At 51.5% G+C, this 70,524-nt stretch overlaps 3 protein-coding genes across 3 annotated transcripts; 1 reads left to right on the top strand and 2 right to left on the bottom strand.

The window, feature by feature from the left end:
- Nucleotides 1-4,799: 4,799 nt before the first annotated feature.
- Exoc8 (exocyst complex component 8) lies at nt 4,800-7,094 on the bottom strand. The gene has a single exon (XM_051168548.1). The coding sequence runs from the start codon at nt 6,963-6,965 to the stop codon at nt 4,821-4,823; it is 2,145 nt and encodes a 714-aa protein (XP_051024505.1). The 5' UTR covers nt 6,966-7,094; the 3' UTR covers nt 4,800-4,820.
- Nucleotides 7,095-7,173: 79 nt separating this feature from the next.
- Nucleotides 7,174-12,676, top strand: Sprtn (SprT-like N-terminal domain). Its single transcript, XM_051168549.1, has 5 exons — nt 7,174-7,739; nt 8,390-8,489; nt 9,491-9,619; nt 10,825-11,092; nt 11,834-12,676. Exons 1-5 carry the CDS (start codon nt 7,519-7,521, stop codon nt 12,589-12,591), a joined length of 1,476 nt encoding a protein of 491 aa, XP_051024506.1. The 5' UTR covers nt 7,174-7,518; the 3' UTR covers nt 12,592-12,676.
- Nucleotides 12,677-18,476: 5,800 nt separating this feature from the next.
- Nucleotides 18,477-57,639, bottom strand: Egln1 (egl-9 family hypoxia inducible factor 1). The gene is given in 9 exon segments (XM_051168600.1): nt 18,477-18,637; nt 19,420-19,487; nt 21,363-21,499; nt 23,172-23,291; nt 56,801-57,141; nt 57,144-57,224; nt 57,227-57,377; nt 57,379-57,435; nt 57,437-57,639. Coding segments are annotated over 9 exon segments (1,203 nt in total). The 5' UTR covers nt 57,626-57,639; the 3' UTR covers nt 18,477-18,578.
- Between the last annotated feature and the right edge of the window lie 12,885 nt (nt 57,640-70,524).

The following is a 70,524-nucleotide window of genomic DNA, read 5'->3' on the forward strand; positions in this document are numbered from 1 at the left end:
TGACATTGTGGCTCCTGAGTGAAAACAGCGATAGGCGGGACCTGTCCTGCACCACCATCGCTTCTGCCACAGTCAGGTCGGCCAGAAGAGGACTGAGGGAGGAAACCAAAGGCCAGTGGAAGCCATTGCAGACGTCTCCAGCCCTCAGTAAGTGGGTCGAACAATGTGCACCCAGACACGGGTTATATACATGGATTCCCACAGATAAGGAAAGGTATGTGTATACCCATCCATCCATACGTATTGCATGTACACAGGTAAGTAAAAATCATTCCAGCTTCAGATTTTGGGTACTGGGAACTGAACCCTTTTCCTCAAGAGCAGCGAAGTGTTCTTACCATTCTGCCACCTCTCCTTGTCATTGTCCGTGTGTGTGTGCGCGTGCACGGGCGCGGCACCTCCACATAGTTCTAGTTGTCCTGGCAGTCATCCTGTTGTAGACAGCTGGCCTCAGACTCAGATCGGCCTACCTCTGGGACCCAGCTGGCGATACTTTATAAGTCATTGTAAAAAGTAACTTTTATTCCCCTGGCTCAGTTGTCTTGGAGGCTAAGCACCTCCTTCTTCTGGCCTACGTCTAGTCCTGGAAACTTCTAGCCTCCATACAATCTAACCTAGGCCTGGGATGTTTTCACCTCTGAAACTCAGTGCTTAATAAACTCACTCTTACTTGTTCTGAGCTCTGGGCTGCCTGGTTCAGCTCAGCTGCTCTGGCTCAAACTCTTCTCCCAGCTGAGAGAAGTTATTTAACGTGGCTTCTCAGCCTGAATTGCTCCTCCTGGCTTCAAGCTAACTCAGCAATCTGCTCTAATCTTCTGGCTTCTTGTCTTTTTCTGGCTTGTTCTGTCTTCACCTGAGTTCTCTCTGCTCTTAAGCGGCTTCCCTTTCTGCTCTCGTGAGAGTCGAGTGTGCCCTGTTCTGTCACATCTCTGATTTGTCACCCTTTCTGCCAGTTAGGCATCACTTTCAAACATGGCTGTGCTTCCTTCTACAAACTAACTTCACCTTCATTTGCGATTAAAGGCATGTATCACCATGCCTGGACCTAAACTTTTTTTTTTTAATGTGAGTACACTGTCTTCATGCACACCAGAAAAGGGCACCAGATCTCACTGTAGATGGTTGTGAGCCTCCATGTGGTTGCTGAGAACTGAACTCTGGAAGGGCAGACAGTGCTCTTAACTTCTGAGCCATCTCTCTAGCCCCCTCCTCCTGCCTTTTTCTTTTAACCTGATACTTGCTCTGTACTAGGCTGGCCTTGAACTCCGATCTGTTTGCCCCTGTCTCCTGTATTAAAGGTGTGTTTGTATTCCAGCTGGATCACATAGACCTAGAAGGTCTTTGGATGTGATCTCTTGCCAGAGCAGCCAGGTTCTGAATTATCATTTCTTTACAAGTCACAAAACCCTGAAGCTAACGAGGTTACCAGAAGACAGAAGATCATGATTTATTAACTATGAAGACTACTCCCTTCCAGGGAAGTACAGCTACAGTGAAAAGATGCTTTGAAATACTTGAATAAAGCAAGAAAAACTGCATGAATTCTGGGCAGGCCGTGCATGGAGCTTGTCAGGGTCACCTGGCAGATACGGCTCCTGCTTTCCCCTGCCTTTCCCTGAGCTCTGCAAACCTTGCAAGCAGGTCTCTTTTAGACATGTAGTCTCACATTTGCCCATGGCACACACTTCCCTTTCTTTTCACACCCTTATCAGTACTTCCATGAGAAACTGCCACACTTGAAAGTGCGTTGATAGTGGGTGTTTCTGCTGTGTTTTGTCAAGCATAACATTTGGTCATCTAACTGTATAGTGGCTTCTTTATTTTTCATCTACTGGTGTGATACTTGCAGGCAGCATAAAGTTGGCTTTTAGATTCTTACCTCTAGCTGGGTGTGAGGTGCACACCTATAATCCTAGCACTCAGGTGGATCTCTGAGTTCAAGGCCAACCTGGTCTACAAAGTGAGTCTAGGACAGCCAAGACTACACAAAGAAACCCTGTCTTGAAAAACAAAACCAAACCAAACCAATTCTTACCTTGTATACCTGGAATTTCCCACTCAAGGATATTTAAAAGCAAAAACAAAAACGTACTTTTGGGGGCCTGGATTGTTGCTTCAAGTACTTGCTTTTTTTTTTTTTTTTTTTTAAATGGTTTTTTGAGACAGGGTTTCTCCATGTAGCCTCGACTGTCCCAGACTCACTTTGTAGACCAGGCTGGCCTCGAACTCACAGCGATCCGCCTGCCTCTGCCTCCCGAGTGCTGGGATTAAAGCTTTGCGCTACCACGCCGGGCCAAGTACTTGCTTTTAATGGTGATTCCAGCACCATCAAAGCCTAAGGAAACTAATTTATTCACAATTCTGACAGTGTGCAAGATACTTAAAACCATCTAATAGGCCTCTGTCCTCCCCACATAAACAAAGAGCATGAGACTGGTGAGTAAAGATAGATGCTGGGCGGTGGTGGCGCCCGCCTGTGATCCCAGCACTCAGAAGGCAGAGGCAGCCTGGTGTACAGAGCAAGTTCCAGGACAGCCAAGGCTACACAGGGAAACCCTGTCTCTAAAAAAGAGCTGAGTATGAGCCTTTACTCGGAGGCAGATGCGTCTCTTGAGTTCAGTGCCTCCCTGTTGTACACAGAGAATTCTAAGCCAGCCAGGGCTACAGCATGAGACCCTGTTTCAAATAAGTGGAGAAATAAGCAATAAGAAAAGTGTTATAGGCGCTGGAGAGATGGCTCAGTGGTTAAGAGCACTGACTGCTCCTCTGAAGGTCCTGAGTTCAATTCCCAGCAACCACACGGTGGCTCACAACCATCTATAATGTGATCTGATGTCTTCTTCTGGCCTGCAGGGGTACAAGCAGGCAGAGCATTGTATGCATACTAAATAAAAAAATAAATAATTTTTTAAAAAAAGAAAGAAAGGTGTTATAGTGGCGATGAGTTCTATGCAGTTGAGAACACTATAGAGCTTTATTTTCTCAGACAGTGTAAAGGACTTGCCCCATAGTGTATCAAAGTCAAACACACATACAGCAGTGCTTTCATCTACAAGCCCCGGCTTCCAGTCCTTTTAAGATACCAAGGTGCAAGATCAAAGTGCTGGTGACCTATTGACAGGCAGCACCCTGGACAAAAATAACTTTGAGCACTTGAGTGACAGGTGTTCGGTGACCGACTTCCCAGCAGTAATTAATCCAGTCTGGGGTTCCTGGTCTATGCAGGACGTTTTGAAGCAAACAAGAGAGGGGACTGACAGGTTGACACTGGAGCAGGACCCCACTGTGCTGGGCACGCCTTCAAGCTTTCCGACTTGCTTGGAATCTGATGAAACAAGAAGTCAGAGCAGCTCTGACTCCATCTGAGGGCGACACTGAGCTACACCAGGTGTCTGGCACCTGAGGGGGATCCAGTCAGCCTCACGCACAGATTTCCCACACTATATTCTGTTGGTGTTATTTCTTAATTCTATTTTATTTTGGCTGTCCTGGAATTTACCTTGTTGACCAGGCTGGCCTTGAACTCAAAGATCCACCCACCTCTTCCGCTCAGTGCTGTGATTAAGTGTATCAGCATGCCTGGCTTGTGCTTGGTAAATTCAGCATTCGAGGCGTCATAAACTGTGCCTGCCCTATGCTTGAGGTGTGTCCATCTCCCCCTCAAGTATCTACTAAATTACACCACACACAAACCATCAGGGCAGTGGGTGTGGTCCAGTGGGGAGTGTTTGCCCAGGATGCACAAAGTGCTGGGCTTACTCCTCAGCACAGCATAAATGACATAGTGACACACACCTGAATCCCCAGCCTTTGGGAAATGGAGTCAGGAGGATTAGACATTCAAGGTCACCCTTGGCTATAGCCAGCTTAAGGCCAGTCTGGGCTGAAACCTACGTCAAAAAACCCAGCCAACCAGAAACAAATCTCTGGCATTCTTAAGCAGTGAGATTTGCATTCTCTTCTAACTCTTAATCTACAGAGACCCTGAACCCTCAGTAATTATTGAAATAAGAAGCTCTGCATTTGTCAGAAGTCTCATCGGCTCCTAGCCCAGGCTGGTCCTCTGCAGGGGCCTGGAGTCATCAGCCTAGTGCTAGGCTCCCTGGTGTGGGCTTTTCAGCGTGACTTTTCACTTCCTGAGCGTGGCACAATGTGTTGCAGCAGCAAGTTCATTCAGCTCTGGAATATGTTAAAAACGTATTGTCCTTGTGATTCCCAAAAAAAAAAAAAAAAAAAAAAATGCATCTAAATAAAAACTACAGCACCAATTAGCCATGGAGCATGCTGCCTTTTCAGTGACTTGATGCCCAAAGAATACAAGATCTGGTGCTCACTTATTCTAATTTACCCCCAAACCAATTTTCCCAACTCATTTCTTTCCAACTTGATTGGCTTAAGGAGCACATGAAGCAGGGGTTCCACCCAGCACCGACTGCCTGCTGAACGGGGTGCTGCACGACTTATGTAAGCCCTGTGGACTTACAAGCTCGTCCAGGTCCCACAGAAGAGCAATGCTGCAGGATGTCCTGCCTCGAGAAGGGTGTCTCAGATTACAGGGTAACCTGAGATGCCGAGTGAGACCAAACATTCCTTAAAGAGTTAATATAAAAGCACGGCTTATGCTCTAATAACTCGAGTATCTGTGGGAGGATGACATATACATAACACATTATTTTTCCCCTTCTGACTGTATTTTTAAGAGGGCACATTTATATGCTCTTTGTCTCTCTGAGGAATGTGCTGACGAGTGCAATATAAATACAAATAATGTATCTGCAGTGTGCACGTGCGCACACGCACACACACGACAGACCCCAGCCTCAGACCACAGAAGTGGTGCTCTCGGGGTTTACCCGCAGGAGTCTAGATGCATTCCGAAGGTCCTGCAGCTGCTTGGCGGGCTTCCCCACACCTTCCTCAAACCTCCTCTCCACCACGGGAAGGACGGTTTCATAGAGAAAGGATGCGTTCTGCCGGATGAACGCCTTCTTCTCGGGGTCCTGCTCACACCGCAGGCTATAGTCCACGTGCTGCACTGCAACCAGGATGACTTCCACCAGACTCTCCAGGAGCACCATGTGCAGCTCTGGGAAGTACAGCTTCAGTGCCTCCTCCAGGAAGCCCATGGTCTGCTTGGTGAAGGCCACCACCGTGTAGCTCAAGTTCACCCAGCAGTCATCCCCCGTGTACTGCTCAAAGTTGCTGACCCCACAGCCTCTCATCTCCTCTTTGAGCTTGCCCAGGGCCTCGGGGGTCATCAGGTTCATCCGACGCCACATCTCCTCCGAGTTCCGGTGCTTGGTGGCTTCAATGATAATTTCCTTGTAACTGTGCAAGGCCCCCTGGATGTCCTTCACCAGCAGGGCGTGGATGATGAAGGTGAGGTCCAGCCCAATTTCTCCCAGCTGCTGGCAGTGCTCCTTGGCCACCTTCACACACTCGGCCGCAGTGGACAGGCTCTCCTTGCTGTCAAAAACCTGCTTGCTGAAAGCGTCCACGAACATGCCCATCGCAGACCGGGCCCAGACCACGAAGGCAGAGTAGCAGCCACTGTCCGTGCCGGCAAAGTCTGTTTCAAACTCCCTCGCGGTCTCCAGGAGGCTGGTGAAGAAGACGTGGCACAGCTTGTGGATGTAGAGCAGTGTGGCGCCCTCTATCCGGAGCTGGCGGATGGCGGTGTGCACGGCCGCCGCCCTGTTCCTCAGAAACAGCTCGCAAGCCTTGGTGCACTGGCCCAGGCGGATCAGCTGAGACACGGCCCTTCGCGTAGCCTTCGGGCCGCCTCGCAGGGAGCGATCTGGGGACAGCTCAAACACAAGCACCTCGGTGAGCTGCCGCACCCGCTCATCCACCTTAGCCCTCAGCTCCTTCACGGGAGGTGGGCTGGGCTTATCTTCCAGGTAATGATTTAATTTGTCCAGCAAGTCCACGGCCCCCTCAAAGTCCCTCTGTGCGATACAGACATCCAGGTCTTCCGGCAACTCCTGGATCCACTCCATGGAGAGGTCTACCTTTTCCTCCTCCGACTCGGGGCTGGCCAGCTCTTCGTCGTCCTCGTCCTCAAACGGGTTGCTGCCCTTGGAAGTGGCCGGTGGTGGCGCGCGAGGGGCCGCTGCCTCCTCCTGCTCCCGCCTCCTCTTGTCGCTGAGCGCCCTCTTGGTCTCCTCCAGCACTTCCAGCCACTCTCGTTTAATCTTGGCGTTTTCCGCCTGAAAGATGCGGCTCTCGGGGAACATGAGCAGCTTGAACATGTCTTTCATGGGCGGGTTGTCCTTGACGTTGACCACCGCCAGGCGGTCCAGGGGATAGAGCGCGTTGTAGCGGTACATGCCTCGCCGTTGCGGCAGCCAGGTGGCCACCAGCAGACAGTCGTTCATGAGGAAGCCATGCACGCGCTGCAGCTGGGCCATGTTGTCCGCCTCGTATTCCACCAGGTCCCCGTTGTACACCAGGTACTGGCCTGGCGTCTCCAGCAGGTCCCTGCAACCCTCCACCTTCTCCAGGAGCGTGGTGAGCGTGCGCTGCTTGCCCTCCTCGCCCGTACCGGGGCCCTCGCGGGGGACGCCGCCCGGCCCGGAAAGGAAGCCTGCCTGGGCCGCCCCGCGTTCCCGAGGCCCCGCGCCCGCCGTGTCCTCACCCGCAGAGGCGGCGGCGGCGGGCAGCAGCGCCAGCGGGATGCTCTCCAGGCTGCTCTTCTGCTCCGTCAGCAGGTGGCTCAGCTGGTACATCTCACTCTCCAGGTACGAGATCTCGCGCGCCGTCTCGATGAACTGCCGGTAGTTCTGGTAGACGTTGCGCTTCAGGTTCTGCGCCGTCTCCTCCGCCAGCGCCTGCACCCGCTGCCGGTGCTCCTGCAGGTCGCGGTCGCCGTCCGACTGCTGCGACAGCTGCTTCACGTACAGCCGCGCCTCGAAGCCCCCCGACTCCAGCTGCCTCCGCAGGCGGCTCGCCCCGCTGTCCGACATGGCTGCCCGCCTCCCCGCGCCCGCCGCCTCACGCAGTGGCCGCTGTCACTCGCCGCCGTCGAGCCCCACCCGAGCCCGGCGGAGAAGGCGGCAGAGGAAGCGGGGCGGGAGCAACACCGCAACGCCTGCGCCGGAGCCGAGCGCCGCATTGCGCCTGTGCTGGAGTCGAGCCTCGACCACTGCGCCTGCGCCCGGGGCGGAGTGCCGACGGCGCGCCTGCGCGAAAACGGCCGCGGCTTAATGCGCGTGCGCGGGCGAGCCAGTGCGGAAGTCAGAGGAGGCTCGGGCTTGGACCAGGCTTGACGTGAAGCGCTGTACTGGAAGAGGCGTTCAGGAGGCTCCACTGGCTTCCCGGAGCCGTCCCTAGCCCGAGCCCGCGTTCCTAAGCCTGTGCCCGCGGGGCGGCTCCGAGCAGCCCTCGGGTTAGGCGTTCGGTCGGGGACGAGCCCGCGCGCACCTGACAGCCGGGCCCGGAGGTCTGGCGAGAGCCGAGCGCTGCACGAGCCCGGCCCGGCGTCTTAAGGGAGAGCAGCTTCGGCGGGAGGAGAGCGCGATGGACGAGGATCTGATGGTCGCGCTGCGGCTGCAGGAGGAGTGGGACGTGCAGGTGGCCCTGCGCGCGGCGGCCCGGGAGCCCGTGTCGTTGGTGGACGCGTCCTGGGAGCTGGTGGACCCCACCCCGGACCTGCAGGCGCTCTTCTTGCAGTTTAACGACCGCTTCTTCTGGGGTCAGCTGGAGGCGGTGGAGGTTAAGTGGAGTGTGCGCATGACACTGTGAGTGATCGGGGGGGGGGGGGGGCCCGAACGGCTCAGAACATAGGGAAGGGCGAGGCCGCTGAGTTGTCGTTGGGCACCCCACCCCACCCCACCCCCACCCCGGGCTTTGCGGTGCAGGGAGATGTCACCGGGAGACGCACCTACAACACCCCAGAGTGGGCCGGGTCCCAACGGGCTTTCAGCGATTTACCAGCAGGATCCCTTTTCCACCCTCCTAGTCGAGATAGTAGTCTGCTCTGCACGTAGAAAGCAGGCTAAGATGTAGCGCACATCTAAATTGACACCCGCCCTGTGACCCTTTTGGAGAAGTGTCCCTGCAGACAGTGGGTGAGCAGGTGTTAACTGCCAGCAGCGAGTGTCCCACTCGGGAAAGCCATCTGCTATCAGGGACTTTTTCCTGTTAACTACCCAAGAACTGGTAAGGATTTGCTTTCCTTTGCTTTTGTGTTTGTTTTCGTTTGTTTTCTAGATGAGGCCTTACTACTCATCCCTGGCTGGCCCGGGAACTCTGAGATCAGCCTGCCTATTCCTCCACAGGGCTATGATTAAGGACACACCCCACTACACCAGGCTAGGGTTTGCTTTTTTGATCTGCTGCCTCTGTGTATTTGGCGAATGTGTAATCTGTTGTTGTGCCTGTTTTCCAGGTGTGCTGGGATTTGCACCTATGAAGGGAAAGGCGGGATGTGCTCCATCCGTCTCAGTGAGCCCCTTTTAAAACTGAGACCAAGAAAGGACCTTGTAGAGGTATTCTTTGCATAAACCTGCTTCTCAACTCAGTGATTTGCAGGAATCTTACTTATTTTTAAAGACAGGATTTTCCCTCACCCCCACCCCCCTTTAGACAGGGTTTCTCTGTGTAGCCCTGGCTGTCCTGGACTTTCTTTATAGACCAGGCTGGCCTTGAACTCACATGGATCCACCTGCCTCTGCCTCCCAGCTCTGGGATTAAAGGTGTGCACCACCACACCTGGCTTAATGACAGAATCTTGATAATAGCCCAGACCAGCTTCAACCTCATTATCTTCTTGCCTCGGCCCTGAGGGTTGGGCTTACAGCTGTGTGCTGTCATTCCTGGCCAGGCGAGTTTGTTGATCTGAAGAGACAGAGTCTCTGTTTAGGTTGGCCTCAGTCTCTACACATCTCTTGCTTCTGCCTCCTCAGTGAGCTGGCATGCGTGTACCCAGCTATATTTGGGGGGGGGTGTGATTGTGAAGGAGCAGAGTCTGACCCTTCTGCCTCCTCAGTGAGCTGGCATGCATGTGCCCAGCTATATTTGGGGGGGGGGGGGTGATTGTGAGGGAGCAGAGTCTGACCCTTCTGCCTCCACCTTGAGCTCTGGGTTCTCAGGACCACATCATGCTCAGCATGTTCTTAGCTTTGTATCCACTTAGACCTGGGCTGTTTGCTCTTTTGGTATTGGCATGTCAGTGTTGTGTTCAGAACTCAGAGCTGTGATACGTGTTGCAGTTACTGGAATCGTATTTTGACTTTGCTTACTGCTTACTGTGGGTTTCTCTATCAGAATTTTAAAGTTTTTGGTTGGACTCAGTAACCTTTAGGATTTAAGTGGGTAGTTAAATAGGCCTTCTTGAGCCATTTTAATTGGTTCTGCAGAGCTTGGAATGTTATATGCAAAATTTTGTGTACTTGGGCCTGCAGAAGACTAATATTGCAGGTTAAGAAAGAGAATGCATCTTACCTGCAGACATACCTTAGGAAATGAGTGCACTGGTTTTCTGTTTCAGACTCTTTTGCATGAAATGATACACGCCTACTTATTTGTCACGAATAACGATAAAGACCGGGAAGGACATGGCCCAGAGTTTTGTAAACACATGCATCGTATCAACCAGATGACAGGAGCCAACATAACGGTATGCTGAGCCACCCACGGTTGGGGAACAGGGGAGGGTGAAGCAGGGTCTGGCTACAAAGTCAGGATTCTAACTTGTACTCCTGAATGCTAGGATTATGGTGCGTGTGCGCCACCACACCCAGAAGCCATGCATTCAGTAAAAATGAACTAGGTGGAAACAGATTTTGAGCCTTGAACAAGAATCCAGAAATGACTGGACTTGTCTGGGCCCTGGGTGCCGAGTGGCTGCAGAGCCAGCCGTGCTCTTGAGTGAGGCCTCCAGCAACTCCAGTCCGGCATTTCAGCCTTGCTTTATACTTTTCTGGGCCTTGAGGAGAACCCCCCAGCCCGTCCTGCATTCTCTCACATGGACACCAGTCCCTCTGTCCTGACAGTAGTGTTGGAGGAGCCGTCCCAGGCAGGGCTACACTGGTCAACACACTTGAACCTTGAATGCTTGGTTAAGTGAGGACAGTGTCTGCTCTTTGCGAGCAGGGGTGTGCAGGGTCTCAGCACAGCCTGAGCGCGGTGCATACTGTGTGGTTAGCCACGGGGTTCTGAGTGCCCTTTAGGGAGGATCTGGCTGCTGCTTCAGCCCTTTAGCAGCTTATATTGTTTCTAGAAACTTACACTTAAGGAAATCTGTATGGTTTCTTCTGAGAGATAAATTCCCCTCACCTGGAGTCACTTTTTTTACCTTCTTAATTTTTATGTGCACTGGTGCTTTACCTGCAGATATGCCTGTGTTAGGGAGTCAGATTCCTTGAGCTTGAGTTTGCAGATAGTTGTGAGCTGTCGTGTGGGTGCTGGGAATTGAATCAAGGTCCTCTGGAAGAGCAGCCATCTCTGAGCCATGCCTCCAGCTCTGTGGTCTCAACTCTCTTGTTGCAGGATTATTATAGTGCTGTTCTTACCCTCTACAGATCTAGTTCTTAATGATGTTCAGTCTGTGAGACTTAACATTCATAGAGGTGTTTGTGGTTGTGGATTTCTTCCCCCACCACAATCTTTTGTTTATGATGTTTCTATCTTTACACAGTAGGAGGTTTTAAATTACCTGATGTTTCCCATTAAAGTGAACTTTTGAAAAGAAACTAATATAGTAGCTGCCTTTCTCAAAATGGAACTTTTTAGAAATGTCTGGTAAATGGATTATTTAAAACAAAAAGGGACTCCTTGGCTCCGGCTGAGCGTGTTGTGACTGCTGGACACTGTCCCCCTCAGGTCTACCACACTTTCCACGATGAGGTGGACGAGTACCGGCGGCACTGGTGGCGTTGCAACGGGCCCTGCCAGCACAGACAGCCCTACTACGGCTACGTGAAGCGTGCCACCAACAGGGCACCCTCTGCGCATGACTACTGGTGGGCTGACCACCAGAAAACCTGCGGAGGCACGTACATCAAAATCAAGGAGCCAGAGAACTACTCGAAGAAAGGCAAAGGGAAGACAAAAGCTGGCAAGCCACCGGTGTCAGCCATGGAGAACACAGGTACCTCTCACCTGGGTCTGGTGTCTACCAGCCTGGCCTTGCATGGGCAAGCTGCCTGTCAGCGAACAGGGTGGAGTGGTTCAGGGGCTGCTGCGGGGACAAAGGGCCCGTCATCACAAACTGGTGGTAGGCAAGTGCAAGTGAGGGAAAGTGACCCGCTATCCATCAGCAGCCGCTGAAGGGGAGGCCAAGGCCAGTGGCTGTCAGAGTGCAAACAGTGACAAGAGCTACAGCACCCGGAGTCTTAAGTCCTGACCAACCTGGGCCCTTCCTTTCCCTGTGACTTCTGCTGAGGTGTCCTGGAGGATGGGAGAGGCATTCGGCCTGCATCTGTCCTGGGCCATCCGTAGGATCTGCTTCTTAGAAACTCCCCAGGGGACAGCAGCTACTGAAGCTGACACTTCCCTTTGCAGGGTTGTCAGTTTGGCAGGGTGGGCCTTGGGAGTCAAGCTATGCTTCCTAATCTGAAGTCCGGAGAAATCAGGGAAGCCAGGTGAGGAGGGGCCGGTGAGAGTAGCCAGCGCTTGTTGGAGGAAGCTCTTTGCTTAGTGCCGGCTCTTCTGCCTAGCTCCTTCCATCCTGTTCTGAGTTACAGGCTCCCTCTGCCTTCTCTTGTCAGTAGGTGACTACTGCACAGATCAGAGTTGGAACAAGACAAGTTGTCATGTCAGGAGCCACCGTTTGCTCAGCGTCCGTGGCTGTGTCAGTGTTGAGGAGGAGTCTTGTATGTTTCCTTTGCAGACAAGGTGTGCAGAGGGGAGGCTCAGCCGCTCATCCCGTTCAGCGGAAAAGGTTATGTTCTCGGAGACACAAGCTCTTGTCCCTCCGCGGGGAAGTTGAAGGCCTCACTCGTGGTTAATGAAGCCAAAGGTCTCTCAGGTCAAGACAATTCAGCAAGTGGCCTCAGGCTCGATTCCAACATTGAGGTGAAATGTGAACAAAACAGTTTCTCAAATAAAAAACCTCATCTGGTCTCCCCTGTTCCTACTGCCAGTCACCAGAGTGTCCTGAGCAGCTACTTCCCCAGAGTCTCTGTGGCCAACCAGAAGGCCTTCAGGAGTGTGAATGGATCCCCAGTGAAGAGTGGGACTGTTGGGGACGGCTCCACGCATTCAGCAGTGTCCAGCTCTCAGAGAAAGGTGCCACCTTCCAGGGCATCCCTGAGAAATGCCTCCAAAGTAATGGCAGCAGCAGCAGCAACTGTGACATCCTCAGCCATCTCCCGAGAGGAGAGTGGGTCTGAAGACCAATTCCTGAGCAAGCGGTCCAGGCTGGAGGACAGGACTGCTTTGGATAATGTCATCCAGGAGCAAACACAGAGTGGTGGTGGTGACCTTCTGGATAGCCCACGGCCCATAGCCACCAGCGCGCCTCGCAGCCAACGACGGCTGGTCAACTGCCCCGTCTGTCAGGGCATAGTTCTGGAGTCACAGATTAATGAACATCTGGACCGCTGCCTGGAAGGTAACAAAACCAATCTCCGACCTCGAAGAGTCTGAAGTGGGGTGGGTCCCACACCACCTGTCACCTCATGGTGACGTCTCCTGCAGGGAAGGCGCTGTGGGCTACAGTGGCTTATTGTACCAGCACGCTGCTGTGTTTCGCATACGCACAGTGCACAGTTGTAGCTAAGTCTCTGACTTCATCCAGGAATGGTGTGTCCCTGTAGTCTCAGGTTCTCAGGAAGCTGAGGCAGGAGCATCATTTGAGCCCATGACCCTGGGTAAGTGGGAGTCACTGTCTTCTGTACCAAGGTGCTGTGTTCACCTGTGCCTTACCAGGGCTTGAGCTTAGTTTGTCCTGTATCAATATACGGTTTTAGGTACTTTTGTGTTTTTCTTGTTCTTGAAGGTTTTAGAGTACTTGCAGTTTTTATTTGAACACTCTCAGGCTAGTCTATAGGACTCCTGACAGCAGAATGCTGCTAACAGAAGGGCCGGTATTAATCTTTGAGGTCAGAGCTCTGTCCACACAGTAAGAAACAGCTATTCTAAAGTTCTCAGAGTTCTTTTTCTTTCAAAACTGTAGCAGCTGATAAGCTTTCTACATTTTAAAAGATTTTACTTTATACATAATGGTGGTAGCAAATTTTAAAGACTTGTATATTTCGAATTTTTCTAGTTCATGACAGCTCATGTTTACAATCCCAGCACTGGGGAGGCTGAGGCAGGGAGATAGCTGTGGGGTTTGAAGCCAGCCTGGGCTATGGTGAGACCATGTCTTTAAAAAAAAGCTCTTAGTTTTTTTTGTCATCTTTATTTAAGAAGAGGTGGCAGCAGAATTTTGAGTAAAGTGGATCCAGAATAGCTAGTAAGTTGCTTTGGAATGTGCTGCCAGGGTCACTCAATCTGCAGGCCGGACTTGCTGGGACTTACGTCAACAGTTAAAACTTGTTGCTAAAAAGCAGCTGATACATAACATCTCAGGAAGCTGCATAATCCCCCGAAAAGCAGAACGTACCTGACGCAGCACAAGGAGCTCCACACAGCGTGAAAACAGCACGTAACCTGGCGCTGGAGAGGTCTGTGCCTTCCCACCTCTGGTGGGCAGGTCCTTGGCTCAGGGTTTTTGTCTCATCCTTGTCCACCCATCATGGCAACTTTGCCCCAAGGTCATTTATACATTGTAAGGTGCACAAATTCTGTGAGCATCTGGGTGAGCCTGGCTTGTCTGGTGCTCCACTGTGTGTAACTTCCTCCATGACCTCCCCGAGGAGGAGGGGGGGGAGTCCTGTTGTAGCTGGCCCTTCACAGTGCCTGCCTTCTCCATCCCTGCAGGCCAGTGTGTTACCAGACAGTGTGAAGGCACTTCACTGTGTGTAGAAGTTTATTTTCATTCCTCTATAGAATTTAAAGATAACCAGAAGATTTCCCCCTCACCCAGTGTTATCCAACTACTGGAAGTGTCCCAGTTCAGGCCTAAGTAATGCTGACAGCAGCCACTCGGGGGTGGAACTGGTCACAGCGTATCTGTGTTCATCTCTATCCGACTTCCCCTCCTCCAGCAGTGTGCAAGTGTCACCTTCTCAGCATTCTTGACAGGATCTTTAGCCTGTCAGATCGGATAACAAGTTTTGGTATTTCTTAAAGCACGAAGTTAAATAGTATTAAGTGTTTATAGATAAATGGCTATTGAAGTTTTGTGTTTAAACATATGCCATATTTTCATCAATGTTAAAGGTTATAGGCAGTTAAATATTTCTGAGCCAAACTGTATGAAGTTGCAGGGCTCTGACATAGGTAAGTAGTGGTCCCTGCCCTTCAGAGCTGCGCCCAGTGGGGAGATGCAGGTCAGTCAGCGCCAGGACAGGGCTTCACCCTGGCCTTGTTCCTTAGTGAGTTGAGTCAGCTTGTTAGAGGGGAAGGGCCTCAACATGCAGGGAGAGCGCAGTGGGGGGACGGGGACAAAACACATCCTGTGGAGACACAGCTGTTGGGGGTGGAGTGTGAGCTGTGAGCTCATGGCAGGAGGAAGCATGCGGACAGGCCTAGCTAGGCGTGCAGGTGGGATTGCACCTGGTGTGTCCTCTAGTGGCCTGTGCAGTGCCAGGAGGGAGAGGATGAGCTGTGCCCAGGTGCAGCTGGTAGGCAACACCAGGTTCTGAGCATGTTGTGGAATGCTAGAGAGAAGTGGAAAGTTGGTGAGCCCGTACTTGTTAGAGAAGATTTGTTACCCCTGTATCTGCTATTTTATCAGTGAAACGTGCTCCATTCTGTTTGAATTCTCCCTTTGGAAGCACTTTTAACCTCACATTGGAGTGAAGGCTGGTTCAGCTCCCACCGCAGGCCACAGCCCGGACCCTCTGTCTAGAGAGGCCTGTGCTTGCATCCTGTGCTGGCTAACAGCAGAGTGAGAAACTTGTTTGCCCTTGGCCAGTTGTGCGTACCTCCTAACTGGGATCTGAGGTAAACAGGAGAGCACCAGCTAAAGCCTCATCCTGTCTCATTGTTCAAAAGCTCTAAGATTATATTTTTTCAAAGCTTTTCAGAATTTAAAAATAAATGAGGATGTTTTGATGTAAAGCTATGTCTTTATGGTTTGATTTTTATGGTGCTGAGGGTGGCCCCTGCTCCTCTTCAACTAAACACACACACACACACACACACACACACACACACACGCTTCTATACACGTGCAAACATAAGGTAAAGAATGTGATCTCAGTGCTGCAGAGCTAGGTTAAAGGCTGTGCCTGAGCTGCACCGCCATGCTAGCCCGGCTGCTGTGAGGCCCACACTGGGCTTCAGCCCCTCTGTAGCTGTAACTACGGGGATATCAGTGCTGGACATGGATCTTTAGTTCCAAGTGTTAAGTTTTATCCAAGGAAATGCTTATTTGAGTGCATTTAGGTTTTCTTGTGCTTTACAGTTAGGAGTTTTTGTTGGCTCCAGTCAGGTCTCAACTTTTCTTCTTTCCTTTGGCCTAAGGAACCAGTGGTGAGGCTTCCCAAGACCCACACACCAGAGCGCCTGCAAAGTCTCAGGCAGTGTTTTCTAGTGTGGGCTCCTGTGCTGGCTTGAGTTGCAGGCCTGACAGCATCTTTTCCTCTCACAACTTTGGGCACCAGGCGTGGTGAATATGGAGTGTGGGGAACAGGACAGCAAACAGTATGAGCAGAGGGATTCGGGAGCCAAGCGGGCCCAGGGGCATGCAAGCCGCTCAGATGATCTAAAGCTGTCTCAGGCTGAGCAGGAGTGCTGTTTGGGGCCAGCGTGGACAACAGCAAGACCCTGTCTCAAAGCTAAAGGCTCAGAAGGCTGAAGGTTGCATCAGAACTAAAGAGATTAATTCTGTTTTTAATCACACCACTCTTAGTTTTCATTTCTAGCTCATCCCCCGACCCACTCCGCTGCATATTTCAGTAGCTTTCCAAATGCCAGAAAGGCTAAAAACTGAACACCACACTGACGTGGTTGTTTTGAGTTTTTGGAGACAGGGTCTTAACTATAGAGCCCTGGCTGGCCAGGCTGGCCTCAGATTCACAGAAAGCCTCCTGCCTCTGCCTCTTGTGCTAGGATTAAAGGCGTGCACTACCACACCTGGAGCTCAAGTACATCCCGTTACTCTGCCCTAAGGGGACGCTTGTGTCTTTGCATGGGACCACAAGTCAGACGACTGTGTGTAGAGCGCATGCCAGTGGCCCTGCAGGTGTGTACCAAGCCCTCTCCTTCAGCATGTTGAGCAGCTGTGGGGTTTAAGGCAACCTGAAAGCCTACAGAGAATGGGCGACTTCCACTCCTGAGGATGCAGGTGCAGCCCACTGACCCTAACCATGTCTGCACCTGCAGCGTCTGTCTCTTCTGGCTGCTTGCTTTCTGTTATTTACATAAGGTAATTGCTGCACACTGTGGACTAGACCAAAGGTGTAAGTGACCAATGTGCTCTTGATGAAAGCCCATGGTAATGGGCTAAAAAACAGAAGACAGCTGGAAGTGACAACAGTTAAGTTTTTTCAAGAACATTTATGCATCTTTTTAATTAGATTAGCTTTACAAGCAATGTGAGAGGATTTCATAGGAAAGACCGCTTCCGAACCACACGAGTCTCTATGCGAATCCTGAAGTGCTCTAAACGCTCTGCCTATCATGGGTAAAGGTCTGCTCCACAGCAGGTTAATGTGTTGAATAAAAACAGCGTCATAAAGCTTTCTCTTTAACCAGGACTGACACAGGCCACAAACAGTTTTGAAGTAGAGTCCTGCTTGGTGCCACTAATGTGAAACTGAGAGCTGAAGTGGCCGTTACGGGCACAACTGTCCTGATTTCTTGATCGCTTCACAGTGACCTCCAGGAAAGGACACACTTTCCAAGAGAGAGAATTTAAGTTTTGTCTAGCAAGCACACTCCTGCCCCACACCTCCACAGCAGAATCTAAAGGTCCAATTCAAAGGACACCATGGTCTCCCACATTAAAAGGCTGCTGATCCAACCAGACAGACCTTCCACCACCAATGCCAAACAGTTTCTCCCGACTCTGAAGCATGGCGCTTTGGGGCCGGCTGGCAGAGGCACTTGCTGGAGAGGTGGTCAGCGGTTACTGGGGCTGAAGGATACAGGACAGAACTGGACTTCCTGCCATGAGCCCCTCATGCAAGCACAATGCTGAGTGAACCCCGATTCGTACTCAGCCTTACTTGATTTTTTTTCATGTCTTACATGAACAATAGCAATCTCTTAATAAGAATTACTGAGCTTTCCATAGAAAAGGTTCTAATTGGATACAAACTACACAGGGGCTAAGACTGGTGTGAAGGGAAATACACAGAAATAGTTCTGTATACACACATTTTGGCAAAGATCAAGGTCAGAGACAGAACACCTAAGGGGACAAGGAGTTGCACCCATAATCTGTGCAAAGTCTGGCTCCTAGGGGAACTGTAGAGGTGGCAGGAGTCTGGCAGGCCTGGTGTGGCTGTTCCACGGTCCCTCTTTTCTCTAAAAAGAGAAAAACCCATAAGAGGAAGTGTCTGGTTTTACGCTTCTTTCAGTACTGGTTGTGAAAATGACTCACAGCTGTCCAAGGAGCCGATGATCAAGATTGAGGCTACAGCCGCACACTTGTCCACGTGCCTGGGGACACCGGGTGCCCTGCAACAGAACAAGGTTCTGATAAAACTAAGGAGAAGCCACAGGGAAAACCGTGGCGGTGGGGCACAACTGTTGGCAGGCTAGACCCGCAGCGGAAGAAAGCCCTTTGTCTTGGGAACCAGAAGCCGAGGACGACCGACCTCAGGTTCATTCAGTGCCAGTCACTTGGCTGTAAGAAATTAACTTAAAAGATAAAACACTTTTCCTGTGGCTTTTTTCCTCTCATAACTCTAAGTTACTTGGGAGTCGGCGGTGACCATCTACTGTTAGGTTTCACTATCAACAAGGCCGAAGCATGACAGCAGCGACCTTTACAAGTTCAAATTACTGTGAGATACGCCAGGAAACACCTCACGGGCTTCAGCTGGAGCTCCCTGCCGTTTCTTTACTCTCAGTCAAAAATCAAACAAGTCATCATTCACTGGCGACAATCATCGTAGGAGGCCGTCAGGGCAAAATTTAATAGCATGAAGAGGTTTACAAAAATAGATTGATGTTATTTTGAGAATAATACTGTAATTTCTTAGTTCAGTTTTGATAAATTGTACCTAATACAAAAATTCCCCGAATTCAAACTTGATATAAAAAAGATGAAATGAACTCAGATGATAGATCTGGCAAAATAGAAAAACGAAGAAAATCCTACAAAGGGCCCTTGTTTTGTGTCCAGATGGAAAAGCCACTCTCCTCCAACAGTGTCTCCTCGTCAGTCGGCAGCCAAGCACAGTCACAGGTCTGGAGCTGACCCCACAGCAGTCACAGCGGATGGAGCCCTCTGTCAGATGACACCTGGCGAAGCCGCCAGGCGTCTCTGTTCATCCCGTCCACGTGGGCCCGAGTCCGCAGAAGGCAACCGAGTGGCTGTAGGTGAAGTGGGTTCTGCTGGACCTAAGGCTCTGCTAGACATCTTTGCTGACTGAATTAGGCTTATTAAGTTCAACCCTCACACCTTTTTCACCTGCAAGAAAGAGAGAGGCATTCCCATTACATACAGAGCGGCTGTGACTACACTCCAAACACTTGAAACCTCATTTTTCCAGCGTCCCATGAGGCCCATGCTAGCCTTTGCCACTGCCACTGTGACAAGTGCTCTGCACAGACCTTGGAAGGTCAGCAGAGCGGTCTCAACAGAAACAGTGCCACTGTCTCTTCATGTAAAGTCACCTGACAGTCCAATAGTGGAGCCACTGACTGTGCACACACCGTAACTCCCAAAATACACAAACATCCACTTTTTACATTCTTACAGAGGGCTAAGCTGAGTCCAGCTCCCTACAACTCAGTCCTGTGACACCAAGACAAGCTTGTGACCGGCACACCAAGCTGGCACCTGGACATCGCACACCCATCCTCTGAGCTTGGAAAATACCTTTGTTCCCCTCTTCTGTACAGACTTTCCTTGTGGCCACACAATTCTTTAGAGTGAATATTGTGAAAGGAAGGGCTGTTCACTTGCCTAAGGGAGAAGGGGAGGGACCAGGTAGGCGGAAGGCCACTGAGGAGCGTGAGGCTCAGGGGGCCATCCCAGAAAAGGTCAGCTTGAGCTTGCGTAACTCACTCATGCTCGCCTCAAGCCTTCACTAACGCTTTGGACAGTTTCAGCAGATGAGAATGAAGACTGACCACAGAAATCCTCTTTAAAATAAAGGAATTAAAAAATCTGGCAAAACATTCCTAGACTGGCTTCTAGAAAACACCATCACAATGACTCCAGCAGAGCCTGCCCCCGGCTGTGTTTACCTGTTAGATATTTTACTTTCGCTCTTGCTCGCTCATCTGCATCAAAATACCAAACAGTTATTGCGTACCTAGAAGGAAATTTAAGACGGGGTCAGAACGGGCCCTGGGAAGGAAGCGCTCCTGACAACGTGTCATGCACAGAGCATCCTCAGACCTGCGTGTGCAGCAAACATGGCTTGTCCCTCCTGCAGACGAGCTACCCCGTCACCCAGCCTGCATGGTCATCACCCAGCCTGCATGGCTGGGCCAGGGACAAGGCCCAGGGTCAGGAGTAGGTGAGGAGGAGGGGAGCCACACTCAAACTCCAGGGATTCTGACCCAGACTCGCACTGCTTTGAGGCCAAAACCTCATCCAACTGGACTGTTTTACTCCCCCGAAATAAATGCTGTATGGCAGCACCTGCTGATGTCAACAATGGAGCAAGGGCACAGACGCTGGATGTGAGCGTGTGCGTCAGGCCATGGGTTCCTCACAAGGGCTGTCACTAGGTAAGAGTCTGTGGAACCAGCCCAAAGGTCATGGGAAAAGCAACAACCCAAACAAACAGCAGCCTGCCCCCAGAGTCACCCTGCTGGAGAGTGGGAGGCAGGCCAGAGCCAGGGGCACCCGTGGGGACAGTGCCGTGTGTCCACCCTTCTGTCTAGCAGCTTCCCTGCTCCTCCCATAGCCTCCTCCAGGGAGCAGGGCTGTCTGGGTAGTTCAGAATAGCAGGCTGTCAGTTAACCACCAATCAGAATTCTGATACCTGACCAACGCCTCAGAATCCTCAGTCCTCACCTGAAACCCACTACTTCCCTTCCCTTCCCACGTGGCTTCCAAAGCTGCGTTTCCCACACCCATCTCTGTCTCCATACTAGTCTATCGTTTGCCTGGGCCACACACACCTGGGCTCTGGCCCAGAAGCCCCCTGTGCTGACTGCACCTCTGGGCTCAGCGTGAGCCGTGCCTGCTTCCCCGGCTTCCTGTCAGGGATCCAGCATGCAGGTGCTGCCGTCTGTGAATCAGTGATGCAAGAGGAAGGACACCAGGCAGGCCCTGGGGCCTCATCCATGGCCACCAACCCTGGCCGCTGGCCACCCTGACACCAGGGAGACGCAACCTCAACAGCACCTGGCTGCTTCTAAGTCAAAGGAAGCAGCAGGGCCTCTCTGCCACGTTCCTTGACAAGAACAGGCAAGCTCACTACATCACTACAAATGCACACGTCACAACTGTGCCCGCAGGACCTTCTGTCTGGGTGTTCTCACCAAATCATACTGATAGTAAAACAAACAGAAGTCACCAGCCCACATACAGGAGGATGTGTTACTTAACAGTCCGTAAGTCCAATGAAAGAGATCTGGAAAAACCAGGTGGGTGTTTTGGGGTTGTTTCCTGCTTTTTCTCACCATGCTGCTATCACCAGCCTGGAGTCCCATATACTGCCTGGGCTGGCCTTGAACTTGCAGTGGTTCTGATTCTGGGGTGGTAGGCACATGGCAGCAGACGTTGCATTATCAGTCTGTCTTCCCAGCATGCACCACACATAGCATCTTCTGGGTCAGTCTCCCTGACCCCCTTTTCTCCTCACTTCTGCTCTTAGAATTATTTTCCAAAAGCTGCCCTTTTCCCTTTTCTAAAAGCATTCAGAAAACACTTATATGGTCTGCAGATGGGCAGTGTTAACAGGCCCAGCACTGCAGGTGTATGTGTGTGTGTGTGCACGCGCGTGCATGCAGGCTAACACTGCGGGGTGTGTGTGTGTGTGTGTGTGTCTCTCTCTCTCTCTCTTTGTCTTTCTTGCTTTTCTGAAAGTAGGACCAAGTGTGACTCCACAGGTACTACCACTCAGACTAAGACCATAAAGCCTGGGCATCAGGCAGGCGCTCCACAGACCCTTGGGTTCCCCGACTCCCCACTGCCCTGCCACAATGTCAACCAAGTTCCCGTGAATGAACACTACCTTGTAGCATATGCCGGTTGCACTTCGTGAGGGTTGCGCCGGTCAGACCAGAAAAACAGCAGTCTATCAAATTTGGGTTCAATGTCAGCAAACTGGGCTTTGCCTTCTGGGAAAATTCGAAGTATGCCTCCACTTACCTGGAAAAAGAGCAGAGTGTGTCAGTCTGAGCCACCAAGTTGTACCGGGTTAAGGTGAGGGGAGCTGATGACTCAAGTGCTCAGCGGGATCAGTTGTGAAAACAACTGTGTTCGTTAACAAGGCGTGGTGGGGAGGCAAGACCCCACGCACAACACTGATACACAGAAGAAAACCCTTTGCGTTGTGAGCACAAACACAGGCAAATATACAAAATCTCCAAACCTGTTTGCAAGCCTGAAAGACCAGTGAGTACTTCCGTTCACGCTGCTGTCGGCATGCAAATTGGATTATACAACACTGCACTGTAACCTTCCCCAGACACTGAGCAGGCAGGGGAGCGTGCGCCCTCTACTTTTATGTGTACACGTGAAAGTTGGAAGATGACTTTTGGGAGTTGGTGAATCCCACGGATCGAACTTCTGTCCTCTGGCTCGGCAGCAGGTAGCCTGGGTTTCTCTGTGTATCCTTGGCTGTCCTGGACTCACTTTGTAGACCAGGCTGGCCTCGAACTCACAGCGATCTGCCTGCCTCTGCCTCCCAGAGTGCTTGGATTAAAAGCGTGTGCCACCACTGCCCGGCTCTGGGTGTAAATTCTAATCATAGCTGCTAAGAGCTCAACTCCACCCATACAAGTCATTTACCTGGACATTGGCTCCCTGTGGGGACTAGACAGGCATCACAGACAGTGTGTCAAGTACACTCGGAACCATGGGAACGCCACGCGGGGAGCGGCAGGCCGGCACATGGACCTGAGACCCTTGTGCTTTATAAACCATGAGGAGAAATGCTTCACTCATCTCCAATCTGAGCTGGTGTGGTGGTGCACGCCTGTGATCCCTGCACTTGGGAGGCAGAGGGAGGTGGATCGCTATGAGTTCGAGGCCAGCCTGGTCTACAAAGGGAGTCCAGGACAGCCGAGGCTACACAGAGAAACCTTGTCTCGAAAAACCAAAACCAACTAACCAACCAAAGAAACAAACAAACAAACAAATCACCAATCTGAAGATACTGGTTACTTGGTTTTGAGATGAGGTGGCTTCTGACTTGCCATGTAGCCAAGGATGACTGACCTTAACCTCTGACCCTCCCAAATGCTGAGGTCATAAGTGAGGACCTCCAAGCCCAGCAAACCAGAACCAATGCTCCCTGGAAGGTGGACTCAAAGTGGAAGGGCACTTGAATGCCTTCCCTGAGCCTGACCTAGAGCTCACAGTTAGGACAGAGGCCTAGAGGCTCATCCCCCTGGGAGTATGGCCTGCTTCCTTGCTTCTGTGTGTTACAGAACCGAATGATATTGGAATGACAGACATATCCATCCTCTTTCTCCTCACCCTGTTTAAGGACAACTGGCTGGTTGACACTGGTCTCCACTGGAAATAATCCCTGAACTGGGTAGCCTTCTCATGTCACTGAGGATGGCCTTGAACTCCTGAATCTCCTGCCTCCGCCTCCCAAGGACAGGGATTCCTGGTGTGCACCAACAGGCCCTCTTCCACCATAGTATGACCCATGGGTACACACAGGACAAGGCACGCTGCTATGCTTTAATACATTAGTGTTTGTTTTCAAATACAGTATTGTCTGAAACAGACTTAAGACAGAACTACAGATATCTGTGAGAATAAAAAAATAGCTTGAGGAAACCCATCACCACTGAATTCAGTCGCATACCTTGGCATCCCAGTCTTTATTTAGATAATATATACATGTCACACATCTTCCATCTCCATTTGGGTTATCAACGTGACGGACGTAGCCTGTTCCATTGCCTGGGTAACACGCAACCATGGCCTGAAAGACAACAAGGCAAATGGTCCATGAGTGAACGTGGGAACATAGCTTACAAGACCGAACGCAGACTCACACGGGAGTGTGAGTGTAGCAAGAGCCTGTGCTGTGGTAAGGAGCCGCCAGGGTATTCTATGCTGACATTGATAAAGAGCACAGCACAGGCCAGTGAGCAACCCCACGTGTGGACAGCTCTGCACGGAGCCGACGTGGAGGGTCAGGGGGCCACATGGTGGAGACCCTGAGCTGTCACAAGCCAGTGGGTTTCTGGGCTTTACTGCTCAATGGAGTTCTGTGTCCTGAGCTAATCTTCGTACCAAACCTGAGGACTGAACTGCCGCCACCTGGTGCTGGCCGAACCAGGCGGGTAGCCAACTCCAAACATCCTCTCATGTCATGCCAGTGAGTGAAATAAACTCAGACTCCGTGACGGAGACTAAGCTTCTGAGGTGGGAAAGGAAACTGTGTTTTGCTCAAACCATCAAGACACACACAGCCCAGGAGGCTGTCGAGCGTGATGCCCTGTAGGGATAGCGTCCACAGAGGCACCCAGTGGCCGTGTGCTCCTACACGGAGTGGCTCAACAGAAACCCCGCCATCGGGGAGAATGGGAAATGGGGTGCTGCCGGGTCTTATGCCGCTCACGTCTCAGGGTCGAAGGGCACTTCCAGCTACGTGACAAATGCTATTTCCCCCTCCTTGGTGTTTGCATTCTTCTGTCAACCCTTCAAGGACACAAACATTTGAATTTAAAGTGTGACTTGGCTATCATTTTGACTGCAATCCATCAGATACTGATGATTTAAAGAAAGCCCAAAAAGGCTGTAGAAAAGAGCGAGCACCAATCCACCACATCAAAAACGAAGAAGTCCCCAAAAGGAGAGTGGTGAAAAGGTTGTTTACGCTGCAGGGCCACTGTGCATGTCAGTCACCTCTATCTTCCCGTCAGACTGGTGGGGGTTTAGATTTGGAGCGGGGGGAGATCATTCATCATCCACTGGCATGGGAGAGAGAGTGCCGGGTGAACCCCCCAGGGATGACCACCTAGTGTTGTCAAAAGTCAAGCTATCGGCCATCAGGGTTAGGTATGTGACAAATGCTAATTTAAATCCAAGTCAGCTGGCTTTCCTAGACAGACTGACCTCCTGCTCCCCATCATGGCCAGGGCTGCTGCTCTATTTTTCCAGACCCAGGATGGACTTCATAAGCATCTGCTTTAGTGTTAGTGTCAGTGACAACAGAATGGCCTGGGGGGAGGGGCCTCAGTAAAGAGTCTGTCACCAGCTGCGAAAGACTCACAGCACAGCACCCAGAGGGCGCCAGTCCAATAGCAAGACCCTCCTGGCTGAACTGCTGGCAGTACGGTGAGAAAGTCACAGTGAGTCCAAGAGTGGGCGGGGAATAACCGCAAACCGGAGTTGTCGCCTACTGTACAGTGGGGCCTCCCATCCCAGCACTGAGCAGCAGGGGGAATCTCTGAATTCAAGGCCAGCTTGGTCTACAGAGAAGCCCTATCTTGGAAAAACAAAACAAAACAAAGTAAATTGAGGGTGGCAGGGTGAGGTGGTTCTGTGGGTAAAACCATTAGCTGTGTGAGCATGCAATCCCCAGGCCCATGTAGAACTGGGAAAGAACCAACGCTACAAAGTTTCCTCTGACCACCACATACCCCTCCCCCTCCCCACTAATAATGAAACATAAAGACTTAAAGTCAGTTCCTTGGAAATCCCAGCGCAGGACAGGACAGGACAGGAGAGGAGGCTCGCCTTGGTCCACACACACTGGATGTCCATCACCTATACATGTAGCAAATATGTTTTCAGACTTACTACACATACACACAAACATACAGGCCTTGGGACTAACATGACCATGATCAGAATATCAAGTCCCACTCATTCATTCATTCACTCACTCATTCATTCATTTACTCACTCACTCACTCAGTCATCCATCCATCTATTCACCTGGGTTTTGGAGACAAGGTTTCACTATGTAGCCCAGGCTGGCCTGCTTTGGCCTTCCATGTGCTGGGATCAGAGGTGCGTACCGTATCTGGCTGTTCTTGCTTGTGTATATTAGGAACTGCAGGTGAGTGGTGCCAGCCCACAAGTATATATATACTGTAGGGTTAGTGTGATGGCTCTTCTTGGTTGTAAACTGGACTACATCTGGAATTAGCTAAAACCCAAAAATGGCTGGGCATGTCTGTATGGTACATTTGATTAATTAAATCATTTGAAATGGGAAGACCTACCTCTAATCTCAGGTACTTCTGCTGGCAACCTATATAAAGGACGTGGAGGGGGGAGCTTGCTCTTTTGCCTGTGTCCCCCATGCCCATCCCCCGCAAGTCCACCCCTCCTTCACTAGCATTAAAGTCTACTTCCTCGGATACGGTAACTACTGGGTGCTTAGGCCTTCCATACATAGGCAGCCGTCGCGGTAACTACTGGGTGCTTAGACCTTCCATACATAGGCAGCTGTCGCGGTAACTACTGGGTGCTTAGGCCTTCCATACATAGGCAGCCGTCGCTTGGTTAGCTGGACCACAGCAGAGTATCTGTCCCCAGAAGGTGATTGGTGACGGGGGTCCAGAAGGAAGGGCCATCTGATAAAGCATAGACGTGCCCGGGTATCACACAGGAGGAGAGCGGGACACGGGAACATTGGGGCAGAGCAAGCAGGGCCCAAAAAAAAGACAGAAAGGGAGTCAAGAAACCGGGACTGTGGGGGCTACCCTGAAAGCATCAGAAAGCGGGGTGTGTGGTGCACATCTGTAAGCCCAACACTCAGAAGGGTGAGGCGGGGAGAGTCTCTTAATCACTGGCCAACCTGGGCTACAGGGAGGAAAGCCGCCCTGAAGGGGAAAAGAGCTGGCGGCGAGCATGCCCCATCCAGGCTTTAAAATGTGCAGAGACTCAGCACCAGCCACCAAGGCCTGAGTAAGTGCATCCGACACACCAGACCCACCAGGCGAGGGGCCCACAGTGTTGCCCCCCTGTCACCCAATTGTCAAGGAAACTAAGGCCAGAAGGCTAGTGTTCTCAGGGACTTGGGGAATCTGGTTCTAGAAGCCAACCCCTAAGGCAAGGCTAGACCACAACATTGAAGGGGTCAATAACTGGCCAACGCCGTCTCTAAGAGAAATAAAGGAGACTGGGTGACAGCAGAGACAGACTCTGTTCACTGAAGAAGCTGGCTATGGGGAGGGTTACAGAAGAGGAGGGTTGACTTAGGGGACAGAGTGTAGATGGAGGCTTTTCCTTTTTTTGTTTTTGTTTTGTTTTGTTTGACACAGGGTTTTCTATGTAGCCCTGGCTGTATGGATGAAGTTTTTTTGTTTTGTTTTGTTTTTAAAGATTTATTTATTATTATATATACATGTATATCTGCAGGCCAGAGGAAGGCACCAGATCTCACTATAGATGGTTGTGAGTCACCATGTGGTTGCTGGGAATTGAACTCAGGACCTCTGGAAGAACAGTCAGTGCTCTTAACCGCTGAGCCATCTCTCCAGCCCAGGTGGATGAAGTTTTAAAGAAAGTTTTAATTTCAATTCAGGGAGTAAAACTCTGTTTACTATGCCAATTCACTGTCCCTGAGACACGCCCGCCACCTGCAGCGTGCTGTTTGCAGAGTGGACCGGCCTGCAGTTGCCCTGCCACCTCCACCTCCCTGCCCATGGAGAGCTGCACCGAGCCCCACACAACCTTGGCAAATGAGAAGCCAGAAGATGAAGCCGCGTGACCCCCCTGTGACCCCAGCGGTGTCCCGTAGTCCCTGGCTTACTGCAGACAGCCACTCGGGAGGGAGACGCCAGAGGAAGCGAGCGATGGACTACACCTTCCTCCCTTCTGATGAAACCACACGAGACAGAGGCCCTGCTCACAAGGGAAACACCATAAAGCCGCTTCTCGTCCAGAGAATAAACGGAGGAAGCGCCTGGCCATCGCTCTCTCTGCAGCCCAAGGGTATTTAATCTGGCATTGGATGACTTCAATACGAAGCGGAACCAAGTAAGGTTTCTTTGCCGTGCGTGTCCCCTTTCCCCTGCCGCTTCCTACTGAAGTGAATTATTTGGAAACATCATTTGATGGTAAGAAAACTAAAACTCGACAGGCTATGAAATTATTTCCACTCTAAATGAGAGGAACAGGTCTGTGGGTTGACAGTTAACCCTGTCCCAGCACCGTGTCTCAAGAGAAGCAGTAACACCGGCTTTCGCTGTCACTCCCGCACCTGATCATCCAGCCTTCACTGTCACTCCCACACCTGGCCATCTGGCCTTCGCTGTCACTCCCTGGCCATCTGCTCTTCACTCCAAGCCTGCAGACGTGCTCTGTGTGAACTTCCTTTGCTCTTTATGAAATAGTCTCACTGTATAGCCCAGTATGGCCTCAAACCCAAGATCCTTCTGTGTCATCCACCTTTGTGCTGAGATTCTAGGGATATGGCACCTGGCCATGCACACACTAAGCTAGGGCTGCAGACCAGTTCACACAGTGCACTGCAGTTTCATGAGGCACTAACTGCTGCACATTTATACGAGTGTTCAAGCACCTGCTACACACGGCTGCACACAACCCTGCAGCGCAGGTGCGAATAAGCCAGGGTCCCTAACCCTGACCGGTGACCCTGCACTCCTCCCCACTTCCCCACAGCAACCCTCTGGGGCCCTAATGGCCTTCTTCAGAGCCACCTGCTCCTCTGACCACAGCTCTCACTTAGCCCAGGGTTAACCTTCATGTCCCAAAGCTTGCTGAGGCCCCGACAGTGCGTCTCCCTGGTCGTCTGACAGTGCCACGGCGTGTCAGTCACAGGCTGCTATTCGGCACCACATCTGGATATTCTGTCTGTAGGGCTCAACTTTCTTAGCAAATATATTTTATTACAAACTTATTAATTGAGAGTACCTTACTTATAACCCAACTAACCTAAATCGGAAAAGGAGATTAAAGAACACAATCACGAAACCAGAAGGATATCAGTTCTGAGGAGCGATTCTCCTGGCGTAATCAGCAGTTCTTCTGCTGGAACCTGGGGCAATCAGAACCCTGAACCTCAGCCGGAGCCCAGAGCCCCAAAGCCTTCCCTTGGGCAGTTTTCTCTAGAAGCGTCTCAAAGTGGAGCGTTGAACAGCCCAAACTATCCCAAGTCTCCAGAGGCCCTGCCGCTTGTTTTTGGCTCACATTTATACCTCCTCTCAGCATTTGTCCAAGGATATTTTTCAGCTGGTTAACAACCAATGTCCCCCACACAGTGGTTCAACTTCTAAGGGGATAAACAGTCTTTTTCTCATCCCCCACTTGTGACCTAAACAAAAAAACGTGTTTCTCTCTCCTTCACCTGTCAGCATAGGAAACTCATTTTAGTCCTGCAGCAGGACAAGACCCAGTGCTCATGAAGTGACCGGTGAGGTGTGATAGGAATTGGGGGCCGAAGCCGTGAGGACACAGGTAAGTAATCTGCAGGCTGATGACTAAGCTGTAGATAAATTAATAACAGGGGAAGAGCCAACCACACGGTTTAAAAAATACTGAAAAAACTGCTCACACACGTGGCTACTAGACAGTGGAATACAATCCGAACCAGCCCCAGGCTTTCTTCTCTACAGACCCATGTCCGGCATCTGTTTGCCTAGAGGAACTGAGTACGTCCTACCTCACATTTCTCTCATCAAGTCACACCAGTAAAGGAACTCACCAACTTAACTTTCCTACAATCTTCCTGCCTCAGCCTACCAAGTGTTGCAATTACATGTGTAAGTCACTATGCCTGGCTTAAATTCTTCTTTTAAAATGGCAAAAAAAAAAACCCAAAAACAAAACCAAAAAAACCCTGCCAGGTGGTGGTGGTGCCACACGCCTTTAATCCAAGCACTCAGGAAGCAGAGGCAGGTGGATTTCTATATTCAAGGCCAGCCTGGTCTACAGAGTGAGCTCCAGGACAGCCAACACAGAGAAACCCTGTCTGGAAAACAATAATAACAACCCAACAAAACCAACCAACCAGACAGACAAAAGGCAAAAACCAACCACAAAAAACAAAACAAACAAAAAAAACCAAAAAAACAAAACAACAAAAATCAAGGCAAACAAGCAGGACCCATGAAGGACAGCACATATCTGCACTGTGGCTATGCTCTCTGGGTCCTGGGATGAGATCAGACCAACTGTAGGATTACAACCAAATGTGTACAACTGCTGAAACTGCGCATGCCTTCCTAGAAGGGGGGGGGGGGGGCTAATAAAAGTAGCTTCGGAACAGAGAGATCTGCCAGCGGCTGCACCTGAGCTCTTACCATGCCACTGCTGACTGGCTGGGCCATTCTGGACCACGTAGGCTCTCTGTACCTAACTGCCCTTGCCTGTACAGCAGCAGCTGACCACCTACAAAGCTAATCAACCACATGACCAACGCGACGCTACTAACTGTGCCCGGTGCAGAGACGTCAGTAACGACAGCTGCACCTCACGGCTCCCGGGACCTTGGAGAACTTAGTCGAGATATTGGAGCAGTTTCTTCTTCTGACCTGCCTTGAGGCGGAGTTGGCTGAGAGCCAGGCAGGCATGTGAAAGTGTACTCATTGCTAGGAGCCAGGACCTGTTCTACAGAGGACAGGCCAGAACACCCAGCTGACCAGAGGCCACACAGCTGAGGCACCTGGGCAGATGGTGAGCTCAGGCTTGCTGGGCCCCCGGGCCTGGTTCTGTGTGCTTCCATGTTCTGGCAACTCTGAAGCTAAGCATGTGCCTACCGGAATGTAAGCATTTATTTTCTCAAACGAGAAGCGGAAGATCGCTGTCGCCAGCTGGGCCCCACTGCCAGGCAGAATTAGGATCCAGTGTGGCAGTGGCAGAAGTGACCAACATCTGTTCTGTCTGTCCTTCCGTGGAGGGGGAGCCTGGACCACTTCACCCGGGCCAGCCTCTCTCCCTGCCTGACTAACCTGGCAGCACAACCCAACACAGCCTGCAGTGTTACTCAATTCTAACCAACAAGACAGCCTCAGAAAAACTCGCTCTCATACGGAAATGCCTGAACGGGGACTATGCGCGTCTCTTCAGAAGAGTTATGGAGACAGTGGATGTGGCTTTGCAACTGTGATCGCAAACGCCGAACAAAAGCAAGAGAGACATTTCCACAGTCCCTAGAGACAAACTAAACACCAAACTACCCAACTACAACGTCGCAGACCCAAAGACAGCCTGGGAGGTGTCAGAAAAAAAGCTGCCAGGCTAAAGGCCGTCCAATTATAGAGTGAGAAGCCATTTAAAGGGTTAAAGTATAAGGTACAAAACATTTTAAAAGCTGGGTGAGGTAGTTTAATAAGCCTAGAAACACAGTGCTCGGGAGTCGGAGACCAGCCTGGGCTACACAGTAAGTTCCAGCTCAGCCTGGGCTACAGAGTGAAACCCTGTCTCAAAAATCTAAAATGGGGAAAATTTTTTTAAAGAAGATAAATTAAAATTCAATTAAAAATTAAGTACTGTCCACTATGAGAAACTCTTTAAGGCAAATGTTACTTAAGCTACCTTTAAAAAAACCATGAATTAAGGGACTAGGTAGATGGGCAGGAACGGGGTCCTCAGCCTTCTGAGTTCTGCGCCTCTTTCATGCGGTCCTTCATACTGCGGCAACTCCCAACTGTCAAATGATGTCACTGCTACTTCCTAACTGCAACTTTGGTGCTGTCATGAATCGTAACGTAAGTGTCTGATGTGTGGCCCCCAGGGGCCCGGGACACTCGGCTGGAGTCGGGGTCGGTGGTGGCTAAGAGCATTCACTGACTGCTCTTCCAGAGACTCCAGGTTATATGACCAGCACCCACAGGGCTCATAACCACCTCTAACCCTAGGCCTAGGGGATCTGATGCCCCTCTCCTGGCTTCCATGGGCACTAGTGCACAGACATGCCAGCAGGCAAAACATTAGCCTGGCATGGTGGCACACACCTTTAATCCCAGCACTTGGGAGGCAGAGGCAGGTGGATCTCTCTTTGAGTTCAAGGCCAGCCTGGTCAACAAAGAGAGTTCTAGAACAGCCAAGGGTTCATAGAGAGAGAGAGAGACCTTGTCTCAAAAATAACAAACAAAAACCAAAAACAAGATCCATATACATAAAACAAATTAAAGGCAGAACAGTGTCTTATTCTTATTTCCTTTTCTGCCAATCGCTGCATTTTCTACAGTGAAGGGCCATTGCCACACACGGTCACGGCAGTGGAGCAGGAGCAGCTGGGAGCTGGTCAGGCCACAGCAAACCTCAGTCCCACCTCGCGTGAACTATGCTTGGAGCCAACAGCTCACACATTCACAGGGTGACTGCGAACACACAAACAAGAGCCTCACACCATCAGCACCTCCCCGGGACTCTTCTGCGAATTCGGTCTCGCTGCCACCATCACACAGTCCCTCGGGGCCCTGGCCCCACATGCCATTCCCACATGGCAGCTCACACCTGTCTGTAACTTCATGATCTGACACCCTCACACAGACATTCATGTAGGCAAAACACCTATGTACATAAAAAATGAATACGTAAATAAAAATTTAAAAAAAGAAATAATTTTGTGGTGGTGGTGGGGGTCACACAACAGGAACAACTGTATTAAAAGGTCACAGCCTTAGGAAGGCTGAGAACCACTGGGCTAAGAGGAGCTCAGAGCTGAAGACTCTAAGAGCCTCAGGCTCACCCTGAGATTTTTTTTTAACTTTTAAAAGTTCTGTGTGTTGGGGCTAGAGAGATGGCTCAGCAGCTAAGAGCACAGCCATTCTTCCACATTCCCAGCACATGCTATGGCAGCTCATACCGGACTGTAGTCCCATGGGATCTAATGTCCTCTTCGGGTGAGCATATATGTAGAAAAAACACCCATAGACATAAAATATATGCCTAAATAAACCTAAAAAATAGGTTCAACTTGTTATTATCATTTGTGCATGTACTGTGTATGACTGGGCAGGGGTGGGTATGTGTGACACTGAGTGCCAGTAAAGGTCAGAGGGCAATTCTGTAGAAGGTGTTCCATAGTGGGTTTGGACTGAGCACAGGTCACCATGCAAGCAACCCCCTAACGCCCCCCACCCACCCGCTGAGGCATCATCTTTCTGGCCTCAGCCTAGGGATGTCTGCCAAGGCCATTGAAAGAGGCATGTTTGTCTCCTCTGGGTTATCACCCTAAGACCATTGACTCTACCCAGATGTCACAGGACAGACTCAGAGAGACCAAGTTCTTGGTTGCTCACAACTCCCTGACAGCTCTGGCCAGGTTATTGGCCGACTCCCTCCAGTGTTACAGAAGTCACCATGAGCCTGAGTGCTGTGCTCTGGCCACCTACATTTATGAACACCTCACACCCTGGTGTCAGTCAGCACCCACGAGCAGGTGACTCAGAACAGGGCAGCCCAGCGTAAAGGACCTGGCTCCTGTTCCTAATCCTGGTTCTGCCGATTACCAGCTACGTGACTGGGCATTCGAGAGGTATTTCCTCATCTGTAACCTGACTTGACATGGCCCTAGAGGCAGCCCGAAGGATGGGCCAATGTGCACTGGCTGCTCAGCCTCTGCCTGACCGAGACACGTGAAGGAGTGGCTGCCCACTGCCAATCCCCGAGCAATCCTCAAGTCCAGCCTCTAAGGTGACAAATCCTCACTTCCATATCCACAACAGTTTCTGTTTCCCAGCATGCCCCAATCTCACCCCAGACCTCCTCTTGGGGAGGAACCTCAAGAGGAACCCCCTCCCTCAGAAAGCAGTGACTTTGGGGCTCTATGTCTGCCCCCGCCCCCGCGCCACACACACACACACACACACACACACACACACACACACACACACACACACACACACACACACCAGAGTCCTGGAGAACCTGGGCAACATCCCAGTCAGTACTGAGGCCTAGCAGGAAGAGTGCGCCTCTCCACGGGGATGGGAACCAGGGAACCCACAGCCCCTGCCACCCACAGCCCCTGCCACTCACAGGCACAGCCTTTCTTCCCACTGGCTTCAGGGGACCCCATCCTCACCCCTTCCCTCTATCTCACCCTCCTTGTGTCTTCCTGTCTCTCTACCTCAGTGACAGAGGACTCCTAGCTGGCTTTTCCTCAACCTCACTCAGAAGAGCCCGACCTTTGCATGGACGCAACCCACTGCGGTTGACCCTGACCCTTCTGACCATCTTGACCTCTCTTATAGTCTTGGTCAGGCTGGCCGAAATTCCTCAGAATGGTTCCTTCGGATCTCTTCTCGCTCCTCTCTCCCACCACCATCTCGGTCCATGACAGAGTGACTCGCAGCATGAAGTCACTCTTTGCACAGAAGGCTGTGCCTCCTCCAGAGGCGCTGGGATTTTAACTGCGAGCACGTCACCCGAGACCCTTGTTTCACGTGCGTGCTGAGTCAGGTCTGGCCGTGGCCTGTGGTTTTTCATTCCCTCCATTAAAGGCCTGCAGCTGGTGTGAGGGCGGCACTCTGAGAAGCAGGGCCTCACCTCGACCCTGTCTCCTCGGAACCCTGCTATGGAAGCCTGGGCAGGACTCCTTCGTGAAGCCTTCACATCTGCCTCCCCGTCAGCTACTTCCTCCCTGAACACACAACAGCCTCCCTGATTTTAAAATAAATCTTGTGTGGCCCTACCAGCTACGAGCTTCGCAGCTCCTCATGGGCCCCGCAGGCAGGCGTCTGTGGCGGCAGGCCGTCCGTCTATCCTACCGTCCCGAACTTACCTGGCTGAAACCTAGAGCGTCCACGCCAAAGTAAATATCCACAGTGATGCTCCCAAGTAAGCGCTGAATGAGCCTTAAGCCTTAACAACTTGTGCCCACTGGGTGCTTCCAAGAGCGGTGTCAGACTGGACACTGGCTGTACTCGCTAGCCATCTGAGCAAGCCCCGAAAACCCGGCTTCACAGAGGCACGGCAGGAACCCAGACGATCATGGCCACCTGCCCGACACCGCGGCAGTGTCCGCCTGGAACGCAAACATACCCACACATGCCTAGGGGTTTGCCAGAGCTCTCGGGTGTCTGGGAGCAGTGTTTTGGAAACAGGGTTAAAGATGCCCTGAGCCTTGGAGGCCTATCGCTGAAAATGCAAATGTCCAAAGATGGCTGCGTAGAGAGGAGGCAGGGCCGGTGGGGGGGGGGGGGGGGAGGACTGAGGTGACTGGGAGGCTGTCGGGACCATGGGTTACAACACAGAACACACCACACGGAGCAGGTTTTGCATGGAAGGAGAGTGAGACGCTCTCATATGACAGGAAAACCTAAGATGACCATGTTTAATGGCAGCTTGGATCTGTCCTGGTGGAGCAAGAAGGAAACTACTAGAGCGGGGCGCGCTGGCGCACGCCTGTGATCCCAGCACTGGGGAAGCAGAGGTGGGCGGATAGATGTGAGTTCGAGGCCAGCCTGGTCTATAAGGAGAGTCCAGGACAGCCAGGGCTACGCAGAGAAACCCTGTCTGGAAAACAAAACAACACAAAAGAACCAACAGGGGGCTGGGGCTGAGGCTCCGCCCGTAGAGTGCTCGGCAAGTGAATGCAGAGTCCTGGGTTTAATACCAATCACTGCAATGAGGAAAAGAAGAGACACAAAAAGACGGGCACAGGCTCGGTGATGGCAGGAACACTGTGCCCTGGATCCGAACCCTGCCCGCTGCTGGCCTGCTGCGTGTCAGCACTAGGTTCCCCGCTGGCATATTCGCTACTTTTCTTGGAGAAAGTGCTTGAGAAAACTTAAAGACTTGAGCTGGGCAGGGGTGGTGGTGCACGCCTTTAATCCCAGCACTCAGGAGGCAGAGGCAGGCAGATCATTGTGAGTTCCAGGTCAGCCTGGTCTACAAAGGGAGTCCAAGACAGCCAAGGCTACACACAGAAACCCTGTCTGGAAAAACCAAAAAGAAAAAGAAAAAGAAGGGCTTGTTTTGGCTTGTAGTCTCAAAGTGCTGTCTATCACGCTGGGAAAGCAGAGCCACAGGAGCCTGAGGCGGCTGGCTACATTGTATCCAGTGAGGACGCAGTGGGAGAGGGGATGGTGCTCGGCTCTTTCTCCTTTTTACTCTCAGACTACAGCCCAAACCAGAAATCCGCTCAAAGGCACGCCCAGAGCTTCCCGTCCTTGGAGATCCTAGACCCAGCCAGGTTGACAGTCAACGCTAACCATCACCACTGGCTTGAGATTTGATTGTATCTGTGTCGCAATTACTCGGAAGCTGCAATGTGTCAGGCCCTGTCATCTCTGATCACCTTCATAATCTTGAAATTAAAAAAAAAAAAAAAAAAAATCCCTCTCTGGCTTTGTAGACCGGAAACTGGGCCCTGAGCAAATTCAGGGTCAGAGAGCAAATGGGCTTCATCTCCCAGGTCTTCCTGTTCTACGGCTGACCTATGCCTGTATTACTTATTTTGTTTCTTTGACAAGGCATGTGTTTATCTAACGTGTTTGGGTGTGTTGCCTGTATGCATGTCTGTGCATCACTTGTGTGCCTGGTACCTGTGGAAACCAGAAGAGGACACCAGGTCCCCTGGAACTAGACGTAAGGCAGCTGTAAACCATGTGGCTGCTGGGACTCAAGCCTGGCCTCTTTGAAAGAGCGGCCAGCGCTCTTGGCCACCGAACCATCCGTCTTGATGCATCACTACATGACACATAAGACAGCAATGGCGACATTGCTCCGGGGTGGACTTGCAACTGTTGGGAACCAGGGGAAGAAGCAGGGGAAGAATGAGAGAGAGAGAGAGAGAGAGAGAGAGAGAGAGAGAGAGAGAGAGAGAGAGAGAGAGAGACTGCAGAAAGCCTGGGCACAAACAGAAGAAACGGCAGAGGGCGAGGAAGCTAAGGTGATGATCACCACACTGGGATGATCAGGAAACTGAGGCAGGTGGCCTGCTGGCATCACACCATGAGCCGACAGAAGGGCAGGCTTCCGCATCCTAGCTGCCTGATGTCAAATTCTGTATTCCCAGACTCCCATATTCCCAGACTCCCGCATTCCTCAGTCTTAGGCAACACGCCAAGCCTGCTAGAGGGTCAAGAGCTGCTGAGGGAGGGGTGAAGGGGGGGAGAAAGGGCAGGGCAGAGGACAGACCTGCCCCCTAACAGCCCTTGGAGGCTCCCATCACGGGGTTAAGGAACAGGGGAGCAAAGGCAGAGACAGTGTTTATAGTGCGGACACTGTAGGGACTCAGTGTGGTGGAGACTGGGGAGACAGTGCTTTGGGGGATTAAAACGTCTTGTTTCTCTTCAGACATACTGGTTAGGAAAGGTGCTCAGGAGAGGTAAAGAGCAATCTGGGTGCCTCTGGATGCCTGAGGCAGAAACCGAAGCCTGTGCGCCCCTTTCCACTGAGTACATGACAACCCCCAGGGGTTGGTTTGGTTTGTTTTAATTTATTGAGAGAAGGGCAGGAGGGAGGGAGGACCGAGCGGCTGGAGTGGGTTCAGCACGAGCTGCTGTGGACCCCTGTGAAGGCGAAAGAACAATTTTTGGGAGTCAGGTCTCTTTCCACCCTGTGTGAGTCCTAGAGACAAGAGGGGGTGGTCTCTTCAACCAACCCCACCCACACATCAGCAAACTCCCTCAGCGATTCGTGGGTGCTTTTCCTTGAGGATGTGCCAGTCTCTGCTCAAGCTCACTAACATTCCAATGGGACCCGGCTAAAATGGTTTCAGCAAAGAAAAAGGAGGGCTGGGGGGGGGGGGGGCGGGGGTTTGCTGGTAAAGAGCTCACTGCTCAAGGGCAAATACCAGATCTGACTCTGGGTACCCAGCACCCACGTGCAAGCCTGGCTCGCAGCCTGCTGACCTGCCATGGGGAGACAGACAGGTAGACCCTTGAAGTCGACTGACCAGCTTACTCAACTTGAGTAACTGAGCTCCAGGCTGTGTCTCAGGAAGTGGTGGAGGGTGACCAAGACACCTGACGTCCACGTGTATGGGTCTGCAGACCACCCTGACAGCACCCGGTCTCAGCGGAATAACCCAACCCCGACGGCGTGGCCTCCCTTGGCTGGCTCGGGAGTGCCACACTGCGCTATCAAGGACGACAAGGCGTCCTTCTACTGCCGGGTCATCCCACTGCATCCGAGTGCTGCTTATCTGTTTGCAGAGGGAGGACACTGGGGCTGCCTCCTATTTTAGGCAATACTGAATGAACGGCTCATGGCTGTGTGGGCAGGTTTTCGCTTCTTTGTAGCTAGCCAGCTGTGGAATTCCTGGGTCACACATCAGGAGTTTATATTTAACTTGCTCAGGCACTGCCAACCTGTTTCTGCAAAGTGATTGTGCCATTTTGCATTCTCGTAAGCAATAAACACTTGTGGCCGTCTATTATGGGGCCGGCAGCCCCACAGCCGGGCTATGCTGGGCCCCTCACACTGGTGTGTGTGTGTGTGTGTGTGTGTGTGTGTGTGTGTGTGTGTGTGCGCGCGCGCGCGTGCGTGCTGGCCTAACAGTGAGTCAGATGAGAGGCAGACCTTATGAAGCCCACTCGGCTCCAAATTCCTGGTCCTCCTGCTCCTACCTCCAAAGGACCAGAATTACAGGTGTGTAACGCCACACCTGGTTTATGGGGTGCTAGGGATTGAGCCCCGGTTTTGTTCATGCTGAGCAAGCACATTGCCAACCAAGCCGCATGCCCCGCCTCTGAGGATCTTTTAACGTACTTAGCCACTGCTGTTCATCCCTATCTGTGAAACAGCTTTTCTAATCTCCTTCTGATGGGTTGTTTCTCAGGCGTCTTTTGCTTGTTTTACTATCTACTTAACGGGTGTGTGCAGGTTAGTGCACCTGAGTGCAGTTGCCCATAGGGGCCAGAAGAGGGCGTAAGGTTCCACAGCTGGTAACTGAGACACCAGACTTCCTGTGGAAGACCTCTTACCCACTCAACTACCTCTCCCGCCCATTTATCGAACGTCTTGGTATAGGAAATGTTTATGCAAATCTCACGTGCAAATCTTCTCTTACATTTTGTAAATATTTTTCCCATAATTTGCCTTTCCATGTTCTGAATGGTCTTTTAAATTTTAAAAATGTTATTAGTGTAAGTACTCTGCCTGCATGTGTATGCCTGGTGGGGGATGGGGGATTGAGAGGGGGGGAAAGGGGGTGTCACAAGAGGTCATCAGATCACCCACAACTGAGTTACAGATGGTTGTAAGCCACCATGTAGGTGCCGGGGACCAAACCAGGCTCGCCTGCAAGAACAAGTATTCTGGCCGGGTGTTGTGGTGCACACCTTTAATCTCAGCACTCTGGAGGCGGAGGCAGGTGGATCGCTGTGAGTTCGAGGCTAGCGTGGTCTACAAAGCAAGTCCAGGACAGCCAAGGCTACACAGAGAAGCCCTGTCTCGAAAAACCAAAACAAAAAACAAAAACCAAACAAACAAAACCCAAGTATTCTTAACTATTAAGCCATCTCTTCTACCCGTTACTAGAGCGGCATCTTTGTGTGTGTGTGTGTATTTCTATTACTTAGAGTTCACTGGTGCCAAAGTCCATATTTTCTTTTTCTTTTTCTTTTTTTTTTAATTTTTTGATATTGAGAAGTTTATTATATGAGCTTGTGGAGAGAAGGAAAGTGACAGGGGCACCTCAGAAAAACAGAGCAAAGTCCGTATTTTCAATGTTTTTCTTTTTTTGGTTTTTCGAAACAGGGTTTCTTTTCTGTGTAGCCCTGGCTGTCCTGGACTCACTTTGTAGACAAGGCTGGCCTCGAACTCACGGAGATCCGACTATCTCTGCCTCCCGAGTGCTGGGATTAAAGGCGTGTGCCACCATGCCTGGCTTCCAGTGTTTTGTTTTGTTTTTGGTGTGTGTGTGTGTGTGTGTGTGTGTGTGTGTGTGTGTGTGTGTTTTCTCTAAGATACCTTTACCTAGCTCCTCAGTCCACAGTGATTTTCTCTTATGTTTTCGTGTAAGCATTGTAAGCTCAGAGTTCACATTTACAGGACCCATTCTGCGCTGACTCTAGTGTGTGTATCTGTCCGTACAGATGGCACTCTAGAATCATCTACCAGAAAGAGACAGAACAAATACTATGCTGTACTAAATTGTCTTGGCTTCTTGATCTTGCTGTCGTAGGTTCTGTTTTGGTTTATTTAGTTAAGAAAAAAATGAATGTGGGCTGCAGAGATTGCTCAGCGGTTAAGAGCATTTGCTGTGCTTGCAGAGGACCCATATGGCAGCTCGCAACTGTCTCTAACTCCAGGCCCAGTGGATCCAACAACAGTGCGTCCACTCCTGAGCTCCTGCTGCAGACCCATGCATCCAGGCAGTGCTCTGACTGTGGGCCTCTGTGCTTCCTGAGATTAGAGTCCCAGCTGAACACAGAATCACCTAGGCCAGGTGATAAGCTGGGCTCTATTTGTTCTAACAACGACTGAGAAATAAGTACTAACATCTCCTGCTGCCACAGCTGGCCATCTGCCCACTGTTCCTTTCTTTCAGTTTTGCTTCCTAAGGCCTAGAACATAGTGGAATATTTGTGATAATAATAAATCTTAAAAAGCCACAAAGTGGCAACTTTTCCCCATGACATGCAAGATTGCTACAGCTGAAATCACACTTGCAACACCCAGACTCTAAAAAAGCAATAGCTCCAAGGACGGAAGACTCAGGCCACATTAAGTTATGCAATTACTTCTCTCTATATATCTAGATAGCATATATTTCTACAAGAAAAATACATATAATAAGCGCATGGCCTCATTTCAAATAAAGAGCTTTTTTGTAAATGAGTAACAGGCAAGCTATTTTTATAATGCTTAAACAGGGTAATCTACATCTAAGGTCTGTCATTTCCAGTGTGAAGAACACGTAGGCATAGTGGCTCACATTCAGGAGGACGACGCAGGAAAGTCACCTCAAGTTCAAGGCCACCCTGAGCCATATAATTAAGCTCCCAAACAGTGTAAGCTACAGGGACTGCTGTCTCCTGTACAAGCAACCAACCACCACCAACCGACCAACCAACCCTGCAGCCAGGCACTAGGGAGATGGCTCATCTGCTCTTCCTCAGGCTCCGAATTCACTTTCCCATGTTAGCAGCTCACACCATCTGTCGCTCTAGCTCCAGGGAGAGCTGACCTCTAGGACACCAGCACTATTTAAAAGAGGAACTCTCCCAGAACTCGGGAGGCAGAGGCAGACGGATCACTGTGAGTTCAAAGCCAGGCTGGTCTACAAAGTGAGTCCAGGACAGCCAGGGCTACACAGAGAAAAGGAAGAAATCTTAAAAACAACTCAAACCAAACAAAAACTTGGGCCCAGAAAACTTTAAGTCAAAAGTAACACAGACTTCTCAACATGATTTTTTTTTTTAAACTATGAGAACAATTACAATGTGAATTCAACAGTCCAGCCAGTCTACAAGTTTGACAGTTAGCCAACGGCAGGTGTGACTAAGGACGAAGAAGTCATACAGGAAGAGTGGACCACGGCAAAGATGCCCCTAAGCACCCTGCACTATTTTATGATTTCTTTCTAAAGCTTCCTGAGATTGAGTGTGACTCACAGAGACGCGTCAGAGCTGGGAACACCCCATTGCTCAGCAATGAACAAAAACAAACAAACAAACAAAATCCCACAAACTTACAGAGTTTGAGTCTACACAATTTAAAGTAAATCCCAGGGGCTGGAGGGAGGGCTCAGTGGCTAGAAGCCCTTGCTGTTCTTACAGAGGGCCTGAGTTCGGTTTCCTGCACGTAGGTGGCGGCTCCAATCGCCTGTGCCTCAAGCTCCAGGGGTTCTAGTGCCCTCTTCTGGATTTCAAGGGCACTAGCATGCACACGGCACACAGCATTCACGCAGGCAGGCAGTCATAAAATACAAATAAATCTTTTAGAAAAATCCTGTCATTGACAAATTACAAAGCAGCCAGGCCTATGTGTTTATCAAAGGTCTCAAGCACCTCCTCAGGGTGCAACCTGAGCTGCCCCCCCCCCCAGCTTAGCTGTGTGAGGTGATGAGCTTTCAGAGTTAATACCTACAATATTAAAGCTTTATTTTTCTCTTGCTTGTTTGCTTCTCCTACCCCCAAGACAGGGTTTCTCTGTGTCGCCTTGGTTGTACTGGACTTGCTTTGTGATCCACCTGCCTCTGCCTTCCAAGTGCTGGGATAAAAGGCGTGCGCCACCACTGCCCGGCAATATTCATGTTTTAATTGCAGCCCTAATAACGAAGTTCACGGTTACCTGACCTCAGTCTGTAACGGGGGAGGCGGGGCAGAGAGAGGGTCCCCTGAGGAGGATGCCCTGATGCGGTGTTCTCTGCCGGAGCCAGTCAGCAACCATGAGCTAACAGGCTGTGTGAACGGGTACACAGTGCTCTAAGCCAGGGATCAGCCTTCCGCTCACCAGACCGTGTGCCAACTGCCCAAGCAACAACAGAGGCTGTGGTTAAAAGCAAGGCTTTACATTCTAGTAGAGGCCAACCAAGATTTCCGACTCCAGGGAAGAGCTCGGGTAGCAAAGTGCCTGCCATGCACACGCACACAGGGGGACCTGAGTTCGATGCCCTGCACTGACATAAAAAGGTGGGCGTGAGGCTGCACACACTTGTAAGCCAGTACTGGGGGGGGGGGGAGACAGGTGGAAACTTAAGCTCTCAGCGGACCACACTCACCTAACTGGCAGGTTCAGGGCCCAGTGAGAGACCCAGCGAGGACGGAGGAAACCTCACTACAGTCTGCGAGCCACTGACCACCAGTGCCCGGAGCCAGCAGCTGGAGAAAGCGCCACCACAGACACAGCCTCTTCTCAGACAGCTCCTTACAAACAGATGCTCTCTGACCCCTTTCTCTGTTTGTTAGGTCCACATTGCTTCCATTTCCCTGGTGGAGCTCCTGGGCCAGTGGCCAGGGACTTGCTCCATGCAGAGACCCCGAGGATGAGAACCTGAACCCGAACCAGCAGGGCCTCTGCTCGCTGCTGGCTTCTGTTAGGTTAGCAGTCACCTTCTCTTTCCCAGACAATGCTAAGAGGAAGAAACATCAGCAGGACTTAACACCTTCCACATTGTGTAACACTCAAACACAGTCCCTGGAAACCAACTGCGAGAACAAATGGTTCCTACACATTTCTTTTTGTTTGGTTGGTTTTTTTTTTTTTTTTTTTTTTTTTTTTTGGTTTGTTTGTTTGTTTTTTGAGACAGCCTTGGCTGTCCTAGACTCGCTTTGTAGACCAGGATGGCCTTGAACTCACAGCGATCCACCTGCCTCTGCCTCCCAAGTGCTGAGACTAAAGGTGTGCACCACCACACCCCTTCTTTCTTGGGGTGGGGGGTTGTTCCTACACATTTTAAAGTCCTTTGCCACCAAAATATTAAGGGATACTTTGGAGCTAGCAATCACAGGAACTGCCTTTAACATAAGCAGAACAGAGCAACACGGACACCAGTTTTGTCTCTGTTAGTGTACCCCAGCTCAGGCACACTGTGATATCTACCAAGACCTTTTAATCTTTAAAAATTCAGACAAACTGTCCTGCAGTGCCAGTTGCAGGTAGAATCAAGGGAGAGAGGCAGAGAGGAAAGGGGGAGATCACCACGCAGCACCTTCCCTAGTGAAGGAGCAACTCTGCATCTGCTATGGTAAAGCTGTACATCTGGACCCAAAGCAAAGACTGGCGATGCTCACTCAAAGGCGTGCCCTGGGCAGGCGCCCCAAGTCCCAGCTCCCGCAGCAGCACACACCGAGGAGACTGTTCAAAGCCAACAGCTTCTGAAGCCTACACACATGCATGCAGCTGGGCCTCCTAGTCCACACGCCCACGGTTGGTGGAGACCCACAAGATCCAGTCTAAGGACCCCAGGAAAGGCAAGTCAATAACCATGAGTGGGCTTGTCTACGTCGTCCCATATACTTGGGAGCTAAGGCAAGAGGCCTGCAAGTCCCAGGCCGCCTCCTGGCTTGGGTCTTTTGGGTCACCCTTATAACAGGCACACGCCTTTAATCCCAGCACTCAGGAGGCAGAGGCAGGCGGATCTCTGTGAATTCGAGGCCAGCCTGGTCTACAAAGGGAGTCCAGGACAGCCAAGGCTACACAGAGAGACCCTGTCGCATGCCACGGCATGAGCGTGGAGCTCAGAAGACAGCCTGTCTTTCCACCATGTGCGTCCTAAAGAACAAGCCTTAGGTCCTCAGTCTTCGCGACAAGTGCCTTGACTCACTGAGCCACCTTTCCAGGCCCCATCTCTAACAGGGACCCAGCACAAGGCCAGCACATAAGCTGAAGGCTGTGCGTGTTCACTTAGGGAGGAAGCTGACAATTCCCATCACATGTCTACAAGGTCCACACTCAAAAGTTAGGAGCCAGCTTGCAGAACTGCCTTGGGGCAAGCTTCATGCAGGCTTTAAGGATAGAATTTGGAGTCAGGCATGGTGGCACACGCCTTTAATCCCAGCACTCGGGAGGCAGAGGCAGGCAGGTCGCTGTGAGTTCGAGGCCAGCCTGGTCTACAAAGCGAGTCCAGAGCAGCCAAGGCTACACAGAGAGACCCTGTCTTAAAAAAAAAAAAAAAGATAGAATTTGGCCGTCAACATGGTCTCTAGATACATTTTTACTCGAGTTGGTTTGCCCCAGGCACTGCAGCGCATCCCTGTAAAGCCAGCACTCACGAGACTGAGATGTAAAGACTGATGAGTTCACAGCTAGTGTGAGTCGCACAGTGAGACCCTGTCCGGGTACCACTCTCCCTGGCATATAAATGGCTCTGAGACGCCTTTGTCACCCACACTATACTCAGGGAATGAGCGCAGTTTAAAGAGCAAAATTAAGCACAATTAAGAGGTGGAACTTTAAAAAAATTATATGCATTATTCATTTAGTCATTTTGTGTGTTTTGCTGGCATAGACGCATGTGCACCATGTGTGTGCCTTGTCCCATGACACCAGAAGAGTGTGTCAGAGCCTCTAAAACTGGAGTTATAGGCAGTGAGTGACCGTGTGGGTGCTGGGAACCCAAACAGGTTCTTTCCAAGAGCAGCAGTGCTTTAAGCCACTGAATCATCTCCTCGGCTTTAATAGGTGAGAGTTTGTTTATTTTTCAAGACAGGGTTTCACCATGTAGCCTTGGCTGTCCTAGACTCACTTTGTAGACCAGGCTGGCCTCAAACTCAGAGATCCACTCGCTTCTGCCTCCCTGAGTGCTGGGACTAAAGGCGTGCGCCACTACTGCCCGGCTCAGCAGGTGAAACTTCTAAGGGTAAAGTGTTTGTTTATCAGAGCTAAACTGAAGTGTCTGCTCTATTGGGTTCCTGCCGCCTTCCTGCCACACACAGCCCCATCAGCATGCTGAGAACCAGAAGGCTTCCTGCCCTAAGAGAGTCTCGTCTTGCCTGGGTGCGGCCGTGTCTCCTTTGTTAAACAACCCCTCTTATGAAAGCCGCCAGACCCGGAGCTGGAGCTGTACAACATGGATGCTGTGCTGAGAATCCACTGCAGGTCCTCAGAGCACCCAGCGCTCCGGCGCCTCGTTAAACTCCTCAGCTCGCCTTTAAGGCGTCTGAGCCTGAGTCCGTGCAGTTCTGTGCTTATCGACTGCAGCGTCTGTTGCAGCGAGTTTAAAGTTGGGCGAACTTGGAGCATGTTGGCTACAGGCCCTTCTGGGGGGGCGGAGGTCACCTTGAAGACCTGTGTCTCAGGGGTCACTTTCAACATCACAGTTTACAAGCCAGGCTTTGGGGACACAGGCATTTTCTGCATATTCCCAGGCACTGGGGTGGGGGGGGGGTTCAGGGGGTAGTGGTGAGGAGGCAGGCACACAGGCCACCCCTGTGCAGGGGGCAGGTCATTGGAACTCTGCCTGGCTCCTATCGCAGGGGACAGGCAGAGCTTCACCTCACCTTCAAAACAGGCCTTTCTCCCAGTACTTGGAGTTAAAAATAGTTTAAGGCGAGGCCGGCCTGGGCTATTTTTATCTGGAAAATTAGGGGTCAGGAACACAACATAGTGAGTAGAGGGGGGAGTTAGCCACAGTCGGAAAGAACACCTACAGACTTCGGGGGGGGGGGGGGTTAAACGGTTCCTGCAGATCGAGCACAAGGTTGGGCAAGTGGTGAAGGGAGGCAGGGGACAGCCAAGGTCAAGGCACTGGGTGCTAGCATGCCTACCACACCGAAAGCACAGGCATGGGAGCTCTACCCAAGACAGGACGTCACAGTTGCTCTGTGCTGGCTCCAAACTCCCTATGCAGCTGAGGATGACCTTGAACTCCCGACCCTTCTGCCTCCACCTCTCAGGTGCTGGGATTATAGGTGTATGTCACCACAGTGGGCTTGAAGGACTGCGTGTGGTGTGTGTGTGTGTGTGTGTGTGTGTGTGCGTGTGTGTGCGTGTGTGCATGTGTGCATGTGTACATGTGTTCTATGTGCATGCAGAGTGTGCACACGACTGGGTGTGCACATGCAAAGGCCAGAGGCAGATGTCAGCTACCCTGCTGTATCACCCTCCATCTTACCACTTTGAAATGGGGTCTCTGGGTGAGCCAGAAGCTAGGCTAGGAGCAGGCAAGCCTGAGTAAGTCTTGTCTCTGCCCCTCACATTATTCGGGTTATAGGCATGTGTGGCCACACCGCTCTTTACACGGGTGCCAGGGCACAGACACTAAAGGCGGGGTCCAAGCTGCCGGCGCAGGGCCGGGATGGAGGTGGTCAGAGACCCGATTCCCTGGTGTGCTGGGGAGCGCGTGGGGGCGCGGAGGAGGCACAGTCTTTACAACCCACATCAGTTCAAAGATTCAAATCACATCCTCTGGAGCATGTCCAACCCGTGGCCCACGGTCACACCTGCCCTGGGACAGCTGTGAGTGCAGCCCGACATTAGTGACAGGCTTACCTCAGACACGATGAGAGGTCCCCCACCCTGGGTGTGTGCGTGTGCCCCATGTGTGGTTCTCAGGCATGAAGCCTGGTGGTGTCCCAATATAAAAAACTGGAGGTACCCAAAAAAGCACCTTGCGACTTTTAAGTCAGGGTTCTATAAGGGTTGGCAATCATCTTCTATCATGTGCTTACGTGTGGCACAGCACATGTATGCATTTATAATCACATGCATGGGCACACGTGTGCATGCACAGGTCTGGGGCACATGTCTGGCCTCTTCCTCACTGCTCTTGCCCGTTATCCTTTAATGTGCTGCATCTCAAACCCAGAATTCACCTCAACAGCTGGTCTCTCTAGCCAGCTCACCCCCAGGCCCTGTCTGTACCCTCTGAGGCTGGGGTCACAGGCCTGCCGCCATGCCTCAGGGCAGTTACATAGGTTCCTTTTACCTGCACCACAAGCTGTTTAACCACTGTGCTGTCTCCCCAATGCTCAGTGTGGGTGGACTTACAGCAGGGTGGTGCATAGCAAAGAAACCAAAACCAAAACACATGAACACAACTGTATGGGGGTGGGGGCTGCATATAAAATGGTTAAAATCTATCTGGGCGTGGTGGCGCATGCCTTTGATCCCAGCACTCAGGAGGGAGGAGTTCAGGGTTAGACTGGTCTACAAAGTGAGTCCAGGACAGCCAGGTTGACACAGAGAAACCCTGTCTCGAAAAACAAAAACAATGATGATTAAAATCTCAATTAGGGTGGCCAGGAAGAATTTCAGACCGACCACTCACGGAGGCTCTGATACCAGCAGCTGGAAACACCCATTTGATAAGATAAGGTGCCAGGCCCACATGGCTCCCCACTGTGAGGGGCATGCCCTCAGCACAGGAGCTGTCAGGGCCACAGCAGGACAAGGAGCAAGCTGTAGGACACCGCACCAAATCCACATGGCAGAGCTGGAGAAGCCACGGAGGGCCACACAGAAAGCATGTGGTGGGGAGTAAAATGTTGTTTTCAAAAGGCAGCAAGGGACAGAAAAGTCCAGAAGAAAGGGAGAGGGGTTTTGAAATTCCCACGAATGAAGTTGGGTTTGAACAGGAAGTGGAAGTGGGTTGGGGGGGGGGGGCTCTGTAGCCCAGGCTAGCCCAGGAAGTGGACGTGGGAATGAGAGGGGGTTCTGTAGCCTAGGCTAGCCTTGAACTCCTGATCCCCCTGCCGCCTCCTCCTCCTAAGTGCTGGGATTACTGTCGGGCCACAGTACGTAGGAATGGAAGCTTTGCGCATGCGGGACGCTGGGCAAGCGCTCTCCAGTGAGCCACGCACATCTCCAACATGGAGAGATTTCTGGAAACAAGTAAAACTGCCGCACTGGGAGATGGCAAAGGAGGTGTGTGTCTCTGTAGCACTGAGGGATGGCAAGGGAGGTGCGTGCCTCTGAAATTCCAGAATTCCACGCTTTTTCAAAAATGACACTTCTTCAGGAAAACCAGGGGTCAGCTCCTGTGTGCCCCAGAAGCAGCATCCCACCCAGATCAGCTCAGAGAAGCAGCATCCCACCTAGCTCAGCTCGGAGCTTTCCCTTCGGCAGCTGGACCCAAGAGAACTATACGGTCCTGGCACCCGGGGGCCAGAGAAAGGCAGATACGTACCCTACTGTATGTAGGTAGATGCTATACAGAGGTCAGGCACAGAATCCATGTTAAGCCTCTTCCTCCATCTACCCTGACTCCTGGCCTGCCCTACCTGCCCTCACCTCTTTTTAAAAAAATATTTATTTATTTAATGTATATGAGTGCCCTGGTTGCATGCACACCTGCCAAGCCATAAGATGCCATAAGATCACATTGTAGATGGTTGTGAGCCACCATGTGGTTACCGGGAACTGAACTCAGGACCTCTGGAAGAGCAGACAGCACTCTTAACCGCCGAGCCATCTCTCCAGCCTGCCCTCACCTCTTCTAACACAGAGGAACTCAGTACGAACCACACAGAGTTTGCCAAGCTTTCCAAAAGTGCAGGTGGGGCTGTCTCTCGTCCCTGTACAGTCTGTCACTTGTGAGGGTGGGACAGTGACCTAGCAGTCTGGAGATCCTCTCAGGTGAAGCCGTGGCTGTGGCTGCAGGTGTGTATGGAGAAGCCAGGTGCAGACACTCCACTGTCCTGGTCACCCCCACTTCTGAGGTGCTGTAGGAGCCTGAATGCACCCAGCAGGAACATGACACTTTCCATGCTACACAACATGTCTAAAACCCTGAGCAATCAAGGTTTGAAACCAGCGAACTCTGGAACCTGCTTGTAAAGCCTGTCATCACCCAGTAAGAGGGCAGAGCGGCGAAAACAGGAGGAACGGTAACAGCAGCGCACACCTGTAGTCAATCCCCAGCACTTAGGAGGCTGAGGGAGGAGAGCTACCGCTCCAGGCGCTATCTCCGACAGACAGAGGTGAACTGCAGACCATGAGTGACATGACATCACGGGCACACACTTAAGGGTGAACTGTCATTAACTGGAACTGCGTAACTCAACTGTAACAACAAAAATGGGGTGGGGGGGAGAATGCCTCCAATGGTTAAATAGGAAGATGGGGGCTTTAGGCTCCTGGAAGCTTCTCTGGGGCTTTTTGCCCTGCCTCCTTTGTAGCCAGGAACCCAAGCCTGCCCAGAGTCAGTGAAAAGCGGAAGCTGCCAGAAGCAGGGTGTGGGGCTGGGCGTAGGTCCTCCTCACCAGGGCGGGCACAGCATGCCATGCTCAGGTCCTGGCCCAGGACATCCCTCAGCTGTGTGTAACCCCAGCAGAGGTCAAGTTTGGGCTAGGAAATGTGAGATGAACTACACCAGCAGAGAAGACCCTGGTGAAGCACCTGTGGGGGTTTTTGTTTTGTTTTAGAATGCAATAGGGGGCTGGAGAGATGGCTCAGAGGTTAAGAGCACTGACTGCTCTTCCAAGGGTCCTGAGTTCAATTCCCAGCAACCACACGGTGGCTCACAAGCATCTATAATGGGATCTGGTGCCCTCTTCTGGCCTGCAGGTAGAATACTGTATACATACATAAATAAGTAAATAATAAAATACTGTAAAGCATCATTTAGAATTGCACCAGGCCCCCAAACCGCAGCGAATAGGCTCCGACAGTTCTTGCTGTGCAACTACAGAAGTGTGTCAACCACGATGTGTGCTTTGTGCATAGACGAGACAAAGAGCTGAAAACTCAGGGCTGTGAGATTTGGGGAGACCCCTGCTGCAGCTTCTGGGTGGCAATAAAGACTCCTTTCAGGGCGCTGGAGAGGTGGCTCAGAGGTTAAGAGTACCAGCTGCTCTTCCAAAGGTCCTGAGTTCAATTCCCAGCAACCACACGGTGGCTCACAACCATCTATGAGACCTGATGCCCTCTTCTGATGTACATGCAGGCAGAACACTATATACATAATAAACACATCTTTTTAAAAAAGACTCCTGTCAGCTTTAGGGTGTCCGTTTGGTAGTCTTTGGTGGGCTCAGCAACAAGAACTGGGTGGCTGGAAGTAAATGACCAAATGACCATCCCCTGTGCAGCCACAGGTGACACCAGTGGTGGACCGGGGACCTTGTAGGAAAGATGAGACCACACCCAGCGGCACAATGCAGCCATGAAACCTTTCTGAGAGCCATGCCTGGTGGTGCACGACTACAATGCCAGCAACTCCAGAGTTCAAAGCCAGCCTGGGCTGCTAAGCAAGTCTGAGGCGCACCTTGGCTACACAAAGCCCTGTCTCGGTATGGCGTGCTCTCTGGGCATTCACAGGGAAGCTCAGAAGAGCAGGAAGTGCCCTGCCCCAGGAAAGGTTTCTAAGAATCTGTGAGAATGAAAGTTCGAAAGTGAAAAATTAAATAAAACAACCACGCTGATAATATCAACACAAAGACACCGGAAAGCACAGGATGCCAAGCCTGAGGTGGGAGAGGAGGGAGGGAAGAGAGGTCCCACTGAGGAGCAAGGGTGGGGGGCCTGCTTCAGGTGTCACAGCTCTAACAGCCGCACGACAGACAGCCAGAGAGTCAGACTAGCCCAGGTATCTGGAAAGAGCAAAGAGTCACACGTATTCAGTACTGGCCCCCCCCCATTCTGTAGGCCCCCCCACCCCACTCTGTAGGAAAGGGCACACTGTGCACAGAAGCCCCCCCCCCCACTGTGTAGGAAAGGGCACACTGTGCACAGAAGGAGAGAGGCCTGAACCTGCTTCTGCAGGCCATCACCAACAGCTCCAAAGTCCATCCTTGGAAAAAGTCACTTAACTTCTCCAGAACTCACTTTCTGTTTGGGAGGGAAAAACGTTTGTGGGCCTGTATGCACACCTATGCACGCTCATACAGAGGTTCCTGTGTGCATGTATGCATATGCCAGGAGAGTGGTGGTTAGGTAAAAACAAACAAAAAACCTAAAAACACTTAAGCCTTTTTTTCCAGCTTACAAGAAGTAAAAAGACAGGGAAAACAGTAATCTCTTAAAGAAAGGCTCAGGGCTAGATCTGAGTTCGAGCCTAGCCTGGTCTACACAGCAAGTTCCAGGCCAGCCGGGGCTCCGCAGTGAGGCTTTCTCTCAAACTAAGAAAAAGACTCAGAAAAACGCTATTATTTTTTAACAAGGGAAGAGTAACAGCTAATAAGAGGTTCCGCCTACTGCTTTCCAGTACAAGCGCCTATGTGTGTGACACACACACACATACACGACGTGAGTGTGTGCAGGCTACACAGAAGCCTCACAGCAAGCCTGAGACGTGGGTGGGTAGAACTGTGAATACAAAGTGAGGCTCCAAGACCCTGAGCCACCAGCCCTAAGGCACAACCACAAACCTCATCCAACCCAGACAGCACGGGCACTCGCCCCACCGTCCTGTTTAGAATGCCTTCCTTGCCTCCTCTGTCACCCTAAAGGAGACAGGGTCCTGGCTGGCCAGGAACTCTCCCTATGTAGACCAGGCTGGCCTCGGACCCACAGAGATCCACCTGCCTCTGCTTCCGGAGTGCTGGGATTAAAGGCGAGCGCCACTGCACCCAGCACCTCAGCTGCCAGAATCAGCAGGTCCAAAGCCCTCCGGCCCTTCTGCACACAGGACAGCTGACTTAACTCCTCCAGCAAGCTGCTCTCACCTCTTCATCCGATGTTCCCAGACGGTGGTTTTTAACCCCTTTGGGGCCTCATATCCGGTAACCTGCATATTACAATTCGATTCATAACAGTAGCTGAGTTAGTTATGAAGTAGCAACAAAGCAATTTTATGGTTGAGGCTCACCACAAGGTGAGGAACTGTATTAAAGCGTTAGGAAGGTTGTGAGCCACAGTTGCAGGAGGAAACAGAGGGAAGGAAGCTCTCTGCCTAGCTCCTCTCTTTAGGCTGACAGCTCCTGCTCACAGGTCTGGAGGCTTTGCCCTGAGCCCACCCAGGACTGCACCTGCTTCCCCCTGCAGGGTTTAATCATCTAAGAGGATTGCCACCTCTCTCTGTGGCAGCCTAAGCAATGCGGCAGGACCAGCCTCGTCCCATTCTTTACTCCCAGAGCCTCTCAGAGCTGACTAATTAAATGCAGCACAGAAAAGTCTGAGTAGTGTAAGGTGCTTGCCCCCCCCGCAACCCCTGTCACCCTATTACTCACTCTTTCTCTCTCCTTCCTGCACTGGGGTTGAATCTGGTGTCTACACAGGCCAGGCAGCGGCTCCACTCACTCATTTTTTTGTTTGTTTGTTTTTCGAGACAGGGTTTCTCTGTGTAGCCTTGGCTGTCCTGGACTCGCTTTGTAGACCAGGCTGGCCTTGAACTCAGTGATCCACCTGCCTCTGCCTCCCGAGTACTGGGATTAAAGGCACAACGCCCACTTTTACACTCAATCTTAAATGAACATATGAGACTTGAAATTAAATAAAAACAAAGACAAAAACAAAAAACAGTGCACTGGTTTCTAGTCATTCATTTTTCGGTGGTTTGCTTTGTGTTTTTTGACACGGTGCTTCTGTGCAACCCAGGCTGCTGCAGACTGGGCCCCACTATACTCCTGTCGCAGCCTGTGAGACAAGTGCTCACTATGAAACCCTGGGGGAGGGGCTTGAGCTCACAAGAGATCCACCTGCCTCTGCCTCCCAAATGAAAGACCTGGGAGGCCACCACACCTGCTGTTGCAATAATCTCTCCCAATAAACATTCTCCTTCAGAAAAGAAACGGCAGCAGACAAACACAGTGCCTATCCTCCCCAGCCCCAGGTCCTAACCCTCTGCACCACTTCTCCCTACCCAGGAAAAGCGCCTGTGGCTGATGACATTGCTCTGTACAAGGGGAAGACTGGCTCCCTGCTGCTGACGTCACCCTGAGCCTTCCTGATGGAAGGAAGGATGTGAGAAAAAGTAAGAGGTTAAAGGGGAGCTTAAGGGCAAGAAAAGGGTAAGGCTCTCAGAGTGTGTGGCCAGCGGGCCTGGTCACACCTGTGGCAACAGCCACGTGTGGCCAGCAGGCCTGGTCACAACCGTGGCAATAGCCACGTGTGGACAGCGGGCCTGGTCACAACCGTGGCAACAGCCACGTGTGGACAGCGGGCCTGGTCACATCCGTGGCAATGATCACATTTCCGGTTCTCTCCTGCGTTACTTCATCCTCCCGTAGGGGTTCCTCTTCCAGTGGGTGGATTCGCAGCGGCCAGATGCACGCGTCTGAGGCAGACACCCGGGAGTCAACTTGGCAAGTCTCACAACTTGATGTCCAAGTCCTGACACACACGTAGGAGGTGACACAAGTGACAGAGGCCTTGGAAGCTTGGCTGTAAGACCTGACTTAAATCCTGCTAGCTGGAGGTTGGAGAGATGGCTTAGCAGTTCAGAACACTGGCTGCTCTTCTAGAGGTCCCAGGTTCAATTCCCAGCACCGACATGGTGGTGACTAACAGTCTGTAATTCCAGTCTCAAGGGATCCAATGTCCTTTTCTGGCCTCCATTGGGCACTGTACATATGTGGTGCACAGGCATACATACATGCGGGCAAAACACGCATACACATAAAATATTAAAAAAAAATAACAGCTGGGCATGGTGCTGCACACCCTTAATCACTTGGGAGGCAGAGGTAGGTGGATCTCTGTGGGTTCCAGGCCAACCTGGTCTATAAAAGGAGTCCAGGACAGCCAGGGCTACACAGAGAAATCCTGTTTGAAAAAAACAAAAACAAAAACCCCAAAAAACAAAACAAAATAAAAAATAACCTTGATGCCTTACAGGACTACCACTGAGAGGCCTGCATCCCTCTGCTTTGCTCTTCTAACCTAGAGGTGGGGACCAGACATTGACAACCTGCTGCTACTTCACAATCTGAAGTGAGAAAATCGTCTCTCACGCAGCAAGACAAAGATAACACTCCCGAAGACATCAAACACAACAGCCACATTCTGACAACCCCTGAGAGAGAGACTTCAAAGCACACCAGCCGGGCGTGGTGGCGCACACCTTTAATCCCAGCACTTGGGAGGCAGAGGCAGGTGGATCACTGTGAGTTCGAGGCCAGCCTGGTCTACAAAGCGAGTCCAGGACAGCCAAGGCTACACAGAGAAACCCTGTCTCGGAAAACAAAACAAAAACAAACAAAAAACAAAGTTCCACCTTAGTGGCTAAACACATAGCTATTTTAAGTACACTGTACAGTCAAAAAGTTGTGCATTGCCAGATCCAGAGTGCCATAACACACTCCCTCACCATCAAACAGCAATGTCATCAAACTAGAGTTCCAGCCGGGTGTGCGGTGCACACTTTTAATCTGAGCACTTGGGAGGCAGAAGCAGGCAGATCACTGCGAGTTCGAGGCCAGCCTGGTCTACAAAGCGAGTCCAGGACAGCCAGGGCTACACAGAGAAACCCTGTCTCAAAAAACCAAAGGAAAAGGAAAAAAAAAAAAAAGAAGAAGAAGAAGAAGGAAAAAAAAAGTAGATTCCAGCCATGCACTTAGTGAGAAAATAATGGCTCAAGTCCAGCTTGAGTCTGAAGTCTGACCCAGGTCGACCTCAGCAGCGGGCACTGGCCTAGTGTGAACTAACCCTTACCCCAGATGTATCTCAGGGACATGACCCACTGTCCAGCACTGCGGTCCCACGGCAGTGTGCTTGACCATACAACTGGGAGGAGTGTGTGATTGGTCTTAGTGCCCAAAAGCATTATTTCCTTCTTTTTAAAAAATACTTGGCCGGGCGTGGTCGCACAGGATTCTAATCCCAATGCTCAGGGAGGCAGAGGCAGGCGGATCGCTGTGAGTTCGAGGCCAGCCTGGTCTACAAAGCGTGTTCAGGACAGCCAGGGCTACACCGAGAAATCCTGTCTCTAAAAACCAAAGGAAAAGAAAAAAGAAAGACTTAAATTATATGTTCAAACATGATTACCCGATTTTTTTTTTTAGTCACCCAGCACTCGGGAGGCAGAGGCAGGCGGATCGCTGTGAGTTCAAGGCCAGCCTGGTCTACAAAGTGAGTCCAGGATGGCCAAGGCTACACGGAGAAACCCTGTCTCAAAAAACCAAAAAAAAAAAAAAAAAAAAGTTCAGTGAGAAGCTGGCGTGAGGGACAGCTCAGCAGGGTAAAGGTACTTTGTGCCAAGTATAATGATGTAAGTTGGGGACCTGCTTTGTAGGAGAATCAAATCCTGAAAGCTGTACACACACACACCACACACACACACACACACACACACACACACACGTCCTTACAATGGTCACAGACCCTGAGACCATGTCCCTGAAGTGAATCAAAGTGTGAGCTCAGATCCAGAGTGTAAACCATTCTCCCTGCTGCTGGGCCAGTTCCGCAGACCTCCAGGCACTGCTCACTTCAGCCACCTCAGCCCATGAGGAAACAGGGAGTCTATTTCCCAACAGCTTCCCAGGAGAGCCGCTGCCCTCTCTCCTAAGAACAAGAGGCAGGAGGGACACGGCTCACTGTTGCCTCACCTAAGGAGATCCACACAGAATGAGGAGGACTACCCTCTCTGCACCCCTACTCTGAGCTGCTCCCTAATAGCAGCCCCTGTTGGAGCCAATGGTGGCATTCAGATGTGAGCCAGCACAGCCTTTCTTGTTGATGTGAAAAATCCCCACACTTTATTGTGCTTTTGGGGACAGGATCTCACATAGACCCTGCTGGCCTCACACTGGAGGTGTGGCAGAGGGATCTTAAATGTCTCTTGTCCCTTTTCAACTCCAGAGAACTGGGGTCACAGAAACTCCAGGCATGGTCTACATGTCGTTGGGGAGCAAACACTGGGCTTCGCGCATGCCGGGCAAGCTCGCTACCAGCTGAGCTACGCACCACCAGGAAGCTTCATATAAGCAACCATTTCTTAATCTCACCTGCTATCAAGGCAGGTGCCCCCACCCAGTACTGACCGGGGCATAAATCAGCCTTCTGCTTGTATTCACTGTATTTTTTTTTCCTCTCAAGCATTCTCAGCCTGACAGTCCCATGCGGCTGTCAACACAGTTCAAAACCTACACCACCATAACTGTCGGGAAGAGCCTGTGTGTACAAACCTGTGTGTTAGGGTTCCAAACAAAACACCTCTCCAAACTCAGACTGACTTGGGGGGCGGTGGGGCTGGGAGAATCTGGCTGGCCCTGGGGGGCTGAGTACAAAGAAAAGATTCAGATCTGTTAAGGAAAGTGGAGAAGAGCTCCTGCCTGCCACAGGAGGGAGGGAGGAGCACACTGGAACTGCCACAGTAGAGAAAAGAGGACTATGTCCCCTGGATGGTGGCACTCAGAGGAAGGATAGCAAGTTACCAAGAAGAGACTTGATATTCTAAGAGCATATATAGGGGGAGGATGTCTCCTTCAGTCACAGACATAGGGGAGGGGAGAAGGAGAGAAATGGGAGGGAGGGAGGAAGAATGGAGGAAACAGGGGAAGGGCTAACAATCGAGATGTATATGAATAAATTAATAAAATTTTTAAAAAAAGAAAAAAAAAGAAAATCCCACCAAACTTAAAGCTAAAAGGAGCCCTCCGACTTTCAATTCCCTGTCGGTTGTTGTTTTAAGGGGGGGAAAAAAGGCAAAATACACACACACACACACACACCCAAACAAAAACAAAAAAAAAACAAAAACCAACACATACACACAACCCAGGAAGCCACTAAAACAGGTCATTTTCAAGAGAAGAATCACATTAACAAAGCGAGTAGCGAAACCTGGGCTCTGAGCTTAACCCACCTACCACGAGCCCTGGGACCGGAAACACTTCTTTCCCGGTTTGGTAGTGGGTTTTCAAAACAGTGGGGACAGCCAGCGAGATAAAGCTCCAAGGGGGAGGGGAGCAGGCCGCCAAGCTTTTCCTGAATACAGGGAGTCTTCCGACCACAGGCTTTTAAATGGACCTTTCTGGGGGCAGCTGACAGACTCTCCAGCTAAACACATAGTGTCTGGCTCTCAATCAGAGCCGGGTGCGCGCTGAAAACCGCGGGGCTTTCAACTAGCTCAGGCACACAGGCGATCTGAGATCCACCACCCAGACCCGAGGTGGCCGGTACCCTAACGCCTCCCCCATGCGTGACCAGGGCTCCGGCAGGGTCCACACCGTGGCTACTACAGGGACAAAAGGAGCCACGCTGAAGCAGAGCGCCGGCCCCAGGTCTGCGGGGGCGGGGGCGGTCCTCACAGACCCTCCTTCGGACGCGAGCCCAGCCACTTACTTTCGTTCGGCCGTTTATCCTGTAGTTGCCCAGCTTCCCGCTGCAGTGGCGGATCAAGTCGTCCATGCTGCTCATGAGCAGGCCGATGGTCTCGCAGCCGGGCTCCTTGCCCTCGATCCAGGTGATCTGGTCCCCCCGGATGTCCTTGGAAGAGTCACTCTTCTGGCTGACCAGCTGCCCGTCCGTGAACTTGCCGGTGTCGTGCAGGGCGCGCACCTCGTCGCCGATCTGCTGCCCGGTCTCCCTGCCCAGGAAGTCGTCCACCACGCAGATGCCGTGCTTGTTCATGCACGGCACGATGTACTCCAGCGCCAGCTTCAGCGCGGGCAGCGGCTTGGTCTGCCGTTGGGCCGCAGCCCACCGCTGGGACTCAGCGCCTCCCCGGGGCCGCCGCCCGCTGGGCACAGGCTAGCGCGCTCCGGCCCGGAGACCGACTAGCCGGAGGAGGATCCTCGGAGCCGGGCTCAGCCGGGCCGGGGCCGCTCCGGGCCTGCGCCGCGTCCTCCGGGCCCGGTACGCGCGAGGCCGCCGCGCTGTCCTCGCGCCGGGCCGCCCTGCCGGCGCGCGCGGCTCCGGGGGGCCCCAGCGGGCGGGGGCGCGACGCGGGGCTGCGCCGGCGCGGGCTGCGCGCGGGGGGGCCTCGCCGCCCTGGCACACCAGCTTGTGCTTCTTCCAGTCCTGGCGCTGGTGTTCCTTGCAGCAGTAGAAGGAGCTGCGGCAGCGTCCGCAGCGCAGCAGGTTCTCCATCTTCCCGCACAGCTCGCAGTACTGCCGGTCGCGCTCGCTGGCGCTCAGCGCGCCGGGCCCGCCGCTGTCACTGGCCATGGCCGCGGCAGGGCGGGCCGCGGGCCGGGCGCGGGGCGGCGGCGGGGCCGTCGGGGCGCCCGCCCGGGGCCGCCGCCCGCTGCGGGAGGCCGCGCGCGCCCTGGCCTCGCCTGCCTCGCCCCGGGCCGCCTAGCGCCGCATCGCGCCGGAGAGAGCGCGGCCTGCGCGGCGCACGGCGCCCTGGGCGGGCGGGCCCAGCCGGCTGCGTCGGGGCGGGCAGGGCGCGGGCCTGCGGGCGCCACTCGCTCCGCGCGCGCTGCACGTACACCACGGCCCCGGCGACCCGGCGCGCGGGCGGAGAGGGCGGGGGCCGCGCGCACGCTGCGGGCCGGGCCTCGCGGGCGGGCGCGCCTCTTCCTCCGCCCTCCCCTCCGCCTCGCGGCTCCGCCCGGGGCGCGCGTCGCCGGCCGGCCTGCCTCCCTGCCTGCCTGCGCGCGCGCGCGCGCGGCTCCACCTGCCTGGCGGGGCCAGCGGGCAGCGCTCCTGGGCTTCTACGCCGCCCGCCGCCGCCGCCTTGGCCACCTCGGTCTTCCAGAGGAGGAAACGGAAGCTCAGCGGCCGGCTGGGCTGCTCGGAACTCCGAGCCGGCCCGCCGCGCGCTCCCGGTGTGCTGCTGCTCCTGCTCCCCGGAGGCCGCGGAGGGCACAACAAAGGCCCCCCAGGCAGCCCGATCGGGGACAGACTAAGACTGAAAATCCCGTGGCCCGGTTCTGGCTTTGCTTTGTTTGGTTTTGGTTTTGGTTTTCTTGACGTCCTTAAACTCTTGAGGTTTCTCTCGGTTCCAGTCGAGACCTCCCAGGTGTAAGTAAGTTAATCAGGGCCTCACTTCCAGATCCGTGTTCAGGCCTGAAGCTCCCAAGAGCGTGTTACGTGCACGACTCTGTACGGGGTGTTAAGGGTCTAGCATTAGAATCTGCAATAGTATCTGCAAATTTACGAGGATTAATATGGGCTTTCCTTTGTTGTCCTGAAAATGCAGTCCTGTGGTCCTCAGTGAGATGATTAGGGTGAGCCCCCTTTGCCACTTATATTAATTTTGTTTGTTTACAGTGTTGGGGGTTGAAATAAGCACACCTGTTGTGTATGCTTTTATGAAACCTTAAAACCTCACAGAGCCTGGCATTGGTGGCAAACACCTTTATGGCCAGCACTAGGAGGCTGGAGAGAAGGCTCAGTGGTTAAGCGTCCTGTCTGCTCTTCCAGAGGACCCGAGTTCGATTCCCAGCAACCACATGGCAGGTCACAACTCTCTGTAACTCCAAGACCTCACACCCTCACAGACATACATGCAGGCTAAATACTAATGCACATAAAATAAAAGTAAATATTATTTTAAAAAAGCAATGAGTAGAGCTGGGGCCCTTATACTTGGGACACCTATACTTGGAGCACTGGAGATCTATGTGGTGAGTTCCGGTCAGCCGCCAGAGGAACAGAGAACAGACAACACGGTCAACCTGTCGCCGAAACAGCAGGACTCCCAAGGCGCAAGCATCTGACATCGTGTACATAATTGAGTGTAGCCATTGAGACAACCGACAAGCGAGAGTTTGAAATGGCTGTTTGGATGCCAGGGCAACACAGAGACAGGAATTGTTTCCCTTTGCCCTTTGAATAAAATCCCAAGCAAAGCAACTCAGAAATGCTTAGAAATGTAAAGGAGACATTTCATGACTTAGAAACACAAACCTTAAGAATATTTTTAAGATGGACATGGTGGCACAAACCTGTAATGACAGCACTTGGGGGGGGGGGGGAATTGGGGACAGAGGTTATCCTTGCCTGCGTGGGGAGTTGGAGACAGGGGTTATCCTTGGCTGCACGAGGGGGGGGGGTTGTTGGAGACAGTGGTTATCCTTGGCTACACAGGGAGTTGGAGACAGGGGTTATCCTTGGCTACACAGGGAGTTGGAGACAGGGGTTATCCTTGGCTACACAGGGAGTTGGAGACAGGGGTTATCCTTGGCTGCACGAGGGGGGGGGGTTGTTGGAGACAGTGGTTATTCTTGGCTACACAGGGAGTTGGAGACAGGGGTTATCCTTGCCTGCACAGGGGCAGGTTGGAGACGGGTTATCCTTGGCTACACGGGGAGTTGGAGACAGGGGTTATCCTTGGCTACACAGGGAGTTGGAGACAGGGGTTATCCTTGGCTACACAGGGAGTTGGAGACGGGTTATCCTTGCCTGCACAGGGGCAGGTTGGAGACGGGTTATCCTTGGCTACACGGGGAGCTGGAGACGGGTTATCCCTGCCTGCACAGAGGCCATCCTGGCTACGTGACATCGTTCTCAGGCCGTTTTGAGCTGGGGGTGTAGTTGAGTGATAGAATGCCCGCTTGGTGTGTATAATATTTTTGAAATGCATAAATTAATAGACACACAAGAGGGCTGGGGTGTGGCTCATCTGGCCTCTTGCTACATGCCCACGGCCCGGGGCTTGATCCCCAAGAACTGCCCCCCAAAAGTAAGCAGGTTCAAGTAGAGTCAGAGAGTTCTTAGGTCTGCTTTTGCTGCAGTAGGTGAGCATTGTTTTAACTGCACATAAGAGTAGGAACTAAGCCGGGCGTGGTGGCGCACGCCTTTAATCCCAGCACTCAGGAGGCAGAGGCAGGCGATCGCTGTGAGTTCAAGGCCAAGCCTGGTCTACAAAGTGTGAGTCCAGGATGACCAAGGCTACACAGAGAAACCCTGTCTCGAAAAAACCAAAAAAAAAAAAAAAGAGTAGGAACTAAGAGCCGGGGCATAGTGGCCTTTAATCCAGCACTCGGGAGGCAGAGGCAGGTGGATCGCTGCGAGTTCGAGGCCAGCCTGGTCTACAAAGTGAGTCCAGGACAGCCAGGGTGACACAGAGAAACCCTGTCTTGAAAAAACAAAAAAACAAAGGGTAGAAACTGTTCTTAGCAGGCTACAACAAACTGGAGGCGTTTGTCCTGAGTCTTCTGCACATACTTACTTATAGGTATTCAAATGCCCCCATTGCACAACAATTAAATGTTTATTTACAGTTTATTTGTCTACTGTGGGTACGTATGTGGGCATATGCAATCCACACTGTATGTCTTGAGGTCAGGGGACAACTTTCAGGAGTAACTTCTCATTCTGTCGTGTGGGTTTTTAGGATCAGACTCAAGTTGTCAGTTGTGGCTACCGATACCTTTTCCTGCTGAGCCGCTGGTTTACATTAGCTCGCTGTTGTGCCAGCTGTTTACCTCAATCGCTACATGTTCATGTTTTTGTTTTTGTTGTATCAAATTGTACTTAAAGGTGTCAGGTCCGGATCTAGTTAATCAAACATGGCTTCTGTGTGGTGGCACTGGCTTGAAATCCCAACCTTGTGAAGACAGACAGCCCTGTTAACTTTTCTGCTGCAGTTAAGCATATAGACTCACAAATCAGACACAGTTAATAGTTAAGTTTCGAGTAGTTCCTAAGGCCCACAGTTGGAGACTCTCTGCTTACTCTAAGTTGGTAGTTCAGGCACTGATCCTCATCCTGGGAGGGGAGTCTGGGTTTCTGTCACCATGGTAGCAGGCAACATAAAACCATCTTAATGGTCAAGCCAGCAAGCAGGAAGTGTTCTCAGACCAGGTGAGCAGGTGAGAGGAATACCGTGGGAGATTCTGGGAGTGCTTACCCCAGCCCAGTCAAGAGCAAACCGATGGAAACTGAAGGAAGAAACTTAAAGGAAGTGCTCCTTTGTCAGCAGCTGTGTGACAACTTGGGCCACAGCTGATGGGCCACCTGAGTGAACACCCCTTCTTCTTCTTTTCTTTTTTTTAAGACAAGGTTTTCCTTTGTAACAGCCCTGGCTGTCCTGGACTCACTTTGTAGACCAGGCTGGCTTCAAACTCAGAGATCCGCCAGCCTCTGCCTCCTGAGTGCTGAGATAAAGGCGTGCGCCACCACCACTTGGCTTCAAAGTCTCTTAAGTAATAAATAAAAAGAGATTTGGCAATACAGCTTGATGACAGCGTCTGCCTACCGTGTAGGGTCTCTTTGTAGCCCAGGCTGGCCTCATTCAGGCTCCTCCTGCCTTGCCCTGCATTCCTCAGCCCTCTACCCTGCGCGCGGCGCGGCGCACACACACACGAGGAAATTACCCTAGGCTTCTCAGGAAGCCTATGAAAGGACTTGCCTTTGAGAGAAGTTCAGTTCTTAAAATGTTAATTTGCCCTAAATCCTGAAAACTCTTTAAGCATCCCTGTCATAGTGTGTGTCCTACTCACGGAGCGCAGTGCCGGATTGTGACTAAGTAGCTGCAGCTTCCCCATGTGCACCACTTTCTCGGACTGCGATGCAGAGGGCCGTATAGCAAGGGTTCCACCAAGATAAACAGGAAGGTGGGCCCTGAGTTCTGGGGAAAGGGGCTGGAAAACCAGAGCCATTTTCTAACTCTAGTTTTGGGACACACACACACACACACACACACACACACACACACACGGGTGTGCATGGAAGCAGCACCTGCTTGTCCATGAAAGGGCATCTGCCAGGCACGGGTGAGCTTCCTTCCTGCCAAGGCTGGTCTCTAGTGAAAATAACTCGTTTTAATGAGACTTTAAGTCCAGAAAAAAAATGTACCAATGTCCAAACCTTAACAGTTTTGGATTTTTAAAGTTGCCAAAAAATGCGGAAAAAAATAAGGCTCGTGTTTCATATTTTTTTTTTTTATAAAGGAAACATTATTTTGCCAGGCATAGCACTGCAGGCCTTTAACCCCAAACACTCAGGAGGCAAAGACAGGCGGATCTCTGCAAGTTTGAGGCCAGCCTCGTCCACAGAGCAAGTCCCGGACAGCCAGGGGTATGTAGAAAGTCTTAAATTCAGGTTTGGTGGCAAGAGACTTATCCACTACCCATTGCTGGGCCTTGTAAAAGAAATTTCGTTCTTTCTCTTTTCCTTTGAGACAGCATTGCATAGCCAGGGCTGGCCTCAAATTTGCTAAATACTTAAAATTCCTGAACCTTAGCCTCCTGGGTCCCCCTCCTAAGCGCGTGTGCGGCGCATTGCCTCACTTGTTGGGCACCGAAACCGGAACCCAGAGCTTCAAGCATGCTGGGTAAGCATTCGACCTGCCGAGGGACAGTCCCAGCCCCAGGACTTTACTGGGTTGTTTTGAGAAAAGATCTCACGGTGAAGCCCAGCTTGGCTTCCACACTTGTAATGATGTTCCTTCCTCAGCCTGCAGGTACGGGGATGACAGGCATGTGCCTCACACCCGAAAGAGGCATTTTGAGAGGTGAGACAGGAAGCACACGCCTCTGCTGCTAACTGCTTGTCTGCTGGAGAGGAATGCCTAGCTGGCCCTCAGGTCCCCTCGCAGTGTTCCAGTGACCGTGGAGGCTGGAGCAGGTGGCAGTGTGTGTCTCGAGGACAGCCACAGACTGTTCGCAGGAGAGCTGTGCTTGAGTAAGATTTCCCTTCTAATTAATCACAGGCCTTTCATTGAGGCGTCTGGGCATATCACAAAAACGCGGTTCAGTGTTGGCGGCTTCTAGGGCCTTAAAATGTTTGTCTCCACAGAGCAGGGGGTTCTCAGTTTGTGGGTTGTGACCCCTTTCCACAGAGGTCGCATAGCATATATTCACATTGTGATTGATAACAGAAGAAAAAAAGATTCAGAACAGCAAAATTACAGATATAAAGTAGCAACAAATTAAGCCTGCGAGCCAGTCGTGGTATCCCTCACCTGTAATCCCAGCACTCAGGAGGCAGAGGACAGACTGGTCTCTGTGCGTGCTTCAAGGCTAGCCTGCTCTACAAAGCAAGTCCAGGGCAGCCAAGGCTACACAGAGAAACCCTGTCTCAAAAAACGAATAATAATAATAGTATTTTGTGATTGGGGGTCACCACAACATGAGGAACCATATTAAAGGGTCGCAGCATTAGGCAGGCTGAGAACAACTGTTACACAGTCTGTTACGCCTCACCCAATATGTATACATGTGCATTACGTATAATGTGCACTTTAAGGTCTGTTTTGTTTGTTTTTGTCTTTTGAGTCATGGTTTCACCGTGTAGCTCTGGCTGTCCTGGAACACACTATGTAGGGCACTCATGTCTGGAACTCACAGAGATCTGCCCGCCTCTAACCCCAAGTGCTGGATTAAAGATGTAGGCAACGTGTCCCAGCTTTTTTTGTTGATTTTTCATTTTTATAGGGTTTTTATTAATTTTATCGGTGTGTGTACACATGATTTATTGTTGTGCATATGACACAAGTGGCACACATGTGGCCGGGTCTTGTCTACCACCAGGGAATAGCCTCCTGGTCGTCTCCTCTCCACCGTCAGGTGACCGGGCTTGGCAGCATAAGCCTGACCACTGAGCCGTCTCACTGACCTCAGTGTTGTGATTTGTTAGTTTTTTGAAACAGAGTCTCATGTACACAGACTGGAATCAAACACACTACATAGCTGAGGATAACCTTGAACCTCTGACTTTCTGCCTTTACCTCCCAAGTTCCGGGATTATACGAATACACTTGGTCTACATAGGGAGTTCCTGGCCAGCCAAGTCTACATAGTGAGACTCTTTTTCTCAAAATAATAATAATAATAATAATAATAATAATAATAATAATAATAATAATAATAATAATAATAATAATAATCTTTTTTATTTAAAAAGCACCAAACTTGAAGACGTGGGAAAGGGTAGAAGATGGCGTCAGAATTGAGCAGGATGGTGCATGGCCCATGGTCCTCAGCCTCAGAAGCAGAGGCAGGAAGGTGACCTCAAAGACATCCGATGCTACAGGCCAGCCAGGATGACAGGAGAGCCTGTCTGGAAACAGCAGCAAAGAAAACAGAGCTGGGAGATGGCTTAGTGAGCAAAGCCTAAGGTGAAGACCTGAGTCCAAGCCAAACCCCCATGCAAGAGCCAGTACAGTGGTGCGTGCCTTTGAAACCCAGATCTGGGTGTGTGGAGCCCGGTGGACCCTGGGAGCTTTCCAGGGAGCCTGTGTAGCTGGGACGTGAAGAGACCTGTGTTCAGTGGAGGACACCGTGCTACATACATTGAGGGCTGGCGAAGGGCTGCGGTGGTGACGCTGCTTTCCTCGGGGGCCACTTGACACGTCCCCACTCTCCTGTTCCCTCCACCAAGCACGTTGAGGGGTTGATGTTACCTTCCAACACCAACCCGCTTGCTCTCATAGGACCGTGTTTAACTTGTTAAATTCGGGATACAAATAAAAATTGTAGTCATGGCCAGGCCACTTCATTGCCGCGCCTTTGCTTATAGTCCCATAACGTGCTGAAAACGTTACTGAAGACAAACCAGCAAAATCCCCAGTAGTTCATACCAGGTCCAGTAGCTCACACTGAGGACCAGTAAGATGGCTCCTCATGGAAGGACACTTGTCACCAAGCCTGATGACCTGATTCTGATCCCCAGAACTGACTCCAGCAGGTTGTTATCCGGTCTCCACATGTGCTGTTGCCATCCACCTACCACACAACAAATAATGTAAAAATACACTATTTTAAAAGTTGTGAGAGGCAGGGGATGTAGCTGAGGGGACGGAGTGCCGAGTGCTTGCCTAGTCTGCTTGAAGTCCAGGGTCGGCCCCAACACATCCGAAGGCCAGCTGTGGTGGTACACAATGTAGCTGACCCTCAGGAGGTGCAGACAGGAGCATTCAGGCTTCGAGGCGTTTTTGGCTACATAGCGAGTGCAAGGCCAGTCTGGGATACATGAGGTCCTGGCTCAAAGCCAGAAATGAATTGAGGTATGTATCTGGGACACGCAGTTCCTTCCTTGTCACAGAGCAGGTACAACTGTTGTGATCATGGTTTTGTGGCTAGAGGAACATACAGTTACTGTTATGGCTGGTACCCTCTAAATGAGAGAAGAGGGTGTTGACATCTGCGAGAGTGAGGGGCTTCATGGTGGTAACAAGAGCTGGCGGCAGGCGGGCGGGGGCGGGGGAAGGATGCGGGGGGGGGGGGGGGACCTACAAGGGCTGGACACCACTCCGAGCAATCCAGGCCAGTGCTTTAGAGAGATGGCAGGTGGGAAACTTCCCCACCCATGTCTCACTACAGTCTGATGATGTCAGTGCCAGCTCGGGTTCCAGAGGAAGGGGGCCTTGTCAGTGCTTGTGGCCCATGGCCACCTTGATGTCTTGCGGGGACACCCTCAAAGGCTCAGGCCAGCTTCTTCCCCTCCCTGCCTTCTCGGCTCTCTGCTCCCCACTCCCCAATTACCCTTGGCCGCTTGTTTACTCCCAGCAAGCTCTCCCTGGTAATGGTACCGAGGGGCCCTAGTGGTGTGTTCCTGAGGTCACTTCCTATAGCTGGTGCCACCCAGAGACTGGGAAGCATTTGCAGTCAGTTCCAGTCGACCCATGAGGAAGCATGCAGGGAGCCGGATTTAGGAGATGAGACACAGAGTGGTGGCCGTGAGATGGTGGATAAAGGCCAGGGTTGCTCTGTGTTGATGAGGAACATCAAAGACCTTACTTGATCAGGATAGCCTATTATTGTTTTTTAAATGTATACAGTGTTCTGCCTGCGTGTACACCTGCATGCCAGAAGAGGGCACCAGATCTCATTATAGATGGTTATGAGCCAACATGTGGTTGCTGGGAATTGAACTCAGGACCTTTGGAAAAACAGACAGTGCTCTTAACTGCTGAGCCATCTCTCCAGCCCAAAATTGGCACTTTTTCATACTAAAACTGTAAATGGTGTAATAGTGTGGGTGGAACGGACAGGTTAAAATGCAAGACATCCTGTTAAATTTGAAACTGGGTAACCAGTGAAAAATGTCTAGCGTTCAGTCTGTCCTAGCTATCGCCCAGACTATCTGTGTAAATCTAAAACTCAAATTTAACTGGGTGTGTGTTTTTAATTAGTGGGGAGGTGGTGGAGCACACCTTTAATCCCTCCAGAGGCAGAGGCAGGCATTTCTCTGAGTTTTCTGCAGAGTGAGTTCCACGACAGTCAGGGCTACACACACACCACACACACACACACCACACACACACACACACACGCAACCCTGTCATGGAAAAACCAAATAAATAAATAATTGATTAGCAGATATCAAAATAGAGTTTTATAGCTGGGCAGTGGTAGCACACGCCTTTAACCCCAGCACTCGGGAGGCAGAGGCAGGTGGATCGCTGTGAGTCGAGGCCAGCCTGGTCTACAAAGTGAGTCCAGGACAGCCAAGGCTACACAGAGAAAACCCTGTCTTGAACCACCCCCCCCAAAATAGAATTTATTATGAGATTCCCACATGTGGATATAATGTATTTTGCTCACACGCCTCCCAGTCACCCTGTCACTACCCCTTCCTCTCCACAGCCGGCTCCCGGGCTGCTTGAGTGTGTGTGGACAATCTAGATTCCACATGTGAGAAAACATGTGCTTCGCTCTCCCCTTTACTGCGTTCTCCCCCTCGCCTCCCATTCGTCCCTTCTTTCCTCTTTCGGCTTGTCTCGTGCACACGTACAATCTAGACCCTGCAGATGAGGAAAAAACATGCCACTTTTCCTGTTCTGACTCTGGCTTGTCATTTGACACAGTGATCTCTGCACGGATGACGTCACTTTATTCTACTTGATAGCTAAATAAAACATAGTGCTTCGTCATTATAAGTTTTATTACACGTGTGCACACACACGTGACCCACATTTTCTTCGTTCGTCTGTTGGTGGGCGTCCAGGCTGCCTCTGCGTCTTGGCTGTTGGATGCTGAGGCGGTAAAGCAGGGGGCAAAGGTATCTGTGGGAGGCCTACTCCGGCCTTCTTCCTGCGAATGCAGCGCGATAGAACTGAATCGCGCAGTCCAGGACAGAGTTTTGAAGGACAGGCACTTCCCAGGGTTCAGTTCCTGTTTGCTCCCTCGCCTCTCTCCCCTCCCTGGCTCTCCCCTCCCTGATCTAGTGGGGGCAGGCTCTAGTGGGGCGCTGCTGTCCGTCTCTGAGCTGCTGCCGGGGTGCAGCCTCCCTGCTCCCCCTCCCCCTCCCGCTCCACCCAGTTGTTCAGAATAACCTTTGTCAGCCTAGAACTCACCCCACTCACCCCACTCCCCTGCATAGTGGCCATAGCAAACCTTCAGCGGTGACAGTGGGCCCCAGGCACACACTGCGGGAAGTTGGAGCTTTCAGGGCCTGGCTCTGCCTCCTCGCCTTCCTGGCTCTGTCTCCTCTTCAAGTCCTTCCCCACTCCACACACACTCACATTCACACACACACTCATACGCACACACTCACATTCACACACACACTCATACACACATACTCACATTCACACACACACTCATACGCACATACTCACAAACACTCACACTCACATTCACACACACACTCATACACAAACACTCACACACACTCACACTCACATTCACACACACACTCATACACACACTCACAAACACTCACACTCACATTCACACACACTCACACACACACTCATACGCACACACTCACACACACGCATACGCACGCACATGCATGCACACACACTCATATGCACACACACATGCACGCATGTACACTCATGCACACTCACATTCACACACACACTCATACACACACTCATACGCACACACACACACACGCACACACATACACACTCACCACTCCTTCCACATGTGTGCTCTTTCCTCTCTATTTGGGCTACATTCTTTGAATTCCTCTTACTTTTTCTTCTCCTGAAGAAAGAAACATACAGAGATCGGAACAGGAGGGGAAGAGAGGCAGCAAGGAAGAGGAAAACAGACCAGTTGAGTCTCAGAATGTTTTAAATTAAAAAGGACTCCATTGAAAACAATCTCGTGCCTGGAATCCAGTTGGATCCCTATGCTTGCCTTGAGAACTGAAAGGAATCCAGACCGAGGTCAGCAAAGCCGGAGGAACTCAAACTCAAACGCACCCTCCTCACTGTTATCCCTTTAAGGAGTAAAAAAAAAATTTTTTTTAAAGCCCAGTGAAGGCCTGATAATGGGGCACTTGCGGTGACGAATGGCCCACAGACATGCGTGCACGTCTGTGGGCCTCACATTCCAGGAGGGCGAACTCCTGCAGCTGTCTGCGCCAAGACAGATCTTCCCAAAAGAGCCAGCGGCAGCCTTGGGGGTGCGACCCGCATGCGGATTCCATCCCTCAAACGTGCACATCTTGGAAAGAGTGAGGGAAATTTTTACATTCCAGAATGTTTGAAAGTCAGAGTTTGGAGGCTTAATTAACATTCTGGAGAACAAATAAGCCGGAAAAAGAAAAACAAGATGGAGGGGGGCTGAGGTGTGGCTCCGTGGTAGTGTTTGCCTGGCGCACATGTGGTCTTGGGGTCGATGGTTCAGCACTATTTAAAAAAAAAGAAAAGTAAGTTGAGCCTGGTGTGCTGGCGCACGCCTTTAACCCCAGCACTTGGGAGGCAGAGGCAGGAGCATCACTGTGAGTTTGAGGCCAGCCTGGTCTACAAAGAGTTCCAGGACAGGCAGGGCTGTTACACAGAGAAACCCTGTCTCGAAAATCCAAAGGGGAAAGAAATTGGGTTCGAGGCCAGCGGCGGGATCCAGACCAGGCATGGCTACACAGAGAAACTCGGAATTAAAAACAAACAAAAAATTAGTGATGATAATGCTAGATGGTTGAAAACATAATTAAAACTGAAGAGGAGTGTGCAGGGGAAGCGGCCGCTTGGACGCAGCTTGCTGAGGAGACAAAGCTCATTATCAACCCTCACAAGAGCCCCGCCCCCTCATGAAGTAAATGAGGTTTAGCCTTTGTTACTGTTTTTTGTTTGTGTCCCCCCTCTCCCACCAGAAAGGGTTCTCTGTGTAGCCCAGGCTGGACTTGAACTCAGATCTACCTGCCTTTGGCTCCTGAGTGTTGGGATTAAAGGCAGAAGCTGAACATTTTAGTCACCACACTGATACCTGGAATTGTCTTCATTTTGAATCTGACCGCAGATGATATAAAGGACAAGAAAGTACGGCTCTGCTAACCATTAGGGCACGGAAACGAGAGGCTAATGTGAAAACGTCACGGGCATGTGTGCTGCTGTGTAGCCATGCGCATGTGTGCTGCGGTGTAACCACGGGCATGTGTGCTGCTGTGTAGCCATGCGCATGTGTGCTGCAGTGTAACCACAGGCATGTGTGCTGCGGTGTAACCACAGGCATGTGTGCTGCTGTGTAGTCATGCGCATGTGTGCTGCAGTGTAGAAACTATTGATGTTAGTTGGAAATGTTAGTGGTGTGTGAGAGAGCTGGGCAGGACCAGGAAGAAATGGAAGGGTGGAGTGGCACCAGGACACGGACGTCAGTAAACACCAAGTCCATGAGCTGAAATCAAAGGCTCTGAAAGAGTCCCTAAGCAGGAAAAGCATCCATCAAAAGTAGTAAACCCAGAGCCGGGCGTGGTGGCACACACCTGTAATCCCAGCACTCGGGAGGCAGAGGCAGGGGTATCTCTGTGAGTTTGAGGCCATCCTGGTCTACAAAGCAAGTACAAGACAGCCAAGGCTACACAGAGAAACCCTGTCTCGAAAACCAAAATGCAAAATGGGTAAAGCATTGAAGATGGGGCAGGAATATTCATGTAGAGGGTTGAGAAATCTGCAGCAGATGATTTGAGTGAAGGGTAGGCGGTTTCAGGACAGTGTCTTCAGAGTTTGTGCCGCCTGGAGCTCCACACTTGCAATCCCAGTGCTGGGCAGATGGAGGCAGGATGATCAGGGTCAAGGTCAGACTTGGCTAAGAACCTGAGACTGTCACAAAGAGAAAGAAAGGGAAGCAAAGCTTTGTTCTAAAGTCAGCTACACGGCCACGACCTTTCTTCACTGTTTCTTCTGGGATGGTTTACTATTTGGGCTTGGGCAAGATTGCTGGGCATTGAACCAGGAGAAGGTTTTTGTTTGGTTGGGTTTTTTGGTTGTTGTTGTT

The sequence above is a fragment of the Acomys russatus genome, chromosome 26 (genome assembly GCF_903995435.1).
Source record: "Acomys russatus chromosome 26, mAcoRus1.1, whole genome shotgun sequence".
Taxonomy (NCBI): domain Eukaryota; kingdom Metazoa; phylum Chordata; class Mammalia; order Rodentia; family Muridae; genus Acomys; species Acomys russatus.

What these genes read in the sequence shown, in the direction of transcription:
- Exoc8 (XM_051168548.1), bottom strand. Translation starts at nt 6,965, where the DNA reads ATGTCGGACAGCGGGGCGAGCCGCCTGCGGAGGCAGCTGGAGTCGGGG.
- Sprtn (XM_051168549.1), top strand. Translation starts at nt 7,519, where the DNA reads ATGGACGAGGATCTGATGGTCGCGCTGCGGCTGCAGGAGGAGTGGGAC. An exon ending in TGGAGTGTGCGCATGACACT is followed by an intron (nt 7,740 to 8,389) that starts GTGAGTGATCGG and finishes CCTGTTTTCCAG; the next exon opens with GTGTGCTGGGATTTGCACCT. An exon ending in GTCAGCCATGGAGAACACAG is followed by an intron (nt 11,093 to 11,833) that starts GTACCTCTCACC and finishes TTTCCTTTGCAG; the next exon opens with ACAAGGTGTGCAGAGGGGAG.